Source organism: Hordeum vulgare, chromosome 4H (genome assembly GCF_904849725.1).
Source record: "Hordeum vulgare subsp. vulgare chromosome 4H, MorexV3_pseudomolecules_assembly, whole genome shotgun sequence".
NCBI classification, from domain to species: domain Eukaryota; kingdom Viridiplantae; phylum Streptophyta; class Magnoliopsida; order Poales; family Poaceae; genus Hordeum; species Hordeum vulgare.
In genome coordinates, this window is record NC_058521.1 from 497,277,364 (window position 1) to 497,349,452 (window position 72,089).

The 72,089-nt window shown below is 45.0% G+C and overlaps 3 protein-coding genes across 4 annotated transcripts; all 3 read left to right on the forward strand.

Moving 5' to 3' along the window:
• Positions 1-33,220: 33,220 nt before the first annotated feature.
• Positions 33,221-40,019, forward strand: LOC123449132 (probable mitochondrial import inner membrane translocase subunit TIM21). 2 transcript variants are annotated; one of them, XM_045126230.1, is made up of 7 exons: positions 33,221-33,430; positions 33,976-33,994; positions 35,075-35,220; positions 37,452-37,630; positions 38,892-38,940; positions 39,031-39,150; positions 39,585-40,019. In XM_045126230.1, the coding sequence occupies exons 1-7, from the start codon at positions 33,314-33,316 to the stop codon at positions 39,741-39,743; spliced, it is 789 nt and encodes a 262-aa protein (XP_044982165.1). In that variant the 5' UTR covers positions 33,221-33,313; the 3' UTR covers positions 39,744-40,019. The 2 variants fall into 2 exon arrangements, with proteins under 2 accessions (XP_044982165.1, XP_044982164.1); XM_045126229.1 differs by having other exon boundaries at positions 33,225-33,430; positions 33,973-33,994.
• Positions 40,020-41,233: 1,214 nt separating this feature from the next.
• LOC123449133 (homeobox-leucine zipper protein ROC6-like) lies at positions 41,234-43,003 on the forward strand. Its single transcript, XM_045126231.1, has 3 exons — positions 41,234-42,087; positions 42,170-42,271; positions 42,380-43,003. The coding sequence occupies exons 1-3, from the start codon at positions 41,716-41,718 to the stop codon at positions 42,881-42,883; spliced, it is 978 nt and encodes a 325-aa protein (XP_044982166.1). The 5' UTR covers positions 41,234-41,715; the 3' UTR covers positions 42,884-43,003.
• A 2,133-nt stretch (positions 43,004-45,136) lies between these two features.
• On the forward strand, positions 45,137-46,945 carry LOC123449134. Its single transcript, XM_045126232.1, has one exon. The coding sequence runs from the start codon at positions 45,798-45,800 to the stop codon at positions 46,782-46,784; it is 987 nt and encodes a 328-aa protein (XP_044982167.1). The 5' UTR covers positions 45,137-45,797; the 3' UTR covers positions 46,785-46,945.
• The last annotated feature ends 25,144 nt before the right edge of the window (positions 46,946-72,089 follow it).

Below are 72,089 nucleotides of genomic sequence, written 5' to 3' on the forward strand. Positions count from 1 at the left end.
AATTCAGTCGGATCCTTCACCCTTTAGACTTTTGCTGGTTTTAACCAGCAAGCACCCGGCACACCTAGCGGGTGTCTATGGGCGCAGTTTACACGAATCATTTCAACAAACATTAAATTACTGCGAGAATTTTATATGTTAGCTTGTGTTATATTTTCATACACGGGTTACCTAGATGCCTCTGTGCATCATTCTCGCCGACATGTTGGACTCCATCGCTCCGCGCACTGTCACTCGACTGGACGTTCCTTCATCACTCGGTCGTCCCGCGCGCCGTCACTTGACCGGACGCTCCTTCGTCACTCGGTCGCCCCCGCATCGTCACTCGACCGGACGCTCCTTCATCACCCAGCAGCTCCGCGCGCCGTCACTCGACCGGACGCTCCTTCGTCACATCTCTACTAGACGCGTCGTCATCACTAGGCAGCTCCGCGCATCGCCACTCGACTGGACACTCCTTCGTCCATCAGTTGGTCCGTGCACCATCACTCGACTGGATGCTCCTTCGTCACTCGGCCGCCCTGAGTTCCGTCACTCTACTGGACGCGTCATCGTCACTCGGCCACCTCGAGCATTGTCAATCTACTAGACGCGTCGTCATCACTCGATAGCTCCGTGCATTGCCACTCAGTCGGATGCTCCATCATCACTCGGCCGTCCTGTGCGCCGTCACTTTACTGGACGCTCCTTCGTCACTCGACCACTCCTCTGCCATCAGACACCTAAGTCATTCTTCATATGCTACATTCAATTGAATAGTTGTTTCCGCATCACCGAGTGTCGGGGAAGTCGCACATGACGTTGGCCTCCGAGTGTACCTCTGTGCTTTGTTGTTTATTTTTATGTGGGAAACACTTCACTTCCGCTTCATTTGGGTCCAGTACTCAAACGAGTTCAGTCAGATCCTTCACTTGCATAAGTACAGTCGGATCCTGCACGAGTGCAAGAACCTGGCACACCCACTGGGTGTTTATGGGTGTTATTTACACAAACTATTTTAGAAAAGATCAAACTAGTTTGATAAAAATTTATGCTCGCTTGTGCTATTTTTCATATACAGGTTACGCGATCACTCGACGCATCTATGCGCCATCTTCGTCACTGCTCAGGCTCAGTCGCCGCAACGAGCATTCGTGCGTTTTCACGTGTTCGGAAGCCCCTTCGATGACATAGTGGACACGGCCGCCACACGTGTCGTCAATGGGTCGGACGCCTCCTCGACATACATCACTTGGCCGCCCCGCGCATTGCCATTCAGCCAGACTCGTCTACCTCACTCGGATGCCCCGCGCATTGCCACTCTGTGTGGCACGTCTTCATCACTCGGCCGCCCCACGCGCCACCGCTCCACACTCAGGGACTTAGCTGCGACTCCGTATCGCCTAAGTTAAAAACTACTCCGAGTATGGACACGCTCCACACTGGGGGGCTTAGATGCGACTCTGTATCGCCTAAGTTAAAACTACTCCGAGTACGGACACGCTCCACACTCGGGGGCTTAGCTGCGACTCCGTATCGCCTAAGTAAAAACAACTCTGAGTGCGGAAATGCTCCACACTCGGGGGCTTAGCTGCGACTCCGTATCGCCTAATTTAAAAACTACTCCAAGTACGGACACGCTCCACACTCGAGGCTTAGATACGACTCTGTATCGCCTAAGTAAAAACTACTCCGAGTACGGACATGCTCCACACTCGTGGGCTTAGCTGCGACTCTGTATCGCCTAAGTTAAAAACTACTTTGATTACGGACACGCTCCACACTCGGGGGCTTAGGTGCGACTCCGTATCGCCTAAGTTAAAACTACTCCAAGTATGGACACGCTCCATACTCGAGAACTTAGTTGCGATTCCGTATCGCCTAAGTTAATAACAACTCTGAGTGCGGACATGCTCCACACTCGGGGACTTAGCTGCGACTCCGTATCGCCTAAGTTAAAAACTACTCCGAGTACAGACACTCCACACTCGGAAACTTAGTTGTGACCCCGTATCGCCTAAGTTAAAAATACACTCGGAGACTTGACTTTGATCCAGAAATCATATAATGCAGATTCAACAAACATTCAACATGATGAGCACTGGAAGACTTAAACCCTCTGTCGGACTCATCTAGTCCGACAGAGGCTCGGGGACTACACCCAGTGGGTGCACTGAACGTGCCCCCACTGGAAGGTACATACAAAAAGAAACATTCTGCTTGGTCAGGTCCAGCAACAACATTCAAGTTCAACAGATTCAACAGACTCCAACCGACTACCAGCAATCAGTTAGAGTCTCAAGATCCTGTTGGTCATTCGGATCTACTTCAATTCTCAAGTTCACTCGAACGTACTACTCATGGAATCGATCAGGGCGAATGATGAAGAGTTCAATCGACGCACAATTCTGCAAGGCCCTGAAGCACGTTCAAGTTCGGTCTGTTGCTACAAGATTTACATCGACACCTTCACCACTCAGACCCTGATCCATTCGGGGGCTAATGACGGGGATATAGCCCTAGGGTAGGGTCATAGGCCTAACCTATACATCCTACCCAAGGACACCTCATTATTAGTTTAAGGACTACAAGGGAAATTCCGACTGGATCGCGACAACATCTAATCCACTCCATACGGATCCACTCGAACAAGTACATTCCATCCACTCGGTTGACAGTCTACCACTCAGCCGTATGACTCACTCGGGTATGCAAATACCAACAGTCGGCAAGGCAGTCGAAGCATAGAGGAGGTTCTGTAGTGGGTTGACATTATGGCATCAATGCTCCATCTTGTAACATAAGAGGTGAGGGGGTGGCGCACTCTATATAAGCCACCCACTCCACATAGCTAGAGACCAACTTCTTCTCCCCATGTAGGCTCATTCTTTCTCTGGAGCTCTGGCTCTCTCTATACCATGTAACTCATGTCCATGACAGATAAAACAAAGCCTCTCCGGAGCATGAGACGTAGGGTTGTTATCTCCACTGTGAGAGGCCCGAACTCGCTAAACCATCGTGTCACCCATGTGCATCTCGATAGATCATGCTCCTTTATCCTACCCCCTTTCTATTGTCGGGATCGTTACCACGACACTCACATCTGAAGGGGTGGTAAAGAGTTCATCATCCTGCAAGCACCATATGAGAATTGAGGCATTGAAGATAATGCACTTCTTTTCATATGAGGGGGGTAGAATACTCAAATGAATAAGCAGAGAAATTCTTTGAGGACTTGTGAACATAGTGATTTGAGTAATAGTGCACATATTCATGTCCCTTGTAATTTCCTTGCATATCACAAGCATTAGTGCGAGTATAAGCATAATTTTGACCATTTGAGGAATTTGACCCTCGTGAAGACTTTGGTCCACCGGAGGACTTTGATATGGGGTTCCTGTTCTTCACTGTTGGTGTCATGAGGCATCCACGTGAAGACTTTCCAAACATCTTTCGGGAACACATATTTTCCTTAGGGGTGGTCCATTCCTGGAGTTAGTTCCAACATATCGAGAAAATATTTCACGAGCTTGATTTTTGAACACTTTATAGTTGGAGTCAAATGACTCATCAGAGGAATAAGACATTTCACATGCAAAGCCTGTTAGAGTGGATGGATCAATGGGACGTCCTTTTGCAGCAACCCATGAGGTTTTGGGGTACTGCTCACGTTTCCGGTATGACCCATCAACGTTCAGTTCCCTCTCAAAGGCAATGCCCTCTTTCCTCTGGTTCCTGTTCAGAATCTGCTTTTTTAGCACATCGCTAAGGGTTTGATGCACTTTGAGACTTTTGTATATGCATGTCACATACAATTCCTTCAATACTGCATTTTTGTCAGTAACATTTATGGTTTTCTCAGGTGAAGAGTTGGATACCACGGGAACAGTTGAAGAATTTGTAGCCATAGAAGCTTTTGAGGTTTCAGGTGAAGAATTAGCAGTTTCACATTTGATGCATTTCAGACATGGTGCAATGAAATCTTCATGAGCGGTACTGATACGTCTCCAACGTATCTATATTTTTTTATGGTTCCATGCTATTATCTTGTCAACTTTGGATGTTTTGTATGCATGAATATGATATTTTATATCTTTTTTGGGACTAACCTATTAACTCAGTGCCAAGTGCCAGTTTCTGTTTTTTCCGTGTTTTTGACCTTTTTCAGAGGAGAATATTAAACGGAATCCAAATGAAATAAAACCTGCGGAATGATTTTTCCATAACAGAAGATACGCACGAGACTTGAGAACCAAGGCGGGGGACCTCGGGGGAGGTCACAAGCCCCCTAGCCCCGGCCTGGGGGGCGGCCCTAGCAGTATTGTGGGGCCCCGTGGCTCCTCTGCCCTACCTCTTCCGCCTATAAATTCTCTAAAAATACAAAACCACCAAAGAGAGCCACAAAAAAACTTTTCCGCAGCCGCAAGCTTCTGTCCCCGCAAGATCCCATCTGGGGACCGTTCTGGTGCCCTGCCGAAGGAGGGATTCAGACACGGAGGGCTTCTTCATCAACACCATTGCCTCTCCGATGATGCGTGAGTAGTTCACCATAGACCTTCGGGTCCATAGCTAGTAGCTAGATGGCTTCTTCTCTCTTGGATCTTCAATACAAAGTTCTCCATGATCTTCATGGAGATCTATTCGATGTAACTTTCTTTTGCGGTGTGTTTGTCGAGATCCGATGAATTGTGGATTTATGATCAGATTACCTATGAATATTATTTGAGTCTCCTCTGATCTCTTATATGCATGATTTCGTATCCTTGTAATTCTCTTTGAGTTGTGGGTTTCGTTTGGCCAACTTGATCTATAATTCTTGCAATGGGAGAAGTGCTTGGTTTTGGGTTCATACCGTGCGGTTTCCTCACCTAGTGACAGAAGGGGTAGCGAGGCACGCATCGTGTTGTTGCCATCAAGGGTAAAAAGATGGGGTTTATATCATATTGCATGAATTTATCCCTCTACATCATGTCATCTTGCTTAAAGTGTTACTCTGTTTGTTATGAACTCAATACACTAGATGAATGCTGGATAGTAGTCGATGTGTGGAGTAATAGTAGTAGATGCACACAGTATCGCTCTACTTGTCTCGGACGTGATGCCTATATGTATGATCATTGCCTTAGATATCATCATGACTGTGCGATTCTATCAATTGCTCGACGGTAATTCGTTCACCCACCGTAATACTTGCTATGATGAGAGAAGCCTCTAATGAACACTATGGCCCCGGGTCTACTTCACATCATATTTTCAGATCTACACTTTTACTTTGTTGCACTTTCCACCTTCAGTTCTCACCTTGCAAATAATCGTGAAGGGATTGACAACCCCTTTATAGCGTTGGGTGCAAGTTTGTTTGTTTTTGCGCACGTACATTGGGGCCTCATCTTGATACTCCTACTGGATCGATACCTTAGTTCTCAAACTGAGGGAAATACTTATCTCTACTGTGCTGCATCACCCTTTCCTCTTCAAGGGAAAAACTAACGCAAGCTCAAGAGGTAGCAAGAAGAATTTTTGGCGCCGTTGCCGGGGAGGATCAAGTCAAGAATAGTCTCCCGTCAACGTGCCAATTTCTGGCGCCGTTGCCGGGGAGGATCAAGTCAAGAATAGTATCCCGTCAACGTGCCAATTCCTGGTGCCATTGTCGGGGAGTATTCAAAGTGAAGCATATCCAAGTAACTATCGCAAACTCATCTCTTGCATTAACATTATTTGCCTTTTGCCTCTCGTTTTCCTCTCCCTCACTTCTGAAAAAACAAAATTTACAAAAATATTTGCCTTTTTCGTTCGCCCTTACTTTTGTTTGCTTTCTGTTTGCTTGTGTTGCCATGTGCCTTCAATATGCTTGCATCTTTGCTTGCTAAGTATCTATTGATATGGATCCTCACCCACTTGCTAATCTCTTTAAGAGATCCAATTATGTTGAACCAATTGCTAGTGAGTTTTGTGCACTAGATTATCTTTATGAAGTTTTGCTTAAGATGCGTGAATCTAAAAATTGTGATGAAGAAACTTATGAAGTGATTCATGAGGGCTTATTGAATGAAAAGCATGATTGCAATGGTTTCACTGTAGATTCTATTAATGTCAATCATGCTAAAAATAAGCAAAACCCTAAGCTTGGCCATGCTAGTTTTGCTTTGTCCACTACTTGTTGCAATGATAATGATTGGGGTAATGATTTTTCTTATGATCTTGAAAAAAAATTTAAGCCTCATGATGAATATGACATTTGCAATAATACTGAAACTGGGTTTGGAGAAGTCGTGACTTTAGTTGATGATAATCCCACTATTTTTGAAGAGCGTCAACTTTGCATGCATGTGGATCATGAAAAGAATATCCTATGTGATAGCTATATTGTTTAATTTGAATATGATCCCACATGTAATTGTTATGAGAGAGGAAAATATTGTGGTATAAACTTTCATATCACTAAATCACCTCTCGTTATGTTGAGATTACTATTGTATCTTTCTTGTTCCTTGCATATGGTCGTTATTGCTTGTCTTGATAATTTGTTTTCCTATAACATGCCTATGCATAGGAAGTATGTTAGACTTAGATGTGATTTTCACATGCTTTATGATGCTCTCGTTGTGCTTCAATTCTTGTCTTTTATGTGAGCATCATTGAATTATCAATGCCTAGCTAAGGACGTTAAACAATAGCGCTTGTTGGGAGGCAACCAATGAATTTATTTTTGCTTTTTTCCTTTATGTTTTGTTATGTCCACACCATCATAATTCTGTTATGATTGTGTTTTTTGTGTTTATTTTTGTGTTTGTGCCAAGTAGAACCTTTATGACTAGTTTTGGTGATGGTTGTTTGATCATGCTGAAAAAGACAGAAACTTTGTGCTCATGAAATTATTTTTAATTCCTATCCAAAAAGAGATTTTGAGTTGACTATTTTTGCTTCTGGTTGATATGCAAATTTCCCTAATTTTCATGATGTTTCAGAATTTTTGAGATACCAGAAGTATACGAAGTATACATATTGCTACAGACTGGTCTGTTTTTGACAGATTCTGTTTTTGTTGTGTTGATTGCTTATTTTGATGAAACTATGAATAGTACCGGAGGGTACTAGCCATGGAAAAGTGAGAATACAGTAATCTAACATAAATATAAATAGAAATCAAGTTTACTACAGTACCTAAAGAGTTGGTGGTTTGTTTTCTTATGATAATGATATCACGAGTTTCTGTTTAAGTTTTGTGTTGTGAAGTTTTCAAGTTTTGGTTGATGTTCTCATGGACAATGGGATAAAGAGTGGAAAGAGCTCAAGTTTGGGGATGCCCAAGGCATCCCAAGCCAAATTCAAGGACACCAAAAAGCCTAAGCTTGGGGATGCCCCGGGAAGGCATCCCCTCTTTCGTCTTCAATCCATCGGTAACGTTACTTCGAGCTATATTTTTATTCACCACATGATATGTGTTTTTCTTGGAGCGTCGTGTATTATAGGAGTATTTTATTTTTGTTTTGTCACAATCATCCTTGCTGCACACCTTTTTGACAGGGACATGCACTCATCGTGATTTTGGTAAAATACTCTTTGAGCTTCACTTATATCTTTTGAGCTAAATAATTTTGCTCTAGTGCTTCACTTAAATCTTTGTAGAGCACGGCAGTGTCATATTTCGTAGAAATAAAAACTCTCGATCTTCACTTTTATCTTTTTGAGAGTTCTCTCTCAGTAACTTGGTAATTGGCTTGTGCTATGAAAGTAGTCCTAAAGATGATAGGCATCCAAAGAGGATATAATAAAAACTTCCATATTCAAGTGCATTGATTAGTAAGAGAAGTCCGATTCCTAACAATTAAGTTTTGAGATATGGATTTGGTAATATTAGAGTTACGTTAGTAGGGTGTTGTGAATCTAGAAATACTTGTGTTGAAGTTAGTGATTCCCGTAGCATGCACGTATAGTGAACCGCTATGTTAGGAAGTCGGAGCATAATTGATTTATTGATTGTCATCCTTTGTGTGGCGGTCGAGATCGCGTGATGGTTAACACCTACCAACCCTTCCCCTAGGAGTATGCGTTTAGCACTTTGTTTCGATTACTAATAAAAGTTTCGCAATAAGTATATGAGTTCTTCATGACTAATGTGAGTCCATGGTATAGATGCACCTTCACCTTCCACCATTGCTAGCCTCTCTAGTGCCGCGCAACTTTCGCCGGTGCACAAACCCACCATATACCTTCCTCAAAACAGCCACCATACCTACCTATTATGGCATTTTCATAGCCATTCCGAGATATATTGCCATGCAACTCCCACCGTTCCGTCTCATGACTTGTGCCGTCACTTTCATATTGCCTTTGCATGATCATAAGATAGCTAGCGAGATGTTTCAACGTCATACGCTAAGCTAGATCGTTGCACATCTCGGTACACTGCCGGAGGCATTTCCTATAGAGTCATCATTGTTCTAAGTATTGAGTTGTGAGTAAATAAAAGTGTGATGATCATCATTATTAGAGCATTGTCCCATGTGAGGGGAAAAAAGAGGCCAAAGATGCCCATAAAAAAAAGAGGCCAAAGAGCCCAAAGAGCCCAAACAAAAAAAGAGAGAAGGGACAATGCTACTATCTTTTTCCACACTTGTGCTTCAAAATAGCACCATGTTCTTCATGATAGAGAGTCTCTTGTTTTGACACTTCCATATACTAGTGGGAATTTTCATTATATAACTTGGCTTGTATATTCCAATGATGGGCTTCCTCAAAATTGCCCTAGGTCTTCGTGAGCAAGAAAGTTGGGTGCACACCCACTAGTTCTCCTTTTGCGCTTTCACACACTTATAGCTCTAAGTGCATACGTTGCATGGTAATCCCTACTCATTCACATTGATATCTATTGATGGGCATCTCCATAGCTCGTAGATACCCCGAGTCGATGTGACCATCTCCTCCTTTTTGTCTCACAACCTCCACCACACTCTATTCCACCTATAGTGCTATATCCATGGCTCATGCTCATGTATTGTGTGAGAGTTGAAAAAGTTTAAGAAAGTAAGAGTGCGAAAACAATTACTTGGCCAATACCGGGGTTGTGCATGATTTAAATTCATTGTGTGGGGATGATGGAGCATAGTCAGACTATATGATTTTGTAGGGATAACTTTCTTTGGCCTTGTTATTTCAAAAGTTCATGATTACTTTGCTAGTTTGCTTGAAGTATTATTGTTTTCATGTCAATAGTAAACTATTGTTTTGAATCTTACGGATATGAACATTCATGCCACAAGAAAGAATACAAAGGACAAATATGTTCGGTAGCATTCCACATCAAAAATTCAGTCTTTATCACTTCCCTACTCGAGGACGAACAGGAGTTAAGCTTGGGGATGCTCGATACGTCTCCAACGTATCTATAATTTTTGATGGTTCCATGCTATTATCTTGTCAACTTTGGATGTTTTGTATGCATGAATATGCTATTTTATATCTTTTTGGGACTAACCTATTAACTCAGTGCCAAGTGCAAGTTTCTGTTTTTTTCCGTGTTTTGACCTTTTTCAGAGGAGAATATTAAACGGAGTCCAAACGGAATAAAACCAGTGGATTGATTTTTTTTCCATAACAAAATATACGAGGAGACTTGAGAACCAAGGCACGGGACCTCGGGGGAGGTCACAATCCCCCTAGCCCCGACCTGCGGGGGGCTAGCAGGCTTGTGGCCCCCCGTGGATCCTCTGCCCCTACCTCTTCCGCCTATAAATTCTCTAGAAATCCAAAACCACCAGAGAGAGCCACGAAAATACTTTTTCGCCGCCGCAAGCTTATGTCTCCGCAAGATCCCATCTGGGGACCGTTCTCGTGCCCTGCCAGAGGGGGATTCAGACACGGAGGGCTTCTTCATCAACACCATTGCCTCTCCGATGATGCGTGAGTAGTTCACCACAGACCTTCGGGTCCATAGCTAGTAGCTAGATGGCTTCTTCTCTCTCTTGGATCTTCAATATAAAGTTCTCCATGATCTTCATGGAGATCTATCCTATGTAACTTTCTTTTGCGGTGTGTTTGTTGAGATCCGATGAATTGTGGATTTATGATCAGATTATCTATGAATACTATTTGAGTCTCCTCTTGAAAGTGCGTTATATCGACTAGAGGGGGTGAATAGGAGATTTTTAGAATTTCATCACTGAGGAAATTCCTTTTGAGGAAATTCCTCACTGATGACTAACTTACAGCGGAAACAGTAAAGGATCAGACGTGCAAACGTTCACAACAGGAGTATTTCAGAGTGAAGAATGTGAAAACAGATTGCACAGTAAGCAGGCACGCAGAATACAGATGATGATTAACTATTGTGAAGAATTTGGGGTTGAGGAAATTCAGAGAAAGTCTTCAGAAAATTCTTCAAACAGTCACAGTGAAAGTCATCAACACACAATACAAGGAAAGTAAAGAGTTGAGGAATTAGAACCCGTTTCTCAGTGAAGACAGTTGTTGATGACCCAGTTCCAACTGTTGTGACAGTTGTACATCTGGTTTGGAGAGGCTTGGTATTGAAACCAAAGGACACCCAGTCCCGGGACACACAGTCCCTACCGTATTCTCCTTGAGCTAAGGACACACAGTCCTCGCCCAACACTCGTGGTAAGTCTTCAGGGCAGACTTCCAAACCCTCACAAACTTGGTCACCTGGCGATCCACAATTGACTGATGGATTGCTCTAGACCATGACGCCTAACCGTCTGGAGGATGCACAGTCCTCAAAGGTAAAAGGCTTCAGTCCCACACAGGAACAACTTCTTCAGTGATGCTCAATCACTAGGTTTGGTTTGTGGTTTCGGTGTATGGGGTATTTCCTCACTGATGAATTACTCTCGAAGGCTCTGAGGAATTTGGGTTGCTCTTATGACAAGTGTCAGTTTCTAACGGAGCAGCCAACCAGCTAGTGGTTGTGGGGGTGGCTATTTATAGCCTGGGAGCATCCCGACATGATTTGACACTAATGCCCTTAAATAATATAACCGTTGGAGTGGATAAGACCAATGACTTGGCATGGTTATCAAAATGGTCGGAACCCTCAACTGTGAGAGTCCTCATGTCACTCATATTCCTCACTTGAGGCTTTTGGTAGGATTGGGCTTGGGTTGAGCATCATGAGGAAATTCATTCCATAGTGTAACTTCGACCCCCTTTAATAGTACGGTGTTCCTAGTACTCAAATGCGAAGAAAGTAAAACAGAAAGTGTAAATCTTCATGCTTCAAATTCTTCAGAATGATTTTCTTCAGGAACCACCAGACTTCTCAATATCAGTATCTTCACGAGGAATATCAATTTCATCGCAGATTCCTCGCGATTCATTGCTTCAGCTTCAGACCAATTTCTTCAACTGAAGACATATATTTTTAGGGGTCGATATTCTTCAAATATCTCAAACTCCTCAATGACTTATAGATCATGTGTACACTCACAAACACATTAGATACTTAACCTATAAGTCTTCAAACCACTAAAATCACTAAGGGGCACTAGATGCACTTACAATCTCCCCCTTTTTGGTGGTTGATGACAATTAGGTTAAGTCTTCAACAGGGATCAAAAATATGAAGTGTAAATACTCATTTGAGGAATTTGAAAACAAGATTCAGAGAGACTCCCCCTGAAGATGTGCATACCTTGAGGATTTTGCTTTTATAGCAAATGCACATTGATGATTTATATCATGGAGATCTCCCCTTGAGTCTTGTAAATCATGCATATATGTAACATATCATATGAAAAAAAAATGAAGATGCATGATGGCAAATGGTATCTGACGAATACCAGCATGCGTGCATTAAAACTTGAGGAATAAGCATGCGAAGAAAAACGTTCAAAGGCGTCAGAGTACCATCGGGCTTAAGTTACAACTCATTACATAAAAACTTCAGAAGAGCCAAGAGTTTGTAACTTAAATATAGTTTATAAGCCCCAAAAATATCCCGCTTGAAGACTAACACTCGAGTTTCTCCCCCTTTGTCATCAAGTGACAAAAAGGGACAAACTGAGGACTAATGCCCGTGAAGACTTCATTTCTTGGCGGTCGAGGAAGAGCCATGATGCTTCTTGGGAGTAGTCTTCTTCCTTGGGCCGGTTGCAGTGTTGAGCTATTCTTCATCAGATTCAGCAGTGCGGAATGAAGAAAATGAGCTGTCTTCAAGGTCTGGCACTGGAATGGGCCTGAACTCCTTCTTGGGAGGCCACGACCAGTCAAAGTCTCGCTCAAAGTTCATTTCTTCAAGCTCAGTCTGAGTCTTCAGATGTGCAAGTGTAGCCCAGGTGCGATCGAAAACCTCATGCAGATAGTGATGGTTAATCTTCACAGAGTTATGTGTTTCAGTGAGGGTTTTCACAATGGCACCAAACTAGCGTTTGACCCATTTGTGGTTGCGATCCACCTTCTGGTGAAGACTGAGGAGGAGCTCTCTGGTATTCAGCACGCGAGGAGGAACGGGGCTTGCTGGACGTGTCTCAGTATCGTCCCATGAAGAATAAGATTCTGGCTCTCTGAACTGGCCATCAAGGGGCCTACTGCCTTCTTCAATCACTGATTTTCCTTTTCCTTCAATGGGCTCAAAAGTCTTCTTGTTGACCCGGATAGGAGGCATATAACCAACATGGTTTTGACAATCAGCATGAAAGTTGATGCATGTCCTTGTCCTGATGAATCTCATGATCCACGGGGCATATATCTTGTGATCAAAGGGGCACATGGCATTGTCGGCCAAAGTTCTCAAGAAGAAATCATGGATATTGATAGGAATACCGTGAATGATGTTGAAGAGGATATTCTTCATGAGGCCTACAACATCTTCTTCATCGTCATGGCCTTTGATCGGTGCGAGCACACTGCAGAGGATTCTGTAGACAGACCGGGGTGTGTACTTCAGCTCCTGGACGAGGAAGGTTGTTCTTGAAGATTTGCCTGCAGCCAAAGGCTTCATGAGGACTTCCATCATTCCATTTGGCAGCTCACGCTCACCATAAAGCTTCACTGCCCCATCTGAGGGAATTGGTACGGGTAGTTCTCTGAGGAGTTCGGAAGCAGGAGCCTTGTAGTGAGTGTTTTGTGACATCCAGTCAAACACCCAAGTGTTGATGTCTTCAGGGTTGCCAGATATGTGAAGAGTGGCATAGAACTGAAGAATAAGCTCGTTGTTCCAGTCTGATATGTCTGAGCACATTGGGAGCAAACCTGCATCGTGGAGTACACTGAGGATTGGCTCCAGGCAAGGTATTGCTTCAAGCTCAACATGAGGAATATGCCTATGCTGGAATATCTTGTTTTGTCCACAGAGCACAGAGGCATAGTAGTTCATCTGAGTCCTTGTCCAAAACTTCAGATGCCTCATTTGAGGCTTGTCATAAGGGTTCTCTCTGATGAAGTACATGCGTTCTTCAAAGAAATTTTCTTTCTGAAACTTTGGACGCTTGGAGAATGGCTGACGCTGAACTGGCTGAAGATTTTGCTGAGGAATAGGGGGGGAGACAACCATAGTAGTCTCTGGGTTAAGCACAATGAATGCATTGTCTTGGGCGGGTACATTTTCTTCAGCATTTTCCTCAGAGTGAGGAATTTCATCAGCTGGTACTTCGTGGTGAGGAGATGATGCTTGCTCTGGCTGAGCTTCAGGCTGAGGAATTTCTGCTTCTTTCTCAGTTTGAGGAGTTGGGTCAGCCTGTTCCTCATCTTGAGGAGTCTTCTCAGAATGTTGAATTTCGTCAGCATGAGGATTTTCAGCTTGTTTTTCCTCAGCTGGCTTTGTGGCAGAAGCAGTTTCATCAGCTGATGCTTGAGCAGTTTCTGTCTGAGGAATAAGAGGTTGAGGACTGTCGTCAATCTGAATTTCCTCATCAGTGAGTTCCTCAGGGGCAACATCCTTCATTTCCTCATTTGCCTTCGTAGCTGGGTCATCAATGACGACCATCTCATAGGAAGGGGCGACATTGAGAGGCACCGGGTCCAGAGGAGCAGTTTCTTCAATTTCTTTAAGGCGCTTTGCCTCTGTTTCTTCTACTGCTGAGGAGGCTTTTCTCTTCTTGGCTTCCTTTTCAGCAGCCCTTGTTTTCTTTACGTCTGATGCAGACGGAATTATCTTCTTCACCTTTGAAGATTTTGGTGAAGGTGTTCTCTCTTCAGTTTCTTCAGCTGGTATTGAGGAACCAGCTGGAACAGAGTCATCAGCCTGCTTTGATGAAGCAGCTGGATCAGGAGCAGTCTCATCAGCGGCAGCAATTTCATTAGTTGAAGTTTCCGTGATGATTTCTTCAATGGCCAGTTCATCAACACGGTGCTTTTGGTGTTCTTCCTCAGCTTGAGGAGTATCCTTCTCATGAGGAGATGCATCTGCTGACTCCTCAACCAAGGGCTGGGGAGTTGGTGCTGGGGGTGCGGTTCTCTTGTTGTAGTCATCAACAACACAAGTGGCCAGCTTGATGAAATTGCTTTTGAGGCTTTTGCGATCTAACAGCTTGGCGTACTTGTCAGTCAATTTCTGCAGCTCTGCCTGTGTTGTCACCAGTGCATCAGGAGTCAGTTTGAGGAGATTCTGCCTGAGGAATTTCTCCTTTTTGATCTTTGCAACCTTTGCCTGCCTGGCCTGCTGTTCTTTCCACTTGGCTTCATTTATGAAAGTGGCTACCATGTGGCTGATGCCGGGGGAAGTTTCAAATCATCAATAGGAGTGTTTGGGTCCTCATACCAGATATTGATGTAGTCAAGGAGGACCTTCGGGTCCATGGCTAGAGGAATAGCACAGCCTGATGCTTGAGCTACTCTTTCTTGCTTGTTTCTGATGATGGCTTGCAGGGTTTCATCATCATATTCATCACTTCCCTCTGATGCAGACGGGACTACGATGATTTTGCTGGGGCTGGGCAGAGGTGCACGTTCAGCAGTTGCCAAAGTCTTCACAGGAGGTGTTGAAGACTTTGTCTCCGAGCTAGTTGCAGCTGGGAGTGAGGAGCTGGAGCTGGCAGTCGTAGGCTTCACGACTTGCTTCTGTACTGGTTTCTCTTGAGGCTTTGGGGTTGGAGCTGAGGATTTTGATACTGAGGAGATTGGTGCTGAGGGCTTTGGCGCTGATGGTTTTGGTGTTGAAGGTTTTGGTAATGAGGGTTTTGGTGCTCAGGGTTTTGTGACAGAAGCCTGAGTAGACTTCTCTTGAGGCTTTGGAGCCCTTGGCTTTGATGGCACAGACTGCATTTGAGGAATTTCTGAGCCTGAGGTTTCTGCAGCTGAGGAATTAGCAGCGCCGGAGGCAGCAGCTGAGGATTCATTAAATTTCCTCACCGCAGCTTCTGCCTACCTCTTGAGCTTGGCCAGATGCTTTTCCTTTTCATCTGGATAGTCATCAATGGTCTTGAGGCTTGAGGGATGTGCTACTTGATGATCCTCAAGTGGGGCCCTTCTGCCAGGAGGCTTCAAAGCGAATTTCTTCGCATATTTGGGAGTCACAAACCTGTACTCCTTCCATTCCTTCGCCCATCGGCGTTCAATCTTCTGCAGCCGTATCTTTCTCTTGGCCATTGTCTCATTTTCATCAGGCGTACAATAGTCCAAGTAAATGTCCTCAGGGATATCAGCAGCTGTGTTTTGCTCAAGTTTCTTTCCTCCCTTCTGTTTTCTGTCTTCCTCCATTTTCCTCAGTTGAGGATTTTGCTGATGATTTTGAGCTCTTGAGGATTCCGATGAGCCTTGAAGAGTTTCTTCTAGAAACGCTGCAAATGAGTTAATGTGATGAGAACCGAGAGATTCATCAGCTGACATGTGTGTACCTGTGAACAGAGTACGGTTGCGAGGAATTTGGAGAGGTCATATGCGTTCTCAGATTTGAAGAAAATGGAAAAGTTTGACAGTTTGAGGAATATAACCAGTGATTGAGGAATTTGCCTAAGTACTGTTCTTGGGTTCCAGAGTTGTACAGATCCGAAAATTCACACAATTGAGGAATCTCGTGATAATCTTAGATGCTTAGTATAGTTCATCAATGATTGTGGTGATAGGTAGTGTTTGAGGAATCAAGTGCGCATCGTATCTTGAGGAGAAACAGATTTCACATAGAGGATGTAAAATTTTAGATCTAACTTGCTGTAAAAATGGGATATATTTACCCTGGAAGGTGCGCACGAAGAACACAAAAAGTTGTGTGTGTGGAGAGGCTCTTCGTTTGAGTGTCCAATGAACCCTAACTCGGTGACAGAGGACGTCTACGGCGTCGGCGGACGAAGATGGTCCGACTCCGGCGTGGTTCTGGCGACGAAGAAGTCGAGGCAGTGAAGCTCTTCCTCACCGGCGACGAGACCACCAGCGGTGGCGCTAGGGTTTGGTGGAGTGTGCTGTGGCAGGAGAGCGATGAGGCGAAGAAGAGGATGTCGAGGGGGATAAGGACATATTTATAGCCAAAAGTTACTGTTGGCGCGAAAATGTCGGACCAAATAGCCCCTGCCTCTACGTCTCCGCAGGACACGTGTAGCTCCCGTACGATGCGGTGGAGATAGTGGAGATCGTGGTTATCCGATCGTGGGAAGTGGGGGTTCAGTTACTGTGTCTTTAAAGAAACAATTTTTGAAGATTTGAGGATTTTCGTTACAAAATCATCAGCTGACAAGGACGCGGTGAGGATTTTGAACAAAGTTTCAAATAGAACGCATATGAAGAATTGAATAGACTGGATAAGTATAGCATAGAGGGAAAGTAGGGTCCGATCACATTAACTTAGCCGAAACATCAACTTGAGGAAATAGCCATAAGTGAATGCTGTTGAGGACTAGAAATCACAGTCTACCTAGTCAAATGAAAGTCATCAAGTGTTTTTGAAGATTTTGTAATAAATCATCACAATGAAGAACAGCTGTTTTGAAGAAAAACACATTGTGAGGAAATTGATCATTTGATGAAAAACAACTTGAGGAATTTCACATAGGGCGGTGGCGTTACCCACCATATAAGAATGTTGATTACAGACGCCGCGTACAATTGTCGTAGGGCCCTGAGAATCAATTTCTTCGTTAATTTCTTCACATTCAGAGTGACATTCTTCATCAGTTGAAGAAAATCGATTCATCATGTGTTGCACATCTAAGTCATCAACTTTGCATAAGTGTTAGGATGTGTGCATGTTTTTACAAAACATTTGAAGATTCTAAGATATTTAGCTCACACCGCAACTTGCAAAACCTTTTCTCATCCAAGGGCTTAGTGAAGATATATGCCAGTTGATCATCAGTCTTCACATGGTCGATGAGGATATTGCCCTTGAGGACATGGTCCCGAAGAAAATGATGACGAATCTGGATGTGCTTGGTCTTCGAGTGCTGTACTGGGTTGTATGCAATCTTGATAGCACTCTCATTGTCACAGTAGTGAGGTACATTCTTCATGTTGATGTCGTAGTCCTTGAGGGTTTGCTTCATCCATAGCAATTGAGCACAGCAAGAACCAGCAGCAATGTACTCAGCTTCGGCAGTGGAGAGTGATACGCAGTTCTGCTTCTTTGAGGACCAACAAACTAGTGATCTTCCGAGGAAATGACATGTGCCAGAAGTTGACTTGCGATCCACACGGTCACCAGCATAGTCTGAATCAGAATACCCTACCAGATGAAGGTTGGAGCCCTTGGGATACCATAATCCTAGTGTTGGTGTGTGAGCTAAGTATCGAAGAATATGTTTCACAGCCTTATGGTGTGATTCCTTCGGTTTTGCTTGAAAACGTGCACACATGCAAACACTAAGCACTATATCTGGCCTAGATGCACATAGATACAATAAGGAGCCAATCATAGAACGGTATACCTGCTGATCGAAATCTTTACCATTTTCATTAGTGTCGAGGTGGCCGTTGGTAGGCATTGGAGTCTTGGCACCTTTGCATTCGTGCATGTCGAATTTCCTCAGAACATCCTTGAGGTATTTCTCCTGTGATATGAAGATTCCATTGCTTTGTTGACGAATTTGAAGACCTAAGAAGAATTTCAGCTCCCCCATCATGGACATCTGATATTCTTCACTCATCATGTAGGCAAATTCATCACTGTATCTTTTGTCAGTACAGCCAAATATGATATCATCAACATATATTTGACATACAAACAGCTCATTATAATAGGATTTTGTGAAAAGAGTTGGATCGAGTGAACCAGGTTTGAAGCCTTTCTTCATGAGGAATTCCTTCAATGTATCATACCATGCCCGAGGGGCTTGCTTGAGACCATACAGAGCCTTTTTGAGTCTGAAGACTTTGTCTGGATTCTTTGGATCCTCAAAACCTGGGGGCTGAGCAACATATACTTCTTCCTCAAGATTACCATTGAGGAATGCACTTTTCACATCCATTTGATATAAGGTGATGTTATGATGATTAGCATAAGCAAGTAGTATTCGAATAGCTTAAAGTCTAGCAACAGGTGCAAAAGTTTCATCGAAATCTATTCCTTCAACCTGGGTGTAGCCTTGGGCTACAAGTCGTGCCTTGTTCCTCACCACTTGACCGTCCTCATCTTGCTTGTTTCGGAAAATCCACTTGGTGCCGATGATGTTGTGCTTGCGAGGATCTGGTCGTTTGACGAGCTCCCATACCGTCATTCAGCTTGAATTGAAGAAGTTCGTCTTGCATAGCTTGGATCCACTCCGGTTCCAGAAAAGCCTCAACAACTTTTGAGGGTTCTGTGATGGATACAAAGGAGAAATGCCCACAAAAGTTAACTAAGTGTGAAGCTTTTGAGCGAGTGAGAGGACCTGGCGCGTTGATGTTGTTGAGGATTTTGTCAAGTTCTACTTCATTTGCAATCCTCGGATGAGCTGGTTGAGGATTTTGTCTGGGCTGAGGAAGTGGTGCTGGTGCAATTTCCTCAGGAGCATCTTCTTGATTTTCATCAGTGATGGGGATCGTTTCTTCATCAATTTCCTCAGTTGGGACAATGTCTTCAGTAGACTTGAGCTTTATTGCTTCCTCAGGAGACAGCTTATCTCGATCAGAAGGCAATTGTTCTCTTTGCGAGCCATTAGTTTCATCGAACCGCACATCTACAGTCTCAACAACTTTGTTGTGATAGTTGTTGAAGACTCTGTAACTGTGCGAGTCCTTTCCATAACCGAGCATAAAACCTTCATGTGCCTTAGGTGCAAATTTTGAGCTATGGTGAGGATCTCTAATCCAGCATTTTGCACCGAAGACTTTGAAATAACTTACATTGGGTTTCTTGTCAGTGAGGAGTTCATATGAGGTTTTCTTGAGGAATTTGTGAAGATATACCCTGTTGATGATATGGCATGCAGTGTTGATTGCTTCAGGCCAAAAGCGACGAGGAGTCTGATATTCTTCAAGCATAGTTCTTGCCATTTCAACCAGAGTCATGTTCTTCCTTTCGACGACACCATTCTGCTGAGGAGTATAAGGAGCAGATAATTCGTGAGTAATACCAAGTTCATCAAGATAATCATCAAGACCAGTGTTTTTGAACTCGGTTCCATTATCACTCCTGATATGTTTGATCTTGATGCCAAAGTTCGTCGAGGCCCTTGAAGAAAATCATTTGAAGATTTCCTGCACTTCAGTTTTATACACTATGATATGCACCCAAGTATATCTGGAATAATCATCAACTATGACGAAGCCATATAAAGATGATGCATTGGTTAGTGTGGCATAGTGAGTAGGTCCAAATAAATCCATATGAAGCAATTCGAATGGACGTGTAGTGGTCATGATGGTTTTAGAGGGATGCTTGGATCTGGTCATTTTGCCAGATTCACAAGCACCGCAGAGATGATCCTTGAGGAATTTTACTGATTCGATGCCGATGACATGCTTCTTCTTCGCGAGCGTGTGCAAATTCCTCATGCCTGCATGACCTAGTCTTCGGTGCCACAACCATCCTTCTGAGGTTTTTGCTAGTAAGCAAGTGGCTGGTTGAGGACCTGTAGAAAAATCAACAATGTACAAATCCCCTCTTCTTACACCTTCGAAGACTTTGGATCTGTCAGATTCCATGATGACTACACATCTATATCTACCAAAGATGACAACCATATCAAGATCACAAAGCATCGAGACTGACATGAGGTTAAAACCAAGGGATTCAACAAGCATCACTTTGTCCATGTGCCTATCCTTGGAAATAGCCACGTTGCCAAGTCCCAATACCTTGCTTTTACCTTTGTCAGCATATGTGATTTGCTTCAGAGGTGATGGAGTTAGTGGCATATTCATCAGTAAGCTTTTATCACCAGTCATGTGATGTGTGCAGCCACTATCAAGAACCCACTCAGTATTCTTGGGTTTGTCATCCTGCAGATGAATTAGTACAGCTTACCATCTCATATGCTTCATATTTGAAGAATATGATACTAATTTCATCAGATCAGTAATTTCATCATAACAGAAATGTAAGGACGTGTGAAATATTTCTATTTCATCAATCATTAGCTTGTGTCCTATCAAGCATTTCTTCAGGTCTCCACCAAATTCTTCAGATGATGATTTTCATCTGGAGACCTCACCTGCAGAAGTGATTAGTTTGATTTCTTCACCACCCACATCTGAAGGGGTGGCAAAGCGTTCATCATCCTGCGAGCACCATATGAGAAAGGTGGCATTGAAGCTAATGCACTTCTCTTAACAGTAGGGGGATTAAAGTACTCATATGAATATGCAGAGAACTGATTTGAGGATTTATGAACATAATGATTTGAGGAGTAACGCTCATATTCATATTCCTTGTAGTTTCCCTGCATGTTAGACGCATAAGCACGGGTACGAGCATAGTTTTGACCAGTTGAGGATTTTGATTCTCTTGAAGACTTTGGTCCTCCTGAGGAATTTGATCTGGGGTTCAGATTTTTCAGTGGTGGTGTCATGAGGACATTCACCTGAAGATTTTCAAGACAGCTTTTGGGAACCCAGATTTTCCTCAGAGGAGGGCCATTCCTGCAGTTAGTTCCAACATATCGAGCAAATACTTCACCAGATTGATTTTTGAACAGTTTATAGTTGGAATCAAATGACTCATCCGAGGAATAGGATAATTCACATGAAAAGCCAGTTAGATTAGATGGATCAAAAGGAGGCCCAGTAGCAGCAACCCATGAGGTTTTGGGATACTGCTCAGGTTTCCAATAAGATCCATTAGCATTTAATTTCCTCTTAAAGGCAATTCCTTCTTTCCTCGGGTTCCTGTTCAAGATCTTCTTTTTGAGCACATCACAAAGGGTTTGATGTCCTTTGAGGCTTTTGTACATGCCTGTCACGTACAATTCCTTCAACCCTGCATTTTCATCAGTAACATTTGTGTTTTCCTCAAGTGAGGAAATAGACACAACATGTGCAGTTGAAGAATTTGTAGCAATGGTAGCATTTGATGATTCTAGTGAGGAATTAGCAGTTTCGCGTTCAATGCATTTAAGACATGGGGGAATAAATTCAACTTGACTAGCGCTAATCTGTTGAGCTAGTAATGAATCATTTTCCATACGAAGACCATCATGAGACATCCTCAGCTTCTCAAGATCAAGCTTCCTTTGAATAAAATCATAGGAAAGCTTCTCATGATCAGTGAGGAGTGTATCATAACGATCCTGAAGATTATCAAATCTAGACTGAAGACTTTTCATGTCATCAGTGAGGATTTGGGTAAGGTTCATTTCATCATTCAACAGATCATCACTTTTGTCTAGCAGTTTCTGAAGCTTTTCCAGAGCAGTTTGTTGTTTAGTGGCAATGATAGCAAGTTTACTGTAACTGGGTTTCTTATAATCATTGGGTTCACAGTCACTTGAATCAGAGGAGGAGGCATTATTTGATACCTTTGAACCTTTTGCCATGAAGCAATAGGTTGGAGCGAAGTCATCAGCATAGTCATTAGTATGGATGGTGCAATCATTTTCTTCAAGATTGAAGATTGACTTGCTGACGAAAGTGGTTGCTAGTGCAAGACTAGCCTGTCCAGATTCTGAGTCTTCTCCAGAACCCTCTTCTTCATCACATTCCTCTGATTCTGCCTCGGAGTCCATTTCCTTGCCAATAAGTGCCCGAGCCTTTCTGAAACTAGTCTTCTTGTGTGATGAGGGCTTTGAAGATGAGGATTTTGAAGATTTCTTCTTCTTCTTCGAGTCATCAGAACTGTCATCCTTGTATTTCTTCTTCTTTGATTCCTTTCCCCAACGGGGACAATCAGCAATGTAATGACCTGATTTCTTGCACTTGTGACAAGTTCGTTTCTTGTAGTCCTCAGATGAAGATTCTGATTTCCTCATGTCTCTTCTTGAAGATTTACCGAACTGGCCACATCGTGTAAATCTCTGGAATTTCCTCACGAGCATTGCAATCTCCTGTCCAAATTCTTCAGGGTCACAAATGTTGTCATCTGTGTCTTCTTCTTCAGATGAGGAAATTGCTCTAGCCTTCAGTGCACGTGGTCTGGAATAGCTTTGTCCATATAGATCTTTCTTTTCTTCTAGCTGGAATTCATGAGTATTTAGCCTTTCAAGTATATCAGCTGGATCCAGCATATTGTAGTCTGGTCTTTCTTGAATCATCAGAACTAAAGTGTCAAATGAAGAATCCAAAGATCTCAGCAGTTTCTTCACAACTTCGTGATCAGTGATGTCTCGAGCTCCTAGTGCTTGCAGTTCATTTGATATGTCAGTGAGGCGATCAAAGGTGTCTTGGCAGCTTTCATTGTCATGTCTCTTGAAGCGATTGAAGAGATTGCGAAGAATATCAACACGAGAGTCACGCTGGGTTGATACTCCTTCATTTACCTTGCACAATCTCTCCCAGATCAGTGTTGCAGAGCCCAAAGCACTTACTCTTCCAAACTGGCCTGGGCTCAGATGGCCACAGATGATGTTCTTCGCTTGAGAATCGAGTTTCTTGAATTTCTTCACATCAGCTGCAGTGACACTGGCAGAGATGATGGGGACACCATTTTCCACAATATACCAGAGATCATTATCAATAGCTTGTAGATGCATTTGCATTTTGTTCTTCCAGAAGGGAAAGTTCTTTCCTTCGTAGGTAGGACATGTTGCAGTCACCTTAAACATGCCTGCAGTCGACATAACTAAAACTCCAGGTGGTTAAACCAAAATCACACAGAACAAGGGACTACCTTGCTCTGATACCAATTGAAAGTGTGTTATATCGACTAGAGGGGGTGAATAGGAGATTTTTAGAATTTCATCACTGAGGAAATTCCTTTTGAGGAAATTCCTCACTGATGACTAACTTACAGCGGAAACAGTAAAGGATCAGACGTACAAACGTTCACAACAGCAGTATTTCAGAGTGAAGAATGTGAAAACAGATTGCACAGTAAGCAGGCACGCAGAATACATATGATGATTAACTATTGTGAAGAATTTGGGGTTGAGGAAATTCAGAGAAAGTCTTCAGCAAATTCTTCAAACAATCACAGTGAAAGTCATCAACACACAATACAAGGAAAGTAAAGAGTTGAGGAATTAGAACCCGTTTCTCAGTGAAGACAGTTGTTGATGACCCAGTTCCAACTGTTGTGACAGTTGTACATCTGGTTTGGAGCGGCTTGGTATTGAAACCAAAGGACACCCAGTCCCGGGACACACAGTCCCTACCGTATTCTCCTTGAGCTAAGGACACACAGTCCTTGCCCAACACTCGTGGTAAGTCTTCAGGGCAGACTTCCAAACCCTCACAAACTTGGTCACCCGGTGATCCACAATTGACTGATCGATTGCTCTAGACCATGATGCCTAACCGTCTGGAGGATGCACAGTCCTCAAAGGTGAAAGGCTTCAGTCCCACACAGGAACAACTTCTTCAGTGATGCTCAATCACTAGGTTTGGTTTGTGGTTTCGGTGTATGGGGTATTTCCTCACTGATGAATTACTCTCGAAGGCTCTAAGGAATTTGGGTTGCTCTTATGACAAGTGTCAGTTTCTAACGGAGTAGCCAACCAGCTAGTGGTTGTGGGGGGTGGCTATTTATAGCCTGGGAGCATCCCGACATGATTTGACACTAATGCCCTTAAATAATATGACCGTTGGAGTGGATAAGACCAATGACTTGGCGTGGTTATCAAAACGGTCGGAACCCTCAACTGTGAGAGTCCTCATGTCACTCATATTCCTCACTTGAGGCTTTTGGTAGGATTAGGCTTGGGTTGAGCATCATGAGGAAATTCATTCCATAGTGTAACTTCGACCCCTTTTAACAGTACGGTGTTCCTATTACTCAAATGCGAAGAAAGTAAAACAGAAAGTGTAAATCTTCATGCTTCAAATTCTTCAGAATGATTTTCTTCAGGAACCACCGGACTTCTCAATATCAGTATCTTCATGAGGAATATCAATTTCATCGCAGATTCTTCGCGATTCATTTCTTCAGCTTCAGACCAATTTCTTCAACTAAAGACATATATTTTTAGGGGTCGATATTCTTCAAATATCTCAAACTCCTCAATGACTTATAGATCGTGTGTACACTCACAAACACATTATATACTTAACCTATAAGTCTTCAAACCACCAAAATCACTAAGGGGCACTAGATGCACTTACACCTCTGATCTCTTATATGCATGATTTCGTATCCTTGTAATTCTTTTCGAGTTGTGGGTTTCGTTTGGCCAACTTGATCTATAATTCTTGCAATGGGAGAAGTGCTTGGTTTTGGGTTCATACCGTGCGGTGTCCTCACCTAGTGACAGAAGGGGTAGCAAGGCACGCATCATGTTTTTGCCATCAAGGGTAAAAAGATGGGGTTTATATCATATTGCATGAATTTATCCCTCTACACCATGTCATCTTGCTTAAAGCGTTACTCTGTTTGTTATGAACTCAATACACTAGATGCATGCTGGATAGCGGTCGATGTGTGGAGTAATAATAGTAGATGCAGACAATATCGGTCTACTTGTCTCGGACGTGATGCCTATATGTATGATCATTGCCTTAGATATCATCATGACTTTGCGCGATTCTATCAATTGCTCGACAGTAATTCGTTCACCCACAGTAATACTTGCTATGATGAGAGAAGCCTCTAGTAAACACTATGGCCCCCGGGTCTACTTCACATCATATTTTCAGATCTACACTTTTACTTTGTTGCACTTTCCACCTTCAGTTCTCACCTTGCAAATAATCGTGAAGGGATTGACAACCCCTTTATAGAGTTGGGTGCAAGTTTGTTTGTTTTTGCGCAGGTACATTGGTGCCTCATCTTGATGCTCCTACTGGATCGATACCTTGGTTCTCAAACTGAGGGAAATACTTATCGCTACTGTGTTGCATCACCCTTTCCTCTTCAAGGTAAAAACCAACGCAAGCTCAGGAGGTAGCAGGTACTGATCTATTGAGCAAGCAATGAATCATTTTCCATTCGGAGATCATCATGGGACATTTTCAGCTTGTCAAGATCTAGCCTCCTTTGAATAAATTCATAGGAAAGCTTCTCATGATCATCCAAGAGTGTACCTAACGTTCTTGAAGACTATCAAATCTAGACTGAAGACTTTGAACATCTTGAGTGAGGATTTGAGTATGATTCAGTTCATCATTCAATAGATCATCGCTTTTGTCTAGCAGATTCTGAAGCTTTTCAATAACACTTTGTTGCTTAGTGGCAATGTTGGCAAGTTTATTGTAACTGGGTTTTTGATAATCATGAGGTTCATAGTCACTAGAATAAGAAGACGATGTGTGGTTTGGTACCTTTGAACCTTTTTCCATGAAGCAATAGGTGGGAGCAAAGTCATCATCATAGTCATCAGTGTTATTGACGTTGTCATTTTCTTCAAGGTTGAAGATGGACTTGTTCACGAATGTAGTAGCAAGTGCAAGACTTGCCACACCAGACTCTGATTCCACTTCAGAACCTTCCTCTTCATCACATTCCTCAGATTCTTCTTCGGAATCCATTTACTTGCCAACGAGTGCCCAAGCCTTTCTGAAACTGGTCTTCTTGTGCGATGAGGACTTTGAAGATTTTCTTTTCGAGTCATCAGAATTGTCATCCTTGTACTTCTTCTTCCTTGATTCCTTCACCCAACGAGGACAATCAGCAATGTAGTGACCAGATTTCTTGCATTTATGGCAGGTTCTTTTCTTGTAGTCCTCAGATGAAGATTCTGATTTCCTCATATCTCCTCTTGAATACTTTCTGAACTGGCTACGCCTTGAGAACTTCTAGAATTTACTCATGAGCATAGCAAGTTCTTGACCAAGTTCTTCAGGATCACCAAGACTGCAGTCAGATTCTTCTTCTTTAGATGACGAAACAACCTTTGCCTTGAGCGCACGAGGTCTTGAATAGCTTGGTCCATAAAGGTCTCTCTTATTTTCTTCTTGGAATTCATGAGTATTGAGTCTCTCAAGTATATCAGCGTGATCAATCATCTTGTAGTCGCTTCGTTCTTGGATCATTAGTACCAGTGTGTCAAATGATGGATCAAGAGATCGTAGCAGTTTCTTTCAAACTTCATGGTCAATGATGTCTCTGGCTCCAAGAGCCTGAAGCTCATTGGAGATGTCAGTGAGGCGATCAAAGGTATCTTAGCAGCTTTCATTATCCAGTCTCTTGAAGCGGTTGAAGAGATTGCAAAGAACATCAACTCGAGAGTCACGTTGTGTGAAGACTCCCTCATTGACTTTCGACAGTCTTTCCCAGATAAGCTTCGCAGATCCTAAAGCGCTCACTCTACCATAATGACCTTTGCTCAGATGGCCACATATGATATTCTTTGCTTGCGAGTCGAGTTGCTTGAATTTCTTCACATCATCGGCAGTGATAGTTGAAGTTACAGAGGGAACACCATTTTCCATAATATACTAGAGATCGTTGTCAATTGCTTCAAGGTGCATTCACATCTTGTTCTTACAGTAGGGGAAATCCTTTCCTTTGAAGGTAGGACAGCCCGCAGTAGCCTTGATCATACCTGCGGTCGACATAACTAAAATTCCAGGCGGTTAAACCAAAATCACACAGAACAAGGGAGTACCTTGCTCTCATACCAATTGAAAGTACGTTATATCGACTAGAGGGGGGTGAATAGGCGATTTTTACAAATTCATCACTAAGGAAATTCCTAGTGAGGAAAGTCCTCAGTCATGAAGTGAGTGCAGCAGAAATAGTACTTAAATAGATATGCAAAAGCGACTACATCAAAGTACTCAGTGTGAGTTGATAGGTTCGATTTGCATGGGTCACGTAAACAGGATTAGTAGGTGATGAATAACTCAGGTGAAGAATTTGAGGTGAGGAATTCATAGAAAGTCTTCATTCAAATTCTTCACACAGTATAAATGAAAGTCTTCAACATGAAATTGAGGAAATGAGGAGAGTTGAAGAAAACAGAACTCGTAGCTCGATGAAGACAATGGTTGATGACCCAATTCCAACTGATGTGACAGTTGTATGTCTGGTTTGGAGCGGCTTGGTATTGAAAGCAAAGGACACACAGTCCCTACCATAGTCTCCTTGAGCTAAGGACACAGAGTCCTCGCCCAACACTCGTGGTAAGTCTTCAGGGCAGACTACCATAGTCTCCTTGAGCTAAGGACACACAGTCCTCGCCCAACACTCGTGGTAAGTCTTCATGGCAGACTTCCAAACCCTCACAAACTCGGTCACCCGGCGATCCACAATTTACTGCTGGATGCTCTAGACCATGAGGCCTAACCGACTGGAGGATGCACAATCCTCAAAGGTAACAAGCGTCAGTTACACATAGGAACAATCTCTTCAATGATGCTCAATCACTTGGTTTTTTTTGTTTTGGTTTGGGTGTTTGGGGGTTTTCCTCACTTGATGATTTTTGCTCAAAGTCCTCGAGGAATTGGGTTGCTCTAAGTGACAAGTGTCAGTTTATCTCGGAGTAGCCAACCAACTAGTGTTTGTAGGGGTGTCTATTTATAGCCTGGGAGCATCTCAACATGATAGGACATTACTGCCCCCAATGATATGACCGTTGTGTGGAAAAGATTAGGGACAGGTGGCGCGCGGCGCGGCAACGGTCAGAACTTTCAACTATGAAAGTCCTCATGTCTCTCGTGTTCCTCACTTGGAGGTTTTGGTGGTGTAGGTTTGAGTTGAGCATCATGAGGAAATTCTTTCCTTAGTTTTACCTTGACCCCCTTTAACACTACGGTGTTCCTATGACTCAAGAACGAATAAAATGAAACAGGAAGAGTGAATCTTCCAGCTTCAAAGTCTTCAGAGCGTTTTCTTCGGGACACACCGAATTCCTCATCTTCAATGTCTTCATGAGAATAGCAATTTCTTCGCTATCAAAGTCCTCAAGTAATGACCAAAGTCTTGACCCGAAGACATACATTTTTAGGGGTCTATATTCTTCGAATAACTCAAACTCCTCAGCGACTTATAGAGCATGTGTACACTCACAAACATATTAGTCTCTTAACCTATAAGTCTTCAATCCACCAAAATCACTAAGGGGCACTAGATGCACTTACAACTTTTAATCTCCCTCTTTTTGGTAATTGATGACAACATGCAGTCAAAGCTTCAAATAAAGATAAGCAATAGAATGTGACTATTTTGAAAGATACATGACTAATACAAGCTCCTCATAACTGTGTGGAATCCCATTTAAGAGATGTTTGCTTTGGACTGCATGAGCACACACATAGTAGAAGGAACAAGACAAGTCATGTGAATCTTGGCTAGATATGGCCACCTTACCAATACCTAGCCCCTTACCCTTGGAGTTGTCTCCAAAAGTCACATACCTTTGTGGTCCATGGTTTGGTGTGATCTCTTGAAACATGTCTCTATCTTCGGTCATGTTATCGGTGCATCCACTCTTTTCCTCCGGACATGTAGTCTATGAAGTTTGCCATGAGACTTAGACTCTTCATAGTCTTCTCATATTCAATGTCAAACCTCACATCTTCATCATAATAGCCATGTTACACATCATCATCATCAAGTGGAGTACCTTCGTCACAAGAATCAAGAGATTCGTTAGAATTGTGACCATGACAATGTTCAAGTTTATGAATGTGAATGGCTTTAACAATGATGTTATTCATGGTCATGACATCTCCTTTAGCACGCATGAGGTCATGAAGCTCAAACAAGTGTTTTTCAAAGTTGGGATCACTAGGCTTCATTTTGTGAAAGACAATAGTTTTATGGAGAATGGCATCAAGATTTTTCAAAGAGTAGTTTGGATATCTTTTCTCCAAATCTTTCCACAAAGTATAAGCACACTTAAAGTTTTTCATTTGATAAAACACAATTCTTGGCATTCCTCTAATGATAAGATTGACAGTTCTAAGACTACAAAGCATGACAATTTGTTCTTCGTGAGAAGGATGTAATGGATCAATGGGAGGCACATAGGGATTTTCAACATACTTGCTCAAATGGAATTCATCAAATAGATCAAGCATTTTGTCTTTCTATTGACTATGATACTCCCCTTTGAGAATAGGCACTCTACAACTAAGACTCCCCAAACTAGACATATCCATCTTCCTCCAATGGTGATTAAACCAAATCTATGAAGACCAATGCTCTCATACCAATTGTGGGACCGAGAAGGGACGTCTGGAGGGGGGGGGGGTGAATAGACTACTTGGCAAAATAAAAACCTAACCTTTTCCCAATTTTATTGGTTGGCAACTTTTAGCAATTCTAGCAAGTCTAGCACACCCTACACATGCAAGTAAACAAGTATGGCAACGGAAAGTAAGGACATGCACATGTAAGTAAGGAGTAGAGATAGGAAGATCAAACGGAAAGATGACACAAAGATTTTTGGCGTGGTTCCGATAGTGGTGCTACAGTATGTCCACGTTGATGGTGACTTCAACCCACGGAGGGTAACGGCTGCGCGAGTCCACGGAGGGCTCCACCTACAAGGGTCAAGAAGAAGCAACCTTATCTAATCCACCATGACTTACGTCCATGAAGAACTAGCCTCACTCGGGGTAGATCATCACGAAGTAGATGATCTCCTTGCCCTTACAAACTTCTTGGTTCAACTCCACACGAAGTCGGGGGTTCCCAAGCGACACCTAACCAATCTAGGAGACACCACTCTCGAAAAGGTAATAGATGTGCTATGGATGATGAACTCCTTGCTCTTGTGCATCAAAAGATAGTGCCCTCGACACTCAATCATAGATTTGGCTTTGTAGAAGAGATTGAATGGATGGAAAGCAACTTGGGGAGGCTAGAATCAACATTCATATGGTTGGAGTGGAATATCTTGATCTCAACACATGCGTAGGTGGTTCTCTCTCAGAAACTGGATGAGGCAAGTGTTGGCTTACTCTAAGTGCTTCCTCTATGAATGAGAGGCAGGTGGAGGGGTATATATAGGCATCTCCAAAAATCCAACCGTTACAACATTATTGCCCAACTCGGTGAAACCGGAGCAAAACTCGGTTGTACCAACTAGTGCAAAATGTGGCGGCTTTTGGAGTTTTGGTGAGACCGATATATAATTCTCGGTGAGTCCATTTTTGGCTGGCCTAGGTAGTTTCACAAACTCGGTGACACCGATTTGCAAAAATTGGAGATTCCGACGTTTAGCAAATGGACACCGGGGAGTTGTTCACTGTTTTTTGGTTGCACCAAAATCAAACTTGGTGTCACCGAGAAGGTAGGGTTGGCTCTGGATTTTGTCTAGGGTAAAACTTGGTAGGGAGGATTTGGAAACATTGGGGCACCGAATTTGAGTGATAGTATTTTAACATAATATTTTTGTGGGAGAAGTCATGAGGGTTTTTGGTCGCTAACTCTAGGCACTTGAGCAACCACATCATCATGGATACCTCATCCCCTTTTAATAGTATTGGCTTTCCTATGGACTCAAATGCGATTTCTCACAAAATGCAAAATGTAGAGTCTTGAAGCTTGTAGATTGGACAATCCTATCCCTCTCCTTTCTTGGGCGTTCTCTTCATGTTTGAGCCAATTCTCTCCCTGAACTTCATCTAAAATAACCTAGATAAAACTATTAGTCAAAGAGATAATATATGTTGTCATGAATTATCAAAACTATCAAGGGAGCATATGTGCTTTCATCCTGTCAGTTCCTCAAAATAAATAGCATGTATATCACAAAATTCATCTTCTTTTAAAAGTTACTATACATTTTAATAAAGGGAAACATTTGCGGCGAGGACGTCGGCCGAAGCGTTGCGCCGGACGCACGCAGGACCGGCGATCGCTTGATCGTCCGGTGGGATCGCCCTAAAAAAGCAACGGGGCCACTTCTTTTCCAATCATTTTTCCTTATCTCCTTCGTCCCCACGACGTGGACGCCAGGATACCCACACCACTAGGCACCAGGAACCAGCCCGCATGCGTCCAGCCAGCACGCATGCCTCTGGCCGCGACCACGACACCCTCCGCCATGCGCGCCCCCTCACCCCCATTCGTAGTTCCCATCTGTCTCCTGCTGGAAGCAACTCATGTTTCTGACGGTTGAAGTTGTTTCCATCAAGGTTGAAGCTGTTTTTCGCGATGTTTGCAACATCTACGTGATGGATCACGCCTGTTGCAACGTCCGTCGTGGAGGTCACAGCTCCTTGTCACCGCATCGCTTTTAGCACGCGGTCACTGCAGTGGTAGCAAAAAAGCGCATCAGTGGTAGCAAATCCTAGGCGCGATGGTCACCCATGTCGTCGCTCGTCGCACCACCGCACACCTGTTATAGCAAATTCGGTCGCTCGTGGTAGCTTTTTCCATCGTCGGTTGCAACAAATTTGCAACCCGACGTCGTCGGCCACACTTTGTTGTCTTCCTGGTTGTAGCAAAAAAGGCCACTGTCTGTAGCTGTTCTCATGCCGTTTGCAGCAAAAATTGTGGATAAAAGCTTCAACCGCGAAAAATGCCTTCGAGGGATGCAAAAAAAACTTCAACTGATCACTGAAAAAGCTTCAATCGGTGTGTAAAAAAGCTTCAACCTTAAAAAAAGACTTCAATGGCCATGGAAAAAAGCTTCAACTAAGCATGACGATGCTGCATCGCCATCGAGCTACGACCATCGCTACATGGAGCTGCAACGAGAGGGTGCAACTGTTGCATGGGGGAGCCGGGGCCGACGGTGGCGACCTACGACGAGGACGGCTGGCGAGGGCGTCAACCGACGACGAGGACGCCGCGATGGTGCTTCAAGCTCCATTTTTCTCGCTAAGGTATGGCACGGTGCCAATGACGCTCGAGGGAGTTGTAATTTTTATTATGGAAGGAAGAAGATGATGGGTGTGGAAAACGATTGTAAGGAGGATGAAGCGGGGGTCAGATGTGGCAGTCTTAATCGCGGCTGGGGCTTGACCGGTCCAACTGTTGCCTATTAGCCCCCTTTTTGGCGGCTGCTACCAGTTAGCGGGCTGATTTTAGACAGAGTTAAACCGCCTTCAGAGCCGTCCGATTCAGCCACAGGATCAAGCGGCAGCACGCAACAGTCCATGGTAGCGCCACACAGCACCGACGGTGCTCGACTGTGCTCCATTGCAGCGTCGACGACGCTTCAATTCAACCCGACGAAGCTTCAACGGTCACGGAGAAGCTTGAGTGCAACTCCGACGACGTCGTGACGCTTTATTCCAGCTTCGACGCCGCCGGCGATGCTCCACCACAGCAAGCAGGGACTGGCACCAACGGTCGCTGGTCTGTAGCAACACTGGTCGCCTTGTAGCAGCTCGCGCACCGTGTTGCTTTGCAGCAGATAACGCCGGTGAGAGGACGTCCCACTTCCTCGCAGCAACGACGGATGCAACCTGCTGTCGTTGCAGCATCGACGGGTGTTGCTGTAGCATAATTGACAAGGCCGATGAATGGTGCTTAGAAGCACCGGTGTTGGGCGTTGCGCTCATGGCGAAGGGAGCTTACTAGTAGATTGAGATGAAGAAAGGGGATACAGGAAGGAGAAATGGGTGAATCACAATCATCGAAAGAGAAGAAGATAAGGTTGTGCGGTTAGTTGGGACCATGAAAACGCGACAACACTCATGAGTGTGCGCGCGAGAAGAACGGCGTCCGATCAAGCCACGAGGCGGTTGACGCAGCCAGAAAATCAGCCGGTTTAGAATAACCTTTTCCTTTAATAAACGTCGGATGTTTCTCAAAAAAATAAAATAAAGAATAAACGTTGGATGACGTCTATCCCAGGCGTGAAAATCAGTTAGCATCCGCAAAAATGCCCCCCTCTATCACGGTATCACCGTCGGATTCATAATCGAACACTGGATGGAACAGCTCCAAAATAAAGACACCCAACAGCAGTCCATACTCCTATTCCCCCCATCTCGCCTGTTCTTCTTCCCCTCTTCCCCTCCTCCAAGCAAACGCGAAGGATCAATGGCCGCTCGGATCACGAGGCTGCTCCACCACCACAACCGCCGCCTACTCGCCACCGCGGCGGAGGCCTCCGCTCGTCGCCTGCCGCGCGCTCCCCTTGGCGGCGCCATCTACAAGGTAAACCAGTGACGGGAGTATACAGCCCTATACCCCACTCAAGGTGTTCGACGCAATGCCGACGTCGGTATCGACGCCATTGTCGTTGCTTCCTGATTTCTTCGGTTTAACTGGGGCTTGTTCTATACCGTGGTGTCTTCTTTGGTCTCCTAAGACAATCCAATGGATGACTCGTGTCAGATTTTAAGTAGCAATCCGTCCTCAGTGTCGTGCTCTCTGTAGTACTTGAGTGCAGTCTGTTTTGCCAATCTAGAACGTTCTTGCTGCTCACACCACCCGCTTGTAGTATTGAACAATGCATGTGCTTGTAATTTATCTAATAAGTTGATGATTCATGCCAAATTTTGTTTGTAAACTGCCAGCACTCCTCTCTTACCTCCCGTTTCCAAATAAAAAATAAAAAATCATCTAAGTGCATATATTCTTCAGGAATTTATAGCATTTTTTACATACCATAGTTGTTTCTGAGTTAGTTTAGGATTTCTTCTTTGGCAATGTACACAAAGACTGATTTTGTTTTTACTCTTTCCTGCATTTTCCAGCAGGATGTTGCAAAGGCTGAAGGTTCTCACCTCTGATCTTGAAGCTTATTATATGATGTTGTATTATGAAAATTCAATTATTCTTTTGTGCCTGCATTCCATTTCTTTTGGTCTTCTGGCTGCCGCTGCATCTGTGAATTTTTGTTGTTCCTGGTGGTCGGTGCTGTGTGAGAAGGACTTTAAGATGCTGTCATGATTTTAGTTCAAATTTGAACTAAAACCACGACAAGAATTATAGGACGAAGGAAGTACAAGAGAAGAGTATCGTGGACAGTCAAATGTCCGCAGCATACTCCATAAGGCTATAACTTATATTGTTTCTCAGCATTATCTAGTATCGGTTCTAGCTGTAGAACTATTGTTACCGAAATATACCAGATTAGCATAATTCATATGTGCACATGTTAAATACTATCAGTAATTAGACCCCAGATACAGGTAATGGTGTTACAAAGCATAGCTGTCCAGTAGTTTCCTTGTTCAGGATTCTACTCGGTGTCCCAATGGGCTTGAACACCTGCACATGCACCGGGATGCTCTAAATGCACTACTTACATGGTGGCTGATGTAGTAGTCACCCGGAAATATCATCAGATAGTGCTACTCAGGAATTTGTTTATTTTCTGTTAACATCTTTTATTTTTATAAGGGATTGCTTGGATAGAATTGTGTGCGCTGCTATTATATCCACTTCTTGCCAAGAACTATCCCACTTTTATAAGTCCTGTCAGGATTTGTTTTGGTAACATCTCTTATCTATATTCAAGGATAGAATTACATATCCTGCCATTATATCTACTGTCATAATCTTAGTTTTACTAGAAAATGTACTAAAAAAACTTCCTTGAACTTCTTTACGAGATCTTTCTCTGAGAGTATTCTGCCATTGCTATAATACAAATCTGAGACACCCTTTTGTACGTAAAACTTATTTGATCAAATTCATCATATGTTCGGTACCCAATAAAGTTATTAAATAACTATCTGACTCTTGCTTTCTCTGTTGTCGAATCTGGACCAAGAATCATTTACAGTACCATGCCCACTTTTGTTATGGACCCTATTTAACGCAGACATGGTTTTCTTTTGGCAAATATTCCAGCATCCTCTTTAAAAAATTCAAGGTGGTACATGACCAAGTCAAGCCCTTCTAGTCCTCTCACAATGCAGGAGTACCGCAAAACATTTCCTTCGTTAATAAGGTCATCTGCATCTTACTCCTCACAAGCTTCAGACAAAAATCCCAAGGTACATGATGCTAGCTAGTTCTGTTCATGTTTGATTATTAACATTATTCAATGTCGTGTTGTACATTTTCCTTCCTGTTTTAGTCTTCTATTGGTATAGTTTTGAGCAGTGGTGTCCATATTTTGAACATGCTACTATAAACTGTAAAAGGACAATATAGGAAATTATTAGTTGTGTCACCTTGTGACCATCTGTGCTACTGACTAAGCACTTGTGCCTACATCCATCAGCTTCTGTTAGCCTCTTTCCATTTTCACAAGATTAAATTATGTAAGTGTCAGTGCATCAGGAAGTGGTTGCTTCACTATTGAATATTGATGAATGTTGTATACATTAGCTTCTATAATGGGTTTGTTTTAAACAATATTTGAAGAATGATATGTTAAATGCTATATCGGAACGGGATGATGTTGCACACGCTGAAAAGGTTCTGCTTCATTGGTTGTCAATATAGATAAACTAGATAAATTCCCCACGCGTTGCGGCGGGATTTCTAGTTGTATCATTATTCGGATAATAAAAAGGACAAAAGAAGCACACATGTATTTAAAGCAAATGTAAACAAATTAGAATATATATTTTCAAGCCAAAAAGCTTTAAGGCATAAATTTTCATCTTAGGCAATATGATTTTTTTTCCGTTGAAGAATTGCTTAATGAAATAGTATCTTTTAGATATGTTTTTGAGAATATGGGAGTAGGTGGGAAGTTATGATAACCAATGTTCCTTGAACGGACAAAGCATACCACTGAAGTTGTGATAAAATAAAAGTTTGGTTTTTATGTCATGCCATACAAACTAAATACGAAGTGCCACATAACGGTTACACTTGGTTGTTGAAATGGGCTTTTCTTGAGTTGGTTGTTGAAATAGTTGATATGACTATATTACATCGAAAACCAAAAGTGCATCTCAACAATAATGGTTCATGCTCAGTTCCACACAAAAAAAAGTGCCTGGGGTTTAATGGTAGCCACAACAATATATGTCACTTATCCTCCGATACATGCGGCTGGTTACAGTGAAAGATGGGCATCATAACGTGAGTTGGATTGAGTTATACACCTTTTTGACCCAAAGGAATGGATTTGAGTTAGTCATATCTGGAGCAGATCAAACGGACAGAGGAAATTTAGGTGACGTGGAAGACTATGGGAAGAGAAAAATAGCATCAAATGATGGTTAGCGTGGACTGTCTTTATAAGATATATAGATTTCTACGTGCTTCATTGGTCTTGAATTCTTGATGTTCTCGCATGAGATAACCCAATTAGGATCTTCATTTTAGCTAACCCAGATTCCATGGCTGATGACTAGGCGGGACTTATAATGGTCTAATTGGACAAACCAATTCTGTTGTTTAGAGTTTCTTTATTGAAAGAGTTGATTATATCTGTTCTCTTCTTGTGTATTTAGCTTACCTTCATAATCTTTACCTAATAATAAAGAGGCTATCGCTTCCGTCGGAAAACCCACCGAGCTGATTTTACAAAAAAACCCTTACTGTTTATGACATTAAACTCGTAGTATATATTAAATATTTTTTTAAATACTCATATCTTTTCAACCGTAACTCCAAATTTAACATATTATACATGGAATTTGATTAGAAAAATATGTAGAATTTAAATATGATATCATTTTATCTGTTAAACGTTTAATAAAAATACTATCTAGGGTGCAATCTTAATAAATAAGTCATTATTCGTCTTTCTTTCATACCGGTACTCATCCGGGTTGGGGATGAACACGTCAACAAAATCAGGATTAGAGATGAAACTGAAGGTCACTTGACTGATTCTTTGTACGTATTAAATCTACATGCAAGCCGTGTTAAAATAGAAGACCTGTGAAATTTTGAACTGCATTTTTGTAGGATAAGACCATCTTTATTTGTATCGTAACTATAAATTCTCAAATTATAGACATTTTTTATAAATTAAGAGCGTGTGCCGTGTGGTATTTCTTTCTCCCGTTGCAACGCATGGGCCCTTTTGCTAGTACTCCTAAATCCTAATCACCTAATGTTTCTTTTTCAGTTTTTGAGGTCCCCTGTTCATGTATATATCTTGACCCAAAATGAAAATTATTAACAAAGTACTATTCATGTGGTTTGCTAATTGTTAATGTTTCCTATTTAACTAATATTTTGTCTTCCGGTGCAAGCCAATGCTGGATCATATTTCATTTTTATATTACTTATAGATCGATGCCCTCTTTATCCTCATCAGGAGAAAAAAGACTTGTCAACTGTTGAAGATCCCTTCAGTGCCCCTACATATAATATACCTGAGAAGCCGGTGACTTTTGCTGAGGGAGCTTCTTACAGTGTTGTAATACTCGCGGGGCTTGGAGTTGCAGCATTAGCTGGATATGCTGTTTTCAAGGAGCTTATCTTTGAACCAAAAGAGTAAGTCTTGCATTCATCTGATTGAACTTTAGGCTTTAAATAACAAAATTCTGTATTTTTAGCTTAGGAAACTTGTAGGTTATCCCGTTATGGTATTTTGAGAAGCCCTACTTGTTACCTTCTAAGGGCATATAGGGAGTCTCTACTACCACTAAGAAATGCCACATCAAGCATGCACGAAATTTCCATTTCCTCTCCAGTGTTAAGCATCATCCTCTCTCCTTGGTGGGAGACACAACTAAATAAATACTCCCTCCGTCCCAAAATTCTTGTCTTAGGTTTGCCTAGAAATGGATGTATCTAAATACTAAAACGTGACTAGATACATTCATATCTAGACAAATCTAAGACAAGAATTTTGGGACGGAGGGAGTATATCTCATTCTCTTCTCTCCCTTGCCCATTTCACTGATGATTGGGCCCATGATTTTGTGTGTGTTGGTGACGGAGCAAGTTATGTCACTGTTTCTTTTTTGGCTTGGCTCTCCTACCCTTCATGTATCACCAAGCCACCTCAGCTGGTACCAGCTTTGAAGGCACAATGCACATCACCTTGGTAGTAACAAATACTGACCCATTTTGTTTACAAATTATGTAGTAATATTTCTTATATTAAAATACTTGCAACATCTCTCTGAACTGCAGGCATTTGCTGTAGTTAATATTGTATACTACACTAGCGAAAAAGTCTGCTAATTTTACTACACATTTTTGAAAATCTGAAGGCCTTGTGGTATATATATATTACCCGGTTGTGTATGCTATTTCCCCTATTCATTGTGTGCCACTACCTATCACTTGGTTGATGTTCTAGATGCTCCAACTTGCAGAAAATCATGCTGTCATTCATTAGTAATCTACACACTTTTCATATTACGCTGTTACAACCAGTTTTGTGTTTGCATTTCTTGGCATCTTTTACTCTTACTGATGGCACTTCTCCTCGAAGCTGCTTACGCAATATAATTCATGCTCATTATAACCTGGACGTTAAGTTTTTGTTTAGCATGTTGTCAGTTGCCGTGTATGGGTTGATAGTCCCGCCGGATTTACTGAATTTCTTTTGTGCATCAAATGATATATTTAGTCTGTTTGAATGCCTCAAGTCCCTTTTTTACATCACATGGTTGTGTTCACGTTGTTTTTGGCTACATATTCATCTGTGGTTTGTCGCATTGTTTTTTCCCGGAAGATGCCTGTGGTATTTGCATGCAACCTGAAGTGAGATTCTCTAACACGTGTTGTTGTTACCATCCTACAGGTACAAGATCTTTGGGAAAGCTCTAGCAAGAGTTCAGAGTGATAGTCAGGTTTGTGGGTGTTAGTGTTTTTTCTGTTCATCCTGACATATTGTTGTAGGTTTCCTCTCATTATATTTTGTATTTCACATGTTCTGTCAGGTGACAGGGAGAATTGGGTACCCTATTACTGGTTATGGTAATGAAAGCAGAAACCGTGCAGCTCGGCAGCGTATTCCAAACAGGGTTTGGACAGATGAGGATGGTGTTGAACATGTGGAGGTACTATATATTCCTGTCTCTGCTGTTCTGCTGCTGTGACTTCTATGTTTGTATTGTACATCAAGATTAGTGTATCAAATTCAATATTTTTTTTACAAGTTTACTGTAGGGGGCTGCAATATATAACGGGGCACTTGAACTTAGACTGTTTCTTAACGGTATATGGCAATGAGCGAGTGACTTCCTTAACCAGGATCAAGCTTGCGAATATAACACAATGAGAGGAACTAAGATGAGATCCAACATGCTTCTTTTTTATTTGTTGTGTAATGGCTCCTTACAAGTTTTCTATATGCCTTTTAGAATTCAGATGATGTTTTGCTACCTTTGGAAGGAAAACTAGGATGACATTTTCTAAGAGTTTCCATAGTTGCATTGCAAGCCTTCAAACTTGGTTATTGGTCACTTGAATCGACATGCATGTATCATTTCAGGTCAACTTTTACATCCGAGGTCCGCATGGAGCTGGAAAGGTATATTCAGAGATGTTCAAAGATAACTCTGACAGGACATGGAAGTTCATGTACCTTCTTGTTGAGTTCACAGCGCCGCAACAGGGACAAGTAATGTTAGAATCTTACATACCAGCGTAAGGATGCGTGAGACCATAGTTGCTAGGAACCTTGGTAATATGGGTTGAGGAACAGGGTTGGGTCGCCGCCACCTCTTACGGTAGAGGTGTGGCGAACCTCTTTTGGGTTAGGTGCAACAAAGAGTACACATTTTTCGGACCCCCCAAAAGAAATTGGTCAATGGCCCGGTTCTCTTCTATACATTTTTATTATTAGTGCAGTATAAATTTTTAGAACAATGATTTGGCTTTGCTGAAAGCCCTGCATGCATGAATCACCGGATGTTCTCGTGGATAATTCCCTTGCGTGTGTTCACCCGACGTCATGTTATATTCTCTAGACGTGGCATGTGCTACCTACTGTAAAATTATAGCACATGATGTCCAATGCTCTTTCTATGATTGGAGTAGTTGTAGAATTAAACTATTGTGAATAGAAATGTTTCAAAGCATGACCCTAATTGCAGGGATAGATTCTTCTTTCACGAATTTAGAACATGCCATTGCGTTTTCTTTGGGGATGGCGATGGTACGTGCAACTACTTCTAGTTAGTTATAAATAAACATGATTTCCTTTGTGAATTCTCCTCGACACTAATAGCTATCATTATCAAACGTTGGGATCAATTAGGTGAGGAGATTCTTCTCTGTTCTTGTGGTTCCTGGTAGATAATCATGTTCAAGTGATCCACGCAAGCTCACTCCTTACTGGTTTTACCAAATTGTTTGGCTGCTGGGTTTGAGTTCATCACTTTGCCCCCTCCCCACGCCTTCATGACCCATCTCGTTAGCGGCTGCTACGGGCCGTTGAGCGACGAGGAGGATGAGCTTGGTAGGAGGCGAGGGGAGCTACACTGTCCATAGTACGTATTTTATTGGCAAAAAAAGGGTGATGGATCAGGGGAGCAATGGGCATTATCCTAGAGCACCTCCAGTGGGGAACATATAATCAGTCCCCGAAAGTATCAGCCATACTCTGTTTTCCTTAAAATAACATGGTACTTTTCGGAGAGACTTTCCTGCAAGTATCAAACCCTGCATGATCATGCCTGTTACTCTTTCCCAACCATCAGGCCACTCGTGGCCCTCGATACCCCATATATTCTACCTTACGTGCCATCAACCATCCACAGTGAGATCACACAGAAATCCTGGTGCAGATCACCACCACTTTAGGACTTTTCGCGCAGGGATGTCAAGACTTTTGGAGGTTCTGTCACCTCATGATTCCACCCCACACGCATGGACCAGAGCCATTCTCAAATGAATGAAACTCCATGCACCACACGACTTATTAGCCGGTGACATGAGCCGGGCGTCCTCGCCTCGCCCGTCCCAAAGTGCAGAGTTAATTGCAAAAGAGTATCACAATTCGGACCGTTTTCATAAGTTGGTGCCATCTTTTAATTTTTTTGCAAATACGTAACAAGATACAGGCCGTATTTTGCAGATTCTGTATTTCTACGTATAGATGCTCTTTGTGATACATATAACCCACCGGTCAGTCTTTTGCAAGAAAAATCGACCCGAACCGTTCCGATCGAGGGAAAACCGTCTCTCTCTCTCTCTCTCCATCCGAGACCGGACAGGCAAGAAAAACTAGCACCCTTCGTCTCGCCGGCGATGTTGATGAGCTGGGGCGGACTGGAAGGCCCAGTATTGGGTGGGTTGGTTGGGGGCGCAGGCCGGCTGCGGGACCATCCACACGGCGGTGGCCTGCGGGATCATGTGGTTGCCCCCGGCGGCCCCGGCGGCGGACGGGACGGCGAAGACGAGGACGAGGCCCTGCTGGCCGCCGATGGGAGCGAGCCCGCTGGCGACGGAAATGGCGGCGCCTCCCGCGCCGGCCTGCAGGAGGGGGTCGGCGAGGACGGAGCGGACCAGCGCGGCGAGTCTGCCGTCGTCGCCCCGTATCCGCCATCTCATCGCCGCTGAGCCTGCCGCCGTCGCTCTGCTCCGGCCTCGACCTCGCTGTCGGCAGCAACAACGGCTTCATGGGAATGGGAATGCAGTCCATCCCCGACCTCATGGGCGGCGGCTCGGCGGCCATGCGCCTGCCCGCTGGCATGATGGGCGGCGGCCTGGACGACGGCCTCGGAGGCGAAGGCGTCTCCATCGACCGCGACGCGCTGCTCGAGCTCGGGCTGGCCGCAATGGAGGAGCTGGTGAAGGTGACGCAGGTGGACGACCCGCTGTGGCAGCCCAGCCTGGAGATTGGGATTGAGACGCTCAACTACGACGAGTACCGGCGCGCCTTCGCCCGCGTGCTCGGCCCTAGCCCCGCCGGCTACGTCTCCGAGGCCACCCGCGAGGTCGGCATCGCCATCATCAACAGCGTCGACCTCGTCAACAGCCTCATGAACGAGGTGCCCATTGTCATCAACATACTATATACTTAGCGCGGTGCATCATGCAGAAACACAAGAGCTGATCGGTGCAATGCTGCAGGCTCGGTGGTCGGAGATGTTCCCGTGCGTGGTGGCGAGGGCGAGCACGATGGAGATCATCTCGAGCGGCATGGGCGGCACCCGCAGCGGCTCAATCCAACTGGTGATCATGCACTCCCGTTTCATCCTAGCTCCACCTCGCGACCAGCCTAACTTGATCTCGCTCGCTCCGGCTACGTACTGACACCCTGGTGACCATGTGTACGTGCAGATGCGCGCGGAGCTGCAGGTGCTGTCGCCGCTGGTGCCGATCAGGGAGGTGACGTTCCTGCGCTTCTGCAAGCAGCACGCCGACGGGCTGTGGGCCATCGTGGACGTGTCGCGCAGCTGCCCACGCACGCCGACTCGGCCTACTTCACCGGGCTCATCAACGCACACTAGCGGCGGGAGCTGGAGGCGCTGCAGGCGGCGGAGGCGGCGAGGCAGGCCAAGACGCGGCTGGACCCCGGCTGGCCCTGCGCGACGCGGCGGAAGGCGGAGGCCAGGCCGGCGAGGCCGGAGCGGACCAGCGCGGCGAGCTCGTCGGCCGCCGGCTGCAGGTCGGGGATGGGCGGGGCGGGGCGGCCGAGGAGGCGCGCGGCCCTGGACCACTTGTACAGCACCGACAGAAGAGGAAGAGCACGTCGGTTTTTTTTTTTGCCTGTCCGGTCCGGATGGAGAGAGAGAGAGTCGGTTTTTCAAGCGGTCCGGACCGGTTTTTCCTATAAGAGACTGACCGGTGGATCATATGTGTCAGAAAAAGCATCTATACATATAAATACAGAATCTGCAAAATACGGCATGTATCTTGGTACGTATTTAAAAAAAATTGAAAGATAACACCAACTTATAAATACGACACGAATTGCGGTAGTCTTTTGCAATTAACTCCAAAGTGCATCATGCTCCTCCTACTCCTACCAGACAAACCCTCTCACCAGTCACCGTAGGGCCTCCGGTTGCTGCCTCAACGGTTCAAGCCTTGTGCCGGCGTTGCTTTCATCCGTTAGATCAGCGTCCCTGATTTGGCGCGAAAGCTGTACCACGTACATGCACGGTAGGCCCTTGGGAATTGGGATTCACCTGCCCCCAATAACGCATCAAAAAGTGGACGTATCTTTCAGGGCTCACCATCTTCCCTGTAGATGATGCGTCGTCTTGTCGATCCCCTCCCGTCATTGCCGACCCGGAAAGGCCACGGCACTTTCGCCATGCCTGCAGAGCAGAGGCAATTGCGCTTCCTACCTTTGACCCTAGTGCAGGAGTGGCAGAGAAAATACTCGACAATTCTACACATGGACATGACCATCATGAAATAGGTTTACCAAAACGGCGTCCTCGCTAGCAGAAATCCGGAGAGAGAGAGACGCTCTTCTTCTCAGACCCGGCCCCCTTGAGCATCTTGTGTTATCTTTTGAATGAATACGGCCTAACTGCAAGGTACTCACACCTTACGGTTGTTAGCCAGGCAGACATCCTAATCAATACCGTCTGTCAGTACTTGAAAATCTAAAAGGCTTTCGCGGCACCAGAATGTCGTGATCTCGGACGGACAGGTAAATTTTTCCCGGATCACTCGCTCGTCCAAAAGGGCGTCTCCCCGTAGCAGATATTGACCCGCCAAGGCTGGCTGCTGCGCCGTGCGCACATAGCTCGTGCCACAGGTTGCTTGCCACTGCAGCATGATGCAGAGCAGACCTGGCCAATTGACGATGGACTAAAAGAAGAAGAAGAAGCAGCAGCTAGCCGACTCTTCTGATGTTGAAACATTCTCCGGTTGGCTCCACGGCTTTCACAAGCAACATGTTTCACAATACACATGCAGTCGTTCTCAGAGACAGGGTCCTATGTTTTTCCCCCAATTTTCTTTTAAAGCTTTTCCCAATTTTTTTTGGGCTTGCGCCAAGTTTTGGATCACTGCTCCTTGCAGCCAACGCAGTGTTGTTTGAAGCCTGGACGCACAGATTATATTATCTAAAAGCTTTGTGCAACATCCTGAGCAGCTGCCGTTCCTAGCCTATATTTATCCGTTTCGCTGGCGCATCAGCACATGTTTGGCAAGAAGACGAGGAACAAAGCTGCACTGTAGCCGTAGGGTGGTGAATATTAAAACAAGCAGCGGCACCCTTCCACATGATGCATGCCGCATGCTGTGCTCTGCCCTCACGACGATATCCATCCAATTGAGGAGTTGGTTGGTGACCTATGGAGATATATCTACTCCGTTTATCGTAGCCTCCGTTCAGCGCTGCCTTACAAGACCGCTTTGAAGAAAGAAAAGGTTTTACCAGCACGCAGCAGTAGATTCAGCAGAGACATGGAGAGCACAAACAATAGACTGGGACACCACGACCGTCCTCGTTCCTCATGTAAAGAAAGGGAAGATCATGGCCTACCTGGCTCTGTGAGTTGTGGACACCTACCGCCAAATAATTCCAGCACAGACAAATAAGTCGTCCTGCACACCGGTGGATAAAAGATATATCCTCATGATGCCTTTCTTTTTTACATATAATGATCCTGGTCGATGATGCCATTGCCATGGCGTCCTGAATGATAGCACCATCATTTCTCTGCCCCGTGTAATGTAAATAAACCATTTCTCCTGGATGACGAAGAAGCTGTACTCCCTCCGTCCGAAAATACTTGTCCTAAAAATGTATAAAATAGATGTATCTATAACTAAAATGAGTCTAGATACATCTATTTCTAGGACAAGTATTTCCAGACGGAGGGAGGGAGTATAAGCCGATGAAGAACTATAAGGTCAAAAAGAAAAAGAAAAAAGCTAACGTGTGCATGCAATGCAAGACGAGGTAGCTGGATGCTAAATCGATTGCTGATCATGCATGCATGGCCAATGATGCATGTAAACTACTAACACTAATGCTGAAGGAGCCCCATATTCTCACCAAACCACCCCAACAAACTGCCTACTTTGAAGAAAAGAAAAGAAAAGAAAATCAAATGCTATCGAGCCCCCAACAAACTTTAACTACCGCTAACAGACAGGAACTAGGACGTACACCAAATTATATATATACAACATACAACGTAGCAGATGTCTGTCTTGGTCCTTCGTTGCTCGCCTACCAACCAGGGCTGTATTGTACAAAGGAAGTCAAACAATCCTTCCCTCCATCAGCCCCGCCTACTCTCTCCCTCGACCCAACCACCGTGACAGCAAACCATCACCTCCACATGACCAAAACGCCCCCGCCACAAAAGCCTTGCTGATGATATCATCATCTCATACTACTACATCTTTCTTTCTTGAGACCATTTAAAATTTCAGATCAGGGGCAAGCATGGCAAGTTTCTCAGGAGGCTCCAGTTAAACCTTCCCTATCCGGTTTCTTTCTGAGTTCCAACTCCCTCATTTCTTCTACAAGCAACAACTCCAGCACACAAACACACATCCATCCGTCCATCCATCCATCCGAGAGGGGGAAGAGAAAAAGGGTGTAAGAGGAGGAGGAGGAGGAGGAGTTGCCTCTGAAAGCAAGCCATCATTAGGCCACCAAATGCTGGAATGCATATTGGCTGACACGACAACAAGTCCAAGACGAAGGAGCAGAGCAGGCGCTGCGTCGGCGTCGGCCGGGTGACGGACGCCGGCGTGCGTGCTAGGTAGGTAGCTAGACGCTGCCATGTCGTATGATCAGATGCTGTCGCCGCTCCTCGGCCGGTCGGCGTGGACGCCGCAGCTGCAGCAGCTGCAGGTGGGCGGCGACGCCGTGACGAGGCAGATACTCAAGTGCACGCGGTGGCAGCTGGAGGAGACCACGGACTTCGTCACCTGCCCCTACCACTACTACTGCGACAGCTCCTACCCCGGCGACTACCACCCGGCCGTCGGCGCGCTGGTGGCCGCCTTCGCGGCCTACTGCTTCGTCGCCGCGCTGGCCTTCGCCGTGCTGGACCTTGCCCGGAGCGGCGCCGCGGGCGTCAGGGGCGTCAAGAGGAAGTACCTCGTCCCGTCCGGGCCCTTCCTGCTCCCGCTGGTGCTGCTGGCGCTGGCCAAGGGGCAGCGCGTGAACGCCGTGTTCCCGCTCGCGCAGCTCGGCCCGGCATTGCTGCTGCTGCTGCAGGCGTCGGCGCTGGCGTTCCGGAACGAGGCCGACGGCGACATCCGGTACGCGGTGCTGGAGGCCTCCACGGTGTCCGGGGTGCTGCACGCCAGCCTCTACCTGGACGCCGTCGTGCTGCCCTACTACACGGGGCTGGAGGCGCTCCGCTGGTCCCGCTTCTCCGGGGAGTGCGCGTCGTGCCTCTGCCGCATGGAGCCGCTGGTCGTCGGCGGCACGGCCATGCGGTACCGGGGCCTGTCCAAGACGGCGCTGGCCATCATCTTCGCGCTCTGCTCCAGGATGGTGTGCCGGATTTACGGCGAGGAGCGGCTGAGCGCGTGGACGCGGTCGGCGCTGGAGGGCGTCGGGTGGGTGTTGGTGGCGGCCGACGCCGTGTACCTCGTCGGCTGGGTGGCCGCGGAGGGCGGCGCCGTCGGGGTGGCGGCCTACAGCCTGGTCGCCGGCCTCGTCTTCCTCTGCGTCTTCGGCAAGGTGTACAGATTCTTGGCGTGGGTGGAGTCGCGGCAGTCGCAGTGGAAATCCAGCCTCTGCCACACCATCGTTTGATCGCCCTAATTCTTGCTCAATGAATGTAGAGAAAAAACAAGAAAGAGAAACAAACTCCCTCCTCCTCCATCCATTTCTTAGTTCACCTTTGGTTCGCTTTGATGTACAAATTTACAATGCACAAAATGGAAAGAATTCTGCAAAAATTCCCCTTGAAGCCACTCCTCTGGGTTTCTTTTCTTTTTCGTCGATGGATCTTCAGAAATTTGGCCCAGCATTTTCCATATCTTTCTGTCGATCGCATTGCGAAAATCGGGGAGAGAAGAAAAAAGGAGAAGGCTGTACTGCGCTTTAGTTGGTGGTGATTTGAATTTCGCCGCATGCATTAGTGCGTGTGGATCGATGGATGGATCGTCGGCTGGAGTTAAGAAAGGCGAAGAGGACAAGCCAGCAACAGCAATGTCGTCCGTTGGCTTGCTTGTCCACAGTGATCGGGCCCTGACCTAACCGCTGGCGGCTTCTGGAAGCCACTTCTTGGAGGCTTCCTGCAATCTCTGACAGTTGTTGTCTTCAGTTCTCTCCTTGTTCGTGTGGTCATCATCAGTTAATAAGTTCCGGAGGAAGAAGTGGTTGGAGCATTCACCTGGTGTCTCACCCAGTTGGGAATGAGCCCAAAAATTTGCCGCACCCGCGCGCGGAGCCACCGAGGACCGCACCCAAAATGTTTATGAAAGAACTTGTCAATGGGTGAAAATAAAATAAAATGACATTATATGTACTACCAGTACTTGTCACATAGTATGTGGCCCTATGCATAGAGATAGAGTCTCCGTGAACCGGAGACTTTGACCTGGTTTCATATACTCCATTTCTTCGAATCTTATTAGCCTTGTTTCTTGAACAAGTTCCTTTCGCTCTCATCATCATCATCATCATCGAGTGCGATTGCTGGAGAGAAAAGGGCAGTGGCATGCAGATGCGGCCATCCTTGCTCCGGCCTGGAGGATGATTTGGTAGGGGCGATCCGCGATCGGACCACAAGCAGACCGGAATGGGTCCTCGGTCAAGTTTGTTGCACAGATCAATGGGTTTTTCGTGCGTTGGAAGCAAGCAAAGCTTAAGGATAACACAAATGTCGCGTCACTTTCCGGGGCCAGGTCCGTCCAATCCAATCGTGCGTGTCATATCCTTGTCTTCCAACTCCCGCCCCATGGTAGGCATGCAACGCACAGCTCTCTTTTCAGCATGTGCACCTAAAGCTCTCAACTGCTCGGGGGTGATCAATCTGTCTTGGTATAAAGTAGGAGGAGTAAGTTGGAGGTGCATAATGCTCACATCACATGGCCGATTTGGCCTTAACTCCGTTGAGCATGAGCAATGACCGTAGGGGTATACGTTGGGGCTGAGGCCGATCGGAGCGTGGACTGGTGGCGCACGTGAATGCAATTGGAATGTGCAGAGCCACGGCGGGGGCCTGTCACTGTCTCTCTCTGACCTGCGTGTACGCGATGTACATAGTTTATGAATCACGTACTGTATATCCACCGGTTCTTTGCCCTTTTCTGTCGCTGTTGCTGGCTGGCCGCATGCGTACACATAAGACATAACCTTTGCTCCTACTAGCTATACTGCAGGTCGAATTAAGACGCGCGTATTCGCATATGATACGTACAGTATTTGAGAAGCGCGTTTTGACCAGCTCTTCGCGCGCGGTAGACGGGCGGACAACGACGGTCGGCCGTAGCATGAAGGCGGAGAGGCGATGTTATCCACGCTACTACTGTATTTGCTACGTGGTCAACGAGAGTCCCCATATTTATATGCTGTGGTATGATGAAAAGCTCCATCACTGAACTCTGGGAACGTTTGGAAGCGAGGACGTTTTGTTGGGTGCCCGTGCCCCACGGCCACGGAGCCGGCGGATGGTACGCCAAGGCGAAGCAGCGGCATGCAGCAGGGGACAACCAACCAACGTGCCAACTGCGACATCGACGGAACTCCTGTAGCTCGCGGAGCCGACGACGGTTGGGTTTGGGTGCTGCCTACTTATTACTATGGGTAGGACGAGCTGAGGCTGATGAATGATGCTCCCCGGTGGTCCAAGCTGATGGTGCAGCTGCTCAACTGCTCTCTCCTCTTCCTTAATGGAGCTTTGCGTTGCCTACTTGCCTTGATAGCTTGGAATAGTACCACACGGGAGTAAACAGTTCGTGGACAGGAAAGACCAGAAAGACCGTCATTCAACGTTGCCCGTATATATTTTAACTTGCATTTAAACAATGGAACAAAATTCATGCAAACTGACCGTTATTCATCAAAATTCAGATAGAAGATAGCACAGATCATCCATACATAACATGCAAATTAAGTATAGTACACTAATGTCTTAATTTCAACTAGATGAACCGGATGCCGAACAAGTTCTTTATCAACGGACCATGTTCTCCCACAAGTATTTTTCTTCAGCTTAATCCAACAATGTATGCACGTAAATGACCGTCCCTCTGTTTCATGATACATCACGGCAACGCGTGCGGGCTACATAATGTGTAAATCAACATTGAGTGAGCGAATCAATCAACAAGTTAAGCAAGAGGAAGCAAAACTTAGGATCTTCTCCTTTGCCGCGTGCAATGGCCAGCTTGCCTCCAGCTGACGGAGCACGTCACAATATTTGGTGATGCTGGTGCGGATAGCGTACCACTGATACGATAACGGCCTCACATTGCATTCTCGAATGATGTACATGTTGTACGACGTAATATGCTTTCGTGCATGAAACAATTCATGCACCTGCTGCCAGAACGTCTCCCCTTTGCTCTTGCCTACGAAATCCACGGATGCGTCCAATCACGCATCAGACAACAACTCATCCTCCATTGCTGAGTAGCTCACCATCCTTCGTACTCTAAAAGACGATAAGACCTTTGAAAATAATCTCAATGGCATTTCAACAAACACCTGCCGGGCGTGGTGTCCGCCATGGGGCATCCATAGGGAGGCGGAGTTCACCTGGGTACAAACGGCTCCAGGGTGGGCACCGCCATCGTAGAGGCGAGCGGGCGCGTCGGTGCTAGTTGCGGACGTCCCACAATGCCTCTATGGCAGCTAGAGACGTACATCGGAGACATGAGAGGTGGTGGGTGCACTTGCAAAGCAAGGGGGAGAAGGGACAAATTGAAAGGAAATGGGACCGGGAGGGGGATTGGGTGAGTTGTGGGTGTCGGGGTCCTACGCTTCGCGTGTCCGGACTCACCTTCTAGTTCTCGTACTCGAAATCCTTGGGGTATTCATCTACGGCCTCCCCTGCGTCTAACATGATAATTCAGGTGAGTACTGTGAAGTTACTCGCAAGCTCACAAACAATATAAAAGCAAGCAAGATCATGAAAATTAAGATGAAATAGGTTAAAACATAAATGACAAGCATAACAACTAACTAGCAAAGATAACTACTAACAAGAAAGTAATACTCCTAGCCTATGCATTTAACGTCCATGTGACCATCTATCGGCATGATCCCCGATCATCTGATTCATATCTCGAGACCACCCTTGAGGTCCAACACTTTCCGCCAAGGACTCAATATTACAACACTTAAATAGTATTAGTTTGGTCATGGCCGTGATCATATAGTATGGCTTCCTACGAACTATGTCCCTGTTGGAAATATGCCCTAGAGGCAATAATAAAATGGTTATTATTATATTTTCTTGTTCATGATAATTGTCTATTGTTCATGCTTTAATTGTATTAACCGGAAACCGTAATACATGTGTGAATACATAGACCACAGCATGTCCCTAGTGAGCCTCTAGTTGACTGGCTCGTTGATCAATATATGGTCATGGTTTCCTGACCATGGACATTGGATGTCGTTGATAATGGGATCACATTATTAGGAGAATGATGTGATGGACAAGACCCAATCATAATAATAGCACAAGATCGTGTAGTTCGTCTGCTAGAGCTTTACTAATGTCAAGTATCATTTCCTTAGATCATGAGATTGTGCAACTCCCGGATACCGTAGGAATGCTTTGGGTGTATCAAACGTCACAACGTAGGTGGGTGACTATAAAGGTGCACTACAGGTATCTCCGAAAGTGTTTGTTGGGTTGGTACGAATCTAGACTCGGATATGTCACTCCGTGTGACGGAGAGGTATCTTTTGGCCCACTCGGTAATACGTTATCATAATGAGCTCAATTTGACTAAGGAGTTAGTCACGGGATCATGTGTTACGGAACGAGTAAAGAGACTTACCGGTAACGAGATTGAACAAGGTACAGGGATACCGACGATCGAATCTCAGGCAAGTAACATACCGATGGACAAAGGGAATTGTATACGAGATTAATTGAATCCCCGACATCGTGGTTCATCCGATGAGATCATCGTGGAACATGTGGGAGCCAATATGGGTATCCAGATCCCGCTATTGGTTATTGGCCGGAGAGGAGTCTCGGTGATGTCTGCATGGTTCCTGAACCCGTAGGGTCTACACACTTAAGGTTTGGTGATGCTAGAGTTGTAATGGGAATTGTATGTGGTTACCGAAAGTTGTTAGGAGTCCCGGATGAGATCACGGCCATCACGAGGAGTTCCGGAATAGTCCGGAGGTGAATATTTATATATGGGAAGTCCGGTTCGAGTCATCGGAAAAGTTTCGGGGTTTATCGCTATTGTACTAGGACCACCGGGAGGGGCCACCTGCCCCGGAGGACCACATGGGCTGAATATGGGTGGGAACAAGCCCCCTAGTGGGCTGGTGTGCCCTCCCCAAGGGCCCAAGGCGCCTAGGGTTGGGAACCCTAGGGCGTGTGAGCGCCTCCCACCAACTTGGGAGGCAAGCCTCCCCCCTTGGCCACCGCCGCCCCCTCTAGAAGCATCTAAGGGGCCGACCCCCTCTCCCCTTCAGCCTATAAATAGATGAGGGGTGATAGGGCTGCAACACACCTGATCCCCTTGCCCCTGGCGCAGCCCTCCCCCTCCTACTCCTCCTCCTCCTCCTCCGTAGTGCTTAGCGAAGCTCTACTGAAGAACCACGAGCTCCACCGCCACCACGCCGTCGTGCTGCCTGAGCTCTCCCTCTACTTCTCCTCCCCCCTTGCTGGATCAAGAAGGAGTAGACTGCTGGAAATATGCCCTAGAGGCAATAATAATATGGTTATTATCATATTTCCTTGTTCATGATAATCGTCTATTGTTCATGCTATAATCGTATTAACAGGAAACAATAATACATGTGTGAATAAATAGATCACAATGTGTCCCTAGCAAGCCTCTAGTTGGCTGGCTCGTTGATCAATAGATGATCATGGTTTCCTGATCATGGGCATTAGATGTCATTGATAACGGGATCAGATCATTGGGAGAATGATGTGATGGACAAGACCCAATCCTAAGCATAGCACTAGATCGTATTGTTCGTATGCTAAAGCTTTTCTAATGTCAAGTGTCTTTTCCTTCGACCGTGAGGTTGTGCAACTCCCGGACACCGTAGGATGTTTTGGGTGTATCAAACGTCATAATGTAACTGAGTGACTATAAAGGTGCACTACGGGTACCTCCGAAAGTGTCTGTTGGGTTGGTACGAATCGAGATCGGGATTTGTCACTCCGTGTGACGAAGAGGTATCTCTGGGCCAACTCGGTAGAACATCATCATGAGCTCATTGTGACTAAGGAGTTAGTCATAGGATGACGTGCTACGAAACGAGTAAAGAGACTTACCGGTAACGACATTGAACAAGGTATAGGTATACCGACGACCGAATCTCGGGCAAGTTCTATACCGACAGACAAAGGGAATTTTATACGAGATTAGTTGAATCCTGGACATCGTGGTTCATCCGATGAGATCATCGTGGAACATGTGAGAGCCACCATGGGTATCCAGATCCCACTGATGGTTATTGGCCGGAGAGTGTCTCGGTCATGTCTGCATGATTCCCGAACCCGTAAGGTCTACACACTTAAGGTTCGATGACGCTAGGGTTATAGGAAATTGTTATACGAGGTTACTGAAGGATGTTCGGAGTCCCGGATGAGATCCCGGACATCACGAGGAGCTCCGGAATGGTAGGAGGTAAAGATTGATATATAGGATGAATGGGTTTGTGTCACGCCCAAGATGCGACCCTATCCTCAATTTGGCACGAAGGCCACGTCAGGGATAGAAGCGCATCTCGTCGCGTCACAAGAATGGATATCGTTACAAGTACATGTACTGAAAAGATGAGATATACATAGAATTGGCTTACACTCGCCACAAGCTACATCAGAGTCACATCAGTACATTACATAAACATCAAGAGGAGGAGCAGGGTCCGACTACGGACGAAAACAAACGAGAAAAATAAGAACGACGTCCATCCTTGCTATCCCAGGCTGCCGGCCTGGAACCCATCCTAGATCGATGATGAAGAAGAAGAAGCAACTCCAAAAGAACAATCAACGCGCTCTCGTCAAGTAACCTTTACTTGTACATGCAACTGGTGTTGTAGTAATCTGTGAGCCACAGGGGACTCAGCAATCTCATTTCCAAAGGTATCAAGACTAGCAAAGCTTAATGGGTGAGGTATGGTTAAGTGGTGAGGTTGCAGCAGCGCCTAAGCATATATTTGGTGGCTAACTTACGAGTACAAGAAATAAGAGGGGAAGATCTACGCATAACGGATGTGGCTACTGATGATCAAATGAATGATCCTGAACACCTACCTACGTCAGACATAACCCCACCGTGTCCTCAATCGGAAAAGGAACTCACGAAAGAGACAGTCACGGTTGCGCACACGGTTGGCATATTTTAATTAAGTTAACTTCAAGTTATCTAGAACCAGTGTTAAACAAAGCTTCCACGTTGCCACATAACCGCGGGCACGGATTTCCGAAAGATTTAACCCTGGAGGGGTGCTCCAACTAGTCCATCACAAATTACCACAAGCCGCATAGAAATCCTCAATCACGAAGCTCGCGATATCGTCGGATTCCCTAGTGGAAAACCTCAACTCAGAGATTACCCAAAGCATCACCGGAATACCGATGCACAAGATATCTCGTCAAAGGTAAAACTAATCCAGCAAGGCCACCCGGTGTGTCGACGAACCCGATAGGAGCCGCGTATCTCGTTCTCAGGACACACCGTCTATGCAAAGTGGACGGGAACCAAACCTCGAGTTGCCCCGAGGTGGCACCGCCGACTGCTAGGTGGGTGGACCAACACTCATGCGGAGCACTGGCCAGGGGGTTGATTAAATTATCCTCGGGGCCCGGGAAGTCCCTATGCAATTTTTATTAGGTGATTAGGCAAATGTAGTACCAATGCTGGGCCTTGCCAGACCAGCTTGAATCTAAAACGAATTATCAAGGGGGTCCCCATAACAACCCCGATCGTGTTAGGAGCGCTCATTTATGGAACATAACACCGGTAGCCGAAAACTAAGGGGGCAAAGGTAGAACAAAACACTAGGCTAGAAAGGCCGAGCCTTCCACCTTTTACCAAGTATATAGGTGCATTAAATTAAATAACATTTAAATATGGTGATATGACAAGGGACCCATGCTTTCACATGGAAGCATCTGCACCTGCAACTAGCAACGCTAACACATGGTTAAGCAAGCAGTAACATAGCCAATCAGTGGTTTGCTAGGTCGAACAGGTTGAAGGTAATCATGGCATTGTTGAGAGGCTGATATTGAACAGGTGGTAGGCAACGAGACATAAACGATAGAAGCGATAAAACTAGCATGGCAATGATAGTAATGGTATCTGGGGAAATGGTCATCTTGCCTGAGATCCCGCTTGGAAGAAGAATGCCTCCATGAAGCAGACGAACCGATGTAGTCGAACGAGTCCTCACAATCCGACACGCTGCGGAACTCTATCGAGACGAAGCAAACCGGAAACATAAATCAACAAACGGAATTCACCACACGATGCAAGACACACATGATGCATGAACGGTCTAATGCAAGGCATGACAATCATAACAATCAAACACTACACATTAAGTGAAGTTCAATATGCAACGAGTTGCATATTGACGAAACTCCACGTTAATTATTTAGTTCTATCCCGATTAGATACACGACAATATTAAATGTGATTAAACATGACAAGAGGTGAAGCGGAAATTAAACTACCTATATAGACATTTTAAATGAGGTCGGAAATGACATATAGCACCTCCAAGACGACCTCATATGTTAATTTACAATTCTGTCCAGATCTGAACTAACACATTTAATTAGTTGCTAAACAGCAAAACAAATAGGTTCACGTGATTCTACGCGTCATTTCAAGTAATCTACACATAAAGAACATCTCCAACGGAGCTACGGGTCAAAAGTTACAAGCATCGCAAGATATGATGGCATTAATGCAATATGTGTGCAACGACGGTCACGAGCACTTCAAAACATACAACCAGCAAGATAAAATGAAAATAAACGAGATTCTAAGCAAGTTTCATGTAGGACAAGATCAAAACGGAGCTACGGTTCAAAAACTACGAGCAAAACAAGAAATCACTATAATCTGCCAAAATCAGCCACATAGCATTTTCTACACCCCACAACTACGGCTACACAACTCCGATATGCTCAAGCAAGGCATGGAACGGAATAGGGAAAGAAGCACTACTACAAACAACTAACAACAACTAGCATGTCATCATGGATCACTAGGGAAGGAAGACACAAAATGGCATCTCACACACTATTTCAGACTTAGTGAAAATTACACCTCATGAAAGTGCAGTTTTCGATCTGAAGCAATATTGACAGCAGCAAAACCTATAGCTACAGGACTCCAAATGGCATGAAACTTTACAGAATGCTAGATAAACACAAGGGGTACAACTAACTCCATTGGACCAACCTCAAAAGAGCTACACATCACAAGATACAAGCAAGACTAGACAACAACAAAATATAACAGATTTCAGACTTAGAAATATTTCAGCTCCTCTAAAACAACATTATTTCTAGCAACTTGAGAGCAAGCAAAACACACCTAAACATGCATTTCTATTGCAACCCAAAAATACCAGGAGCTAGACAAAACATCCGAGAACAACTTCCTAGTTGACAACTCCGTCAAACGACGCACGGAATAAATCCTACGAATTAAACAAAAGGGAATCACGGCAAAATATCGCGCGAACTAACTTGCTCAAAAGTTAAAACTAATTGCACAGAAAAATCCCATGGATTTTTCTACCCCGGAAACATATAAGATATGTGGGGTTGCGCAACAAAATATTGCCACACGAAAAATGCGGGATAACAACCTAGACACAGAAAATTAAACTAGCGGCAATTCCCTACACGCAAAATACAAAAGACTGTCTAAAATACACGGAAAGATAGTTCCTAAAACGTAGGCATTTAATCTAAGGCATACGGGCTATCCGGACACGCACGAAAATTAAACACGGGCAATATACTATTGGGACAGCACGTAGATCTAGGCATACGACACGTAAAACCACGTCAAATAATTATGCAAGTTGTGAAATCGTGTTCTACTCGCAAAACTACCCCAAAACCATATAAAATACTCCTTGTTCCGACTTACGGATAAAAAGTTACGGGGGTTCGAATATACGTTATTTTTCTGGAATTTAACTAAATTCCAAAAACTCCTAAATATACTAACGGGCCGAACAGGCAGCGCAATATAGCTAACTATCGCCGGGAGCGGGGAATAACTCACCTTGGGCCCGAGGAGGCAGTGGGCCAGAGGAGGAGGCAGTCGGCGGGGCAGCTGGAGGCGGCGAGGTCCATGGCGGCGGCGTGGGGGAAGCCAGGGAGGCGCGAGGGAAGGCCTCGGGCAAGGCTATGGTGGCGGATGGGCTCGGCCGGGCCCGATCTGGGCCTGGCGGGCCAGCGGCGCCACGGAGGAGAGAGGAGGAGGGTTGGCTGCGCTAGGGTTAGGTTTGGCACGGGAAACGAGGAGAGAGAGAGGGGGCTGCCTAAATTTTAGGAGGGGGTCTATTTATAACAAATGAGGGGGCTAGGTTAGCCAGAATTTCGTTCCGGATCCAACCGTGCGGTCAGATTCGGACGATTCCGCACGCGGGAATGGGTACGCGGCCGTGTAGGGTGGTTTACTGGAGACGAGAGGGAAAACAGGCGGTGCGGCAATAATTTTTAAAACACCGATGACCGTCGGACGGTAGACCGAATACGGTGCCGCTACGGTCGACCGTTCGGGTACCAGACGGACTCCGATCGCGACGAAATTCGACAAGCGGCCTGGCTATATTAAAATAAGACCGCACGTCAAATCTCAACCTGATCAGAGAAAGTTTTATGCACACTTTAACAACAGGGTTACGACGGTGCCGCGGGCGCGTGCGAGTGCGGTCGGGCTCAGAACGGACAACGACGAGAACCGGCAACTACTAACAGATGCAAGTTTTGAAAACTGGCGGCAACGGAGATGCCGATGCAATGCTGATGATGCGCATGATGCGATGATGATGCGACAAATAAAAATAGACACACGAAAACGGAAAGAAGGGGGGAATCTTCTGGAACGTCGGCATCGGGCTGTCATAGTTTGGACGCCGGAAATGTTTCGGGCACCACGGGCAAAGTGTCGGGACCACCGGAAGGGTTCCGGAGGCCCACCGGGAGGGGCCACAAGCCTCGAAGGGCTACGTGGGCCAAGTGCGGGAGGGAACCAGCCCCTAGGTGGGGTGGTGTGCCCCCCACACCCAGCCCATGCGCACCAAAGAGGGAGGGAGGGGAAACCCTAGGCACTGGTGGGCCTAAGGCCCACCTAGGGGTGCGCCCCCCTCTCCCTGCCCTGGCCGCCGCCCCCCCTCTCCCATCTGGGCTACCGCACCACCTAGGGTGGGAACCCTAGGGGTGACGCACCCCCTCCCCTCCTCCTATATATAGAGAGGGTTTTGGGGCTGTTTTCCACACAGTTTTCCCTCTCCCTTGGCGCAACCCTACTCCCCTCCTTCCTCATCTCCCACGGTGCTTGGCGAAGCCCTGCCGGGAGACCTCGTCTCTCCATCGACACCAGGCCATCGTGCTGCTAGAGTTCTTGCCCAACCTCTCCCTCTTCCTTGCCGGATCAAGGTGCGGGAGACGTCACCGGGCTGCACGTGTGTTGAACGCGGAGGTGCCATGGTTCGGCACTAGATCGGAATCACACTGCGATCTGAATCGCCGCGAGTACGACTCCATCAACCGCATTTTTGCAACGCTTCCGCTTAGCGATCTGCAAAGGTATGAAGATGCACTCACCCCTCTCTCGTTGCTGGTCTCTCCTTAGGAAGATATGAATATGGCGTAGGAAAATTTTGAATTTGTGCTACGTTACCCAACAGTGGCATCCGAGCCAGGTTTTCTATGCGTAGATTCTATGCACGAGTAGAACACAAAAGGTTGTGGGCGATGATTTGTAAATTTCTTGCCTCTACTAGTCTTATTCTTTTCCGGCGGTATTGTGGGATGAAGCGGCCCGGACCGACCTTACACGTACGCTTACATGAGACAGGTTCCATCGACAGACATGCACACCGTGCATAAAGGTGGCTAGCGGGTGTCTGTCTCTCCCATTCTAGTCGGATTGGATTTGATGAAAAGGGTCCTTATGAAGGGTAAATAGCTTTGGCATATCATCGTTGTGGCTGTCACGTAGGTAAGAAGGCGTTCTTGCTAGAAACCCAAATCAGCCACATAAAACTTGCAACAACAATTAGAGGACGTCTAACTTGTTTTTGCAGGGTTTGACATGTGATGTGATATGGCCAAAGTTGTGATGTTGCTTGTGTGATGTATGAGATGATCATGTTATTGTAATAGGATTCACGACTTGCATGTCGATGAGTATGACAACCGGCAGGAGCCATAGGAGTTGTCTTAATTTATTGTATGAGATGCAACGCCATGTGTTTACTACCTTTACTTCATTGCTAACGGTTAGCTATAGTAGTAGTGGTAGTAGTAGTTGGCGTGACGACTTCACGGAGACACGATGATGGAGATCATGGTGTCACCGCCGGTGACGATGATGATCATGCGATGCCTGAAGATGGAGATCGAAAGAGCAAAGATGATAATGGCCATATCATGTCACTATATGATTGCATGTGATGTTTATCATGTTTTTCATATTATTGCTTAGAAAGATGGTAGCATAATAAGATGATCCCTCTTAAAAATTTCGAGAACGTATTCCCCTAAGTGTGCACCATTGCGAAGGATCGTTGTCTCGAAGCACCACGTGATGATCGGGTGTGATAGATTCTAACGTTCACATACAACGGGTGTAAACCAGGTTTACACACGCGAAACACTTAGGTTGACTCGACGAGCTTAGCATGTACATACATGACCTCGAATACCAGAGACCGAAAGGTCGAACATGAGTCGTATGGTCGAATACGATCAGCATGAAGTTGCTCACCGTGACGACTAGTCCGTCTCACGTGATGATCGGACACGGGTTAGTCAACATGGATCATGTATCACTTAGATGACTAGAGGGATGTCGATTTAAGTGGGAGTTCATACTTAATTTGATTAAATGAACTTAATTGTCATGAACTTAGTCTAAAAGTTGTCTTTATAAATATTGTAGATGGCCAACGTCAACCTCAATTTCAATGCATTCCTAGAGAAAAACAAGCTGAAAGATGATGGTATGAACTATGCAGACTGGGTCCGCAACTTGAAGCTCATCCTTGAAGCAGCTAAAAAGGCTTATGCCCTTGATGCACCGCTAGGTGACCCTCCTTCTCCTGCAGCAGCCCAGGACATTCGGAACGTCTGGCAAACGCGGAGTGATGACTACTCTCTGGTTAGGTGTGGCATGTTATACAGTTTGGAAACGGGGCTCCAAAGGCGTTTTGAGCAACACGGTGCATATGAGATGTTCCAAGAGCTGAAACTAGTTTTTCAAGCTCATGCCCATGTCGAGAGATATGAAGTCTCTGACAAGTTCTTTAGCTGTAAGATGGAGGAGAACAGTTCTGTCAGTGAGCACATACTCAAAATGTCTGGGTTACACGGTCGTCTGACTTCACTTGGAGTCGAACTTCTGGATGACGCTATAATTGACAGAATCCTCCAGTATCTCCCACCAAGCTACAAAGGTTTTGTGCTGAACTACAACATGCAAGGGATGGAAAAGACCATTCCCGAGTTGTACACGATGCTCAAGTCTGCAGAAGTAGAAATCAAGAAAGAGAATCAAGTGTTGATGGTCAATAAGACCACCAGTTTCAAGAAAGGCAAGGGTAAGAAGAACTTTAAGAAAAACGGCAAAGCCGTTGCCGCGCCCGGTAAGCCAGATACCGGGAAGAAGAAAAAGCATGGACCGAAGCCTGAGACTGAGTGCTTCTATTGCAAGGGAAAAGGTCACTGGAAGCAGAACTGCCCCAAGTACTTAGCGGACAAGAAGGGCGACAACGTTAAAGGTATATATGATATACATGTTATTGATGTGTACCTTACCAGCGCTCGTAGTAGGTCCTGGTTATTTGATACCGGTGCTGTTGCTCACATTTGCAACTCAAAGCAGGAATTGCGGAATAAGCGGAGAGTGGTCAAGGACGAGGTGACGATGCTCGTCAGGAATGGCTCCAAGGTCGATGTGATCGCCGTCGGCACGCTGCCTCTACATCTACCGTCGGGATTAGTTTTAAACCTTAATAATTGTTATTTAGTACCAGCTTTGAGCATGAAAATAGAACTTGATGAGGTAATTACACCCCCTCTCGAACCGGAAAGTAGCGCAGCGCGGGAAATTGTTCCTGTGGCGCCTACGCCAACTGAAGAGGAAGTTAATGATGATGATCATGAAGCTTCGGATCAAGTTGCCACTGAACCACGAAGGTCCACAAGGGTACACTCCACACCAGAGTGGTACGACAACCCTGTGATGGAAATCATGTTGTTAGACAACGGTGAACCTTCGAACTATGAAGAAGCAATGGCGGGCCCGGATTCCAACAAATGGCTCGAGGCTATGAAATCCGAGATAGGATCCATATATGAGAACAAAGTATGGACTTTGGTGGACTTGCCCGATGATCGGCGAGCCATATAAAATAAATGGATCTTCAAGAAGAAGACTGATACAAACGGTAATGTGCCCGTTTATAAAGCTCGACTTGTCGCAAAGTGTTTTCGACAAATTCAAGGAGTTGACTACGAAGAGACTTTCTCTCCCGTAGCGAAGCTGAAGTCAGTCCGAATCATGTTAGCAATTGCCGCTTTTCATGATTATGAAATTTGGCAAATGGACATCAAAATAGCGTTCCTTAACAGGAATCTTAAGGAAGAGTTGTATATGATGCAACCAGAAGGTTTTGTCGACCCTAAGGGTGCTAACAAAGTGTGCAAGCTCTAGTGCTCCATCTATGGGCTGGTGCAAGCATCTCGGAGTTGGAACATTCGCTTTAATGAGGTGATTAAAGCGTTTGGGTTCATGCAGGTTTATGGAGAAGCTTGTCTATACAAGAAAGTGAGTGGGAGCTCTGTAGCTTTCCTCATACTGTATGTGGATGACATATTATTGATGGGGAATAATATAGAGATGTTGGAGAGCATAAAGGACTATTTGAACAAGAGTTTTTCGATGAAGGACCTTGGAGAAGATGCATACATATTAGGCATCAAGATCTATAGAGATAGATCGAGACGTCTCATAGGTCTTTCGCAAAGTACATACCTTGACAAGATATTGAAGAAGTTCAATATGGAAAACTCAAAGAAGGGGTTCTTGCCAGTTTTGCAAGGTATGAGATTGAGTAAGACTCAGTCACCGACCACGACAACAGATAGAGAGAAGATGAGTACTGTCCCCTACGCTTCAGCCGTAGGCTCTCTAATGTATGCCATGCTGTGTACCAGATCTGATATAAACCTTGCCATAAGTTTGGTAGGGAGGTACCAAAGTGATCCCGGTATGGAACACTGGACAACGGTCAAGAACATCCTTAAGTACCTGAAGAGGACTAAGGAGATGTTTCTCGTTTATGGAGGTGACGAAGAGCTCGTTGTAAAGGGTTACGTCGATGCTAGCTTCAACACAGATCCGGATGACTCTAAGTCACAGACCCAATACATGTATGTTTTGAATGGTGGGGCAGTGAGCTGGTGCAACAGCAAGCAAGAAGTCGTGGCAGCATCTACATGTGAAGCGAAGTACATATCTGCTTCAGAAGCGGCTCATGAAGGAATTTGGATGAAGGAGCTCATCACCGACCTTGGAGTGTTTCCAAGCGCGTCGGGTCCAATGACACTCTTCTGTGATAACACTCGGGCCATTGCCATAGCCAAGGAGCCCAGGTTTGACCGGAAGACCAAGCACATCAAACGCCGCTACAACTCCATCCAGGACCATGTCCAGAGTGGAGTAATAGATACTTGTAAAGTACACATGGATCTGAATGTTGCAGACCCATTGACTAAACCTCTTCCTCAGGCAAAACATGATCAACACCATAATGCTATGGGTGTTCGATACATCACAATGTTACTAGATTATTGACTCTAGTGCAAGTGGGAGACTGTTGGAAATATGCCCTAGAGGCAATAATAATATGATTATTATCATATTTCCTTGTTCATAATAATCATCTATTGTTCATGCTATAATTGTATTAACAGGAAACAGTAATACATGTGTGAATAAATAGATCACAATGTGTCCCTAGCAAGCCTCTAGTTGGCTGGCTCATTGATCAATAGATGATCATGGTTTCCTGATCATGGGCATTAGACGTCATTGATAATGGGATCACATCATTGGGAGAATGATGTGATGGACAAGACCCAATCCTAAGCATAGCACTAGATCGTATTGTTCGTATGCTAAAGCTTTTCTAATGTTAAGTGTCTTTTCCTTCGACCGTGAGGTTGTGCAACTCCCGGACACCGTAGGAGTGCTTTGGGCGTATCAAACGTCACAGCGTAACTGGGTGACTATAAAGGTGCACTACGGGTACCTCCGAAAGTGTCTGTTGGGTTGGTACGAATCGAGAACGGGATTTGTCACTCCGTGTGACGGAGAGGTATCTCTGGGCCCACTCGGTAGAACATCATCATGAGCTCAATGTGATTAAGGAGTTAGTCACAGGATGACGTGGTACGGAACGAGTAAAGAGACTTACCTATAACGAGATTGAACAAGGTATAGGTATACCGACGATCGAATCTCGGGCAAGTTCTATACCGACAGACAAAGGGAATTGTATACAGGATTAATTGAATCCTTGACATCGTGGTTCATCCGATGAGATCATCGTGGAACATGTGGGAGCCACCATGGGTATTGATACGTCCATTTTGCATCATGCTTTCATGTTGATATTTATTGCTTTTTGGGCTGTTATTTCACTTCACGGTACAATACTTATGCCTTTTCTCTCTTATTTTGCAAGGTTTACATGAAGAGGGAGAATGCCGGTAGCTGGAATTCTGGCCTGAAAATGGAGCAACATTGAGATACCTATTCTACGCAACTCCAAACACCGTAAAAATCAATGATGAATTTTTTCAGGATTTATAAAAATACTGGGCTGAAGAAGTGCGAGAGGGCTGCCAGCAGGTGGCCACAAGCTTGCTAGGCGCGGCCACCTAGGGGGCTTGTGGGCACCCAGCTGGCCCTCTGGCCCCCCTCTTCTGCTATATGAAGGGTTTCGTCCGGAAAACAAAATCAGGAGGAGGATTTTTCGAGGATTCGCCGCCGCCACGAGGCGGAACTTGAGCAGAACCAATCTAGAGCTCCGGTAGGACGATTCTGCCGGGGAAACTTCCCTCCCGGAGGGGGAAATCGTCGCCATCGTCATCACCAACACTCCTTTCATCAGAGGGGAGTCATCACCATCAACATCTTCATCAGAACCATCTCATCTCCAAACCCTAGTTCATCACTTGTAACCAATCTCCGTCTCGCGACTCCGATTGGTACTTGTAAGGTTGCTAGTAGTGTTAATTACTCTTTGTAGTTGATGCTAGTTGGATTACTTGGTGGAAGAGTTTATGTTCAGATCCTTGATGCTACTCATTACCTCTCTGGTCATGAATATTATTATGCTTTGTGAGTAGTTACTTTTGTTCCTGAGGACATGGGATAAGTCATGCTAATAGTAGTCTTGTGAATTTGGTATTTGTTTGATATTTTGATGTGTTGTATGTTGTTTTTCCTCTAGTGGTGTTATGTGAACGTCGACTACATAACACTTCACCATTATTTGGGCCTAGAGGAAGGCATTGGGAAGTAGTAAGTAGATGATGGGTTGCTAGAGTGAGAGAAGCTTAAACCCTAGTTTTTGCGTTGCTTCGTAAGGGGCTGATTTGGATCCACTAGTTTAATGATATCGTTAGACTTTGTCTTAATTCTTCTTTTGTAGTTGCGGATGCTTGCGAGAGCGGTTAATCATAGGTGGGATGCTTATCCAAGTAAGGGTAGTACCCAAGCGCCGGTCCACCCACATATCAAACTATCAAAGTAATGAACGCGAATCATATGAACATGATGAAAACTAGCATGGCAGAAATTCCAGTGTGTCCTCGGGAGCGTTTTTCCTCCTATAAGAATTTGTCCAGGCTTGTCCCTTGCTACAAAGGGATTGGGCCACTTTGTTGCACCGTTGCTACTTTTGTTACTTGCTACTTGCTACGAATCATCTCACCACACAATCACTTGTTACCGATAATTTCAGTGCTTGCATATTTTACCTTGCTCAAAACCACTTGTCAGATCCTTCTGCTCCTCGTTGGGTTCGACACTCTTACTTATCAAAAGGACTACGATAGACCCCCTATACTTCTGGGTATATATGAAGGTCCCTATATTGTTGAGGAAGTATATCGTTCCGGTGCTATCAAGATCAACAACACGGAAGGTAATTGTATGAGAGTTGTAAATGGGCAGAGAATCAAGCATTATATCTAAGGTACTCCCATAAATTTTGAAAGCAATATTATCAATACCATAAATCCGGAAGAATACCTAAGATATATTTATCAGCCTGTTTCAGACTCCGAAAACAAAGAGGTATGTGATTTGGTAAGAAAACAAACTCCAAAACTTTTCCAGTAGGAATTTTTCTCCGTTTTGGAAAATTTGAAAAAATAGAAAAATTGAAAGTAGTCCAGAAAGCGTGCGAGGAGGCGACAAGCCTGCCAGGCGCGGGCCCACCCCTTGGTCGCGCCTGGGGGGTTTGTGGCCACCTCGTGCGCCTCCCGGACACCGTTTTCGTGCAGAGTACTCCTTCTGGTCTGGAAAAAAATCATTATATATTCTCCCGAAAGGTCTAACCCTCGTATCACGCAGATTTCCTCTGTTTCCGTTTCGAGCCTGTTTTCTGCCGCAGATTTGGAGCAAGATGTCGTCCCAGGAATCTGTGGGGGAGAACAATCTCCCTCAAGTCTATGGAGAAGTACATGCTGATCTAAAAAGTATGGAGGTCATGGAGGCTAAGGAAAGGCTACCTAAAGAAATCAAGGGCAAAGCTAAGGAGAAGAATCACGCATGGGATGAAGTGCAAGCTGTGCTCAGCAAGGAAGAAGTTGAAGAAGTGGATTTCCTCCAACCCTACCTCCACCTACTATCTCCATCCTTGATTGAACTCTTGAGGTTTTGTGAAACAGCTCATGCTCGCAATACTTATCTCACTCGTGAAGTTGTTTTGCTGGAGAAACATATCACAGATCTCCAAGGTATAAATCAAAGATTGATGGCCCTCTTGGAATCAAAGGTTGCAGCAACTCCACCACCATCACCTCCAAAGGAAGACAACTGAGCATGGGTATGGGCAATCCCCTTGGCTTGTGCCAAGCTTGGGGGAATTGCCCCCGTATCGTATCACCATCACATCTTTTGCCTTTACCTTTGTTTTAGTTTGTTCCTTTCCAGTTTCCTTTTTCTCTTGTAGTTTTAAAAGTCTTAGTGTTTTAGTCTTGAGTTTTGCTTTGTGTCACCCCCGATGTATTCGAGCTCGTGAGCCATATAATAAAGAGTGTCTTAGTTGAAGGGCTTTGCCTCTTGCCATGATAAAAAGATGAGAAAAGAACAAAAGAATGAAAGATCATGTAATGATCTTATGGGAAGTGATGGCTTCACATATAAAAAGAATGTTGATTGAAACTTGTTGAGGGTAGACAAACGTAGACCTTGGTCATTGTTGCAATTAATAGGAAGTGATAAGGAAGGAGAGGTTCACATATAAATACATCATCTTTGACACCATCTATGATTGTGAACACTCACTAAACTGTTGCATGCCTAGGAGTAGATGTTGGACAAGGAAGACAACATAATGAATTGTGTTTGCTTGGTTCCGAACAATGTTATATGATTATAGATCCCTTAGCATGTGACGATTGCTTCCACCTCATATTATCCAAAACCCCCGCACCAAGTAGAGATACTACTTGTGCATCCACAAACCTTCAAGCCAGTTTTGCCATGAGAGTCCACCATACCTACCTATGGATTGAATAAGATCCTTCAAGTAAGTTGTCATCGGTGCAAGCAATAAAAATTGCTCCCTAATATGTATGTTCTATTAGTGTGTGGAAAATAAGCTTTGTATGAACTTGTGACGAGGAAGACATAAAAGTGACAGACTGCATAATAAAGTTCTTTATCACAGGAGGCAATATAAAGTGACGTTCCTCCGCACTAAGAGGACACACATCCAAAACTCAAAAGTGCATGACAACCTGTGCTTCCCTCTGCGAAGGGCCTATCTTGTACCTTTACTTTTTGCCCTTGAAAGAGTCATGGTGATCTTCACCAATTCCTTGTTTGGCATTTTTCTTGGCTAACGTCATATGCTAGGGAAAGATCTATATTCATATGTCAACTTGGAGGTAAGCATTCATGATTTATTGTTGTTGACATTACCCTTGAGGTAAGCAGTTGGGAGGCAAAACTAGAAGCCCCTATCTTTCTCTGTGTCCAGCTGAAACTTTGATCTCATGAGTACCACGTGAGTTTAGCAATTGTAGAGAATGAAAAGATGATTGAGTATGTGGATTTGCTTTACAAGCTCTTATTTGACTCTTTCTTATGTTGTGATAAATTGCAATTGCTTCAATGACTAAAGGCTATCGGTTGTTACTTCTCGACAAGGTTCTTGATCCATACTTTACTTTGTGAAGGAATTGTCACTTTAGCATGAGAGATTATATGTTGGTATTGCTGTTCTGGTCATGATCATGATGCATGCATGTTTGTATCTTGTTTTGTCGACACCTCTCTCCCTAAACATGTGGACATATTTATTGAGCTAGGCTTTCGCTTGAGGACAAGCAAGGTCTAAGCTTGGGGGAGTTGATACGTCCATTTTGGATCCTGCTTTCATGTTGATATTTATTGCCTTTTGGGCTGTTATTTCATTTCACGGTACAATACTTATGCCTTTTCTCTCTTATTTTGCAAGGTTTACATGAAGAGGGAGAATGCCGGCAGCTGGAATTCTGGCCTGAAAATGGAGCAAAGTTGAGATACCTATTCTGCGCAACTCCAAACGCCGTAAAAATCAACGATGACTTTTTTCGGGATTTATAAAAAATACGGGGCCGAAGAAGTGCTAGAGGGGCGCCAGCACGTGGCCACAAGCCTGCTAGGCGCGGTCACCCCTTGGCCGCGCCTAGGGGGCTTGTGGGCACCCAGCTGGCCCTCTGCCCCCCTCTTCTGCTATATGAAGGGCTTCGTCCGGAAAAAAAATCAGGTGGAGGCTTTTTCGAGGATTCGCCGCCGCCATGAGGCGGAATTTGAGCAGAACCAATCTAGAGCTTCGGCAGGACGATCCTGTCGGGGAAACTTCCCTCCCGGAGGGGGAAATCATCGCCATCGTCATCACCAACACTCCTCTCATCGGAGGGGACTCATCACCATCAACATCTTCATCAGCACCATCTCATCTCCAAACCCTAGTTCATGACTTGTAACCAATCTCCATCTCGCGACTCCGATTGGTACTTGTAAGGTTGCTAGTAGTGTTAATTACTCTTTGTAGTTGATGCTAGTTGGATTACTTGGTGGAAGAGTTTATGTTCAGATCCTTGATGCTACTCATTACCTCTCTGATCATGAATATGATTATGCTTTGTGAGTAGTTACTTTTGTTCCTGAGGACATGGGATAAGTCATGCTAATAGTAGTCATGTGAATTTGGTATTCGTTTGATATTTTGATGTGATGTATGTTGTTTTTCCTCTAGTGGTGTTATCTGAACGTCGACTACATAACACTTCACCATTATTTGGGCCTAGAGGAAGGCATTGGGAAGTAGTAAGTAGATGATGGGTTGCTAGAGTGACAGAAGCTTAAACCCTAATTTATGTGTTGCTTCGTAAGGGGCTGATTTGGATCCACTAGTTTAATGCTATGGTTAGACTTTGTCTTAATTCTTATTTCGTAGTTGCGGATGCTTGCGATAGGGGTTAATCATAAGTGGGATGCTTGTCCAAGTAAGGGCAGTACCCAAGCGCCGGTCCAACCACATATCAAACTATCAAAGTAACGAACGTGAATCATATGAACATGATGAAAACTAGCATGGCAGAAATTCCCGTGTGTCCTCGGGAGCGTTTTCTTCCTATAAGACTTTGTCCAGGATTGTCCCTTGCTACAAAAGGGATTGGGCCACTTTGCTGCACTGTTGCTACTTTTGTTACTTGCTACTTGCTACGAATCATCTCACCACACAATCACTTGTTACCAATAATTTCAGTACTTGCAGATTTTACCTTGCTGAAAACCACTTGTCACATCCTTCTGCTCCTCGTTGGGTTCGACACTCTTACTTATCCAAAGGACTACGATAGATCCCCTATACTTGTGGGTCATCAGGTATCCAGATCCCGCTGATGGTTATTGGCCGGAGAGTGTCTCGGTCATGTCTGCATGATTCCCGAACCCGTAGGGTCTACACACTTAAGGTTCGATGATGCTAGGGTTATAGGGAATTGTTGTACGAGTTTACCGAAGGATTTTCGAAGTCTCTAATGAGATCCCGGACGTCACGAGGAGCTCCGGAATGGTCCGGAGGTAAAGATTGATATATAGGATGGATGGGTTTGGACGCCGGAAATGTTTCCGGCACCACCGGCAAAGTGCCGGGACCACCGGAAGGGTTTCGGAGGCCCACCGGTAGGGGCCACAAGCCCCGAAGGGCTACGTGGGCCAAGTGCGGGAGGGAACCAGCCCCTAGGTGGGGTGGTGTGCCCCCCACACCCAGCCCATGCGCACCAAAGAGGGAGGGAGGGGAAACCCTAGGCACTGGTGGGCCTAAGGCCCACCTAGGGGTGCGGCCCCCCTCTCCGTGCCCTGGCCGCCACCCCCATGTCCCATCTGGGCTGCCGCACTACCTAGGGTGGGAACCCTTGGGGTGGCGCACCCCCTCCCCTCCTCCTATATATAGAGAGGGTTTTGGGGCTGTTTTGCACACAGTTTTCCCTCTCCCTCGGCGCAGCCCTGCTCCCCTCCTTCCTCCTCTCCCACGGTGCTTGGCGAGGCCCTGCCGGGAGAGCTCGTCTCTCCATCGACACCACGCCGTCGTGCTGCCGGAGATCTTCCCCAACCTCTACCTCCTCCTTGCTGGATCAAGGTGCGGGAGACGTCACCGGGCTGCACGTGTGTTGAACACGGAGGTGCCGTGGTTTGGCACTAGATCGGAATCACACCGCAATCTGAATCGCCGCGAGTACGACTCCGTCAACCACGTTCTTGCAACGCTTCCGCTTAGCGATCTTCAAAGGTATGAAGATGCACTCACTCCTCTCTCGTTGCTGGTCTCTCCATTGGAAGATCTGAATATGGCATAGGAAAATTTTGAATTTATGCTACGTTACCCAATATAGACGTCCCCGGGCTGCACATGTGTTGAACGCGGAGGCGCTGTTTGTTCGGCGTTTGGATCGGATCTTCCGTGATTTGAATCGTCGCGAGTACGACTCCATCAACCGCTTTCTTTGCAACGCTTCCTCTTAGAGATCTTGAAGGGTATGAAGATGCACTCCCTCTCTCTTGTTTCTAGCATCTCCTAGATTGATCTTGGTGACACGCATGATTTTTTTGAATTATCACTATGTTCCCCAACAATGGCATCATGAGATTGGTCTATGCATATATTCTATGCACGAGTAGAGCACAAGTAGTTGTGGGCGATGATTTGGTCAATTTGCTTGCCGTTAATAGTCCTATCTTGATTCGGCAGCATTGTGGGATGAAGCGGCTCGGACCGACTTTACACATACGTTGACGTGAGACTGGTTCCACCACCTGACATGCACTTGTTGCATAAGGTGGCTAGCGGGTGTCTGTCTCTCCCACTTTAGTCGGATCTGATTCGATGAAGAGGGTCCTTATGAAGGGTAAACATAAATTGGCATATCACCGTTGTGGCTTTAACGTAGGTAAGAAACGTTCTTGCTAGAAACCCATAACAGCCACGTAAAACTTGCAAGAACAATTAGAGGACGTCTAACTTATTTTTGCAGGGTATGCTATGTGATGTGATATGGCCAAAAGGATGTGATGAAGTATATGTGATGTATGACATTGATCATGTTCTTGTAATAGGAATGACGACTTGCATGTCGATGAGGATGACAACCGGCAAGAGCCATAGGAGTTGTCTTAACTTATTGTATGACCTGCATGTCAATCAAAAGCACCATATAATTACTTTACTTTATTGCTAACCATTAGCTATAGTAGTAGAAGTAATAGTTGGCGAGATAACTTCATGAAGACACGATGATGGAGATCATAGTGTCGTGCCGGTGACGATGGTGATCCTGGTGCGCCCCGAAGATGGAGATCAAAGGCGCAAGATGATATTGGCCATATCATGTCACTTTATGATTTGCATGTGATGTTTATCATGTTTTTACATCTTATTTGCTTAGAACGACTGTAGCATAAATAAGATGATCCATCACTAAAATTTCAAGAAATGTGTTCCCCCCTAAGTGGGCACCGTTGCGAAGGATCGTTGTTGTGAAGCACCACGTGATGATCGGGTGTGATAGATTCTAACGTTCGCATACAACGGGTGTATGCCAGATTTACACACACGAAGCACTTAGGTTGACTTGACGAGCCTAGCATGTACAGACATGTCCTCGAAACATGAGAGACCGAAAGGTCGAACATGACTCGTATAGTAGATGCGATCAACATGGAGATGGTCACCATTGATGACTAGTCCGTCTGACAGGATGATCAGACACGACCTAGTCGATATGGATCACGTATCACTTAGATGACTAGAGGGATGTCTATCTGAGTGAGAGTTCATTAAATAATTTGATTAGATGAACTTGATTATCATGAACTTAGTATAAAATTGTCTTTACAATCTATATTGTAGATTCAATGGCCCACGCTAATGTTGCCCTCAACTTAAACACGTTCCTAGAGAAAACCAAGCTGAAAGACGATGGAAGAAACTATATGGACTGGGTCCATAACTTGAGGCTCATCCTCATAGCTTCCAAGAAAACATATGTCCTTGATGCACCGCTAGGTGACACACCCATTTTCCCAGCAACTCAAGATGTTATGAACGCCTGGCATTCACGTAGTGATGATTACTCCCTGGTTCAGTGCGGCATGCTTTAGAGCTTAGAACCAGGGCTCCAAAAGCGTTTTTAGGAACACGGAGCATATGAGATGTTCCAAGAGCTGAGAATGGTTTTCCAAGCTCATGCCTAGGTCAAGAGATATGAAGTCTTCGACAAGTTCTTTAGTTATAAGATGGAGGAAAATAGTTCTGTCAGCGAGCACATACTCAAAATGTCTGGGTTGCACAACTGCTTGTCTCGGCTGGGAGTTAATCTTTCGGATGATTCGATTATTGACAGAATCCTCCAATTGCTTCCACCTAGCTACAAGAGATTTGTGATGAACTTCAATATGCAAGGGAGGAGAAGTCCATTCCTGAGTTATATTCAATGCTGAAATCAATGGAGTTGGAGATGAAAAAGGAACATCAAGTGTTGATGGTGAATAAGACCACCAGTTTCAAAAAAGGCAAGGGTAAGAAGAACTTCAAAAAGGACGGCAAAGCAGTTGCCACGCCCAGTAAATCAGTTGCCAGGAAGAAGCCCAAGAATGGACCCAAGCCTGAGACTGAGTGCTATTATTGCAAGGGAACCGATCACTGGAAGCGGAACTGCCCCAAGTACTTAGCGGATAAGAATGCCGATAATGTCAAAGGTATATACGATATACATGTTATTGATGTATACCTTACCAGCGCTCGTAGTAGCTCCTGGGTATTTGATATCAGTGCGGTTGCTCACATTTGTAACTCAAAACAGGAGCCGTGGAATAAGGAGAGACTAGCGGAGGACGAGGTGACGATGCGCGC

Excerpts from the sequence above, each read along its gene's own strand:
- LOC123449132 (XM_045126229.1), top strand. The coding sequence starts at position 33,314 with ATGGCCGCTCGGATCACGAGGCTGCTCCACCACCACAACCGCCGCCTA. Across the intron at positions 33,995-35,074 it reads GGATGTTGCAAAGGCTGAAG|CATCCTCTTTAAAAAATTCA; the intron begins GTTCTCACCTCT and ends CAAATATTCCAG. Across the intron at positions 39,151-39,584 it reads ATGGTGTTGAACATGTGGAG|GTCAACTTTTACATCCGAGG; the intron begins GTACTATATATT and ends GTATCATTTCAG.
- LOC123449133 (XM_045126231.1), top strand. The coding sequence starts at position 41,716 with ATGGGAATGGGAATGCAGTCCATCCCCGACCTCATGGGCGGCGGCTCG. Across the intron at positions 42,088-42,169 it reads TCAACAGCCTCATGAACGAG|GCTCGGTGGTCGGAGATGTT; the intron begins GTGCCCATTGTC and ends GCAATGCTGCAG. Across the intron at positions 42,272-42,379 it reads GCAGCGGCTCAATCCAACTG|ATGCGCGCGGAGCTGCAGGT; the intron begins GTGATCATGCAC and ends GTGTACGTGCAG.
- LOC123449134 (XM_045126232.1), top strand. The coding sequence starts at position 45,798 with ATGTCGTATGATCAGATGCTGTCGCCGCTCCTCGGCCGGTCGGCGTGG.